We start from the raw sequence: 61,569 nt of genomic DNA on the forward strand, positions 1-61,569 counted from the left end.
TCTGGAAGTTAGAACCATTGTGGAGAATTGCGCAACTCTAATGGTCAACATTTTTCCACCTTGTGGACCATTTGAGTGTGTCGAAACAAACCAGGGCTTATGAAATGTGAGTTCTGGCAGAACTACAAGAAGTTGTAGCTGGGGAAAACGTATTTGAATTCGCATAATTTTCACCACATGGTTATATTATGTATTGTTACAGATCATAGGGATTATCTGTCACAAATTATATTAGCAGTTTGATAGAGAATTCTGTGTCCCTTGGATGCCTGTCGGCTGACACTGTAGGACCGGGGAAACCAGGAGAATGACCCAGGAAGCCGACATATCCCGTTGAACCCCAGAATCCCTACGGATTCATATCTCGAGCAGCCATCGGGCCTCTGCTACTGGGACGCAGAGTGGACTGGAGGAAAGAAACCCAGAGCCATATCATTGGGGGTGATGTCCAAACAGAAGGGGAAGGAGTAAGGGAGGGAGTACATGGAGCAAAATGCAAAGCATGGGGGATCAAGTTCCATCCTTCCTCCTGAGATTTCTACCTGGTTACTTAAATTTGAAATGGTGGAGCTGGCCTGCGCTCATCAGTCAAGGCAGTTTGGGGTTTATCTGGACTGGCCCAGAGACGACCTATGATTCTACCTAATCGATTCAGAACGTGGGTCAAGTGTCCCTCCTTATGCATTCCACATCACGTTCACGGAGCCACACTATGCTGGATTTAGGATTCACAGATCTTATCCTCCATCGCTCTGCAAGCCAGACTGACCCTCAAATCAAACAAAAAAATTGACTTTGAGTTTGATACTGATATTAACTTTGGATAAATATCAGATGTGGACAAAGCTTGAATATCATTGCAGAGGGTTATTTTTTGTTAAACTGCTGAAATAGATATTTTTTTAAGGTGTACTCTTACTCAAGCTAAACTCGTTAATAATGTTGTATGCACAATATTTACCAAACGGCGTACAAACAAAAAAGGTACATTTACAACATTTTATTGGACCAGCGCCATGTATATGCCATGGCTAATATGCGTTTGTATAAACATACTTAAAATAGAAAACTGCAATGTATAAAAATGTTCAAGTAAAAAAGTAAATATTAAAACAAAAGCAAGAAAGTAAATATAAAAACAATAGCAAGACAGTAATCTGATGCAAAGTCCTTCATTTGCCAGGCATTTTTTTCAATTCAGGAGAACCTTAATTAAATTTTTTGGGGCAAAAAAAAAAAATTGACAAACTATTACACATCATAAAATGCCTCGCACATAAAAAAAATGATATCAAAGAAGCTTAGTACCTTTCTATACAGTGAAAAAATACAAAACAGGACCTTTAAAATAAGTTAACAGGTCTCCGAAACAATCCTTCTAGAAAACAAACATTTATAGTTGTGATCAGTGCATGTTTTAAGCATGTATAAAAAGCACTTTTAGACGAATGTCTACGAAGAAAGGTTTCTCCCACTCTGATTGGAAAAGCTCTGGTCGTGATAGGATTGGATGATTGATGGGCAAATGGAGCAGTAACATTCAGACATCTTTGATAGGAGTACAAAATTGTTCATGACAGGATGGCCTTTATAAAATAGCTAGCCTATAATGCTACAGCTTAGATCAGTTACCTTAACTCCAAAACAGCATGTTGAAGCTAATTCAGGGTCCATATACTACCACGACTATACTTTAAAACCAACCAAAGCTTTACCTTCAAGGAAAACTAGGGTTGTGAGCAGTGATTCCATCCACACTCCAGCTAAACTCCACAAGGTCAATAATGCTGGCCGTTTACCTCGTTTTGATTATATCTAACAGGGTGAGAGACATTCGATTTTTACTCCCGAAGAGGTTGTACCTTCATGTCCCGTTTGGCTCTGGGAAGAAAATGTCCCTTTTGTCTTGTCCATTTGCAAACATGAGTAACAGAAAAGATTCAATTGGGGTGAAAACCGGGCCAACGTTAACTGTCATTAGTTTCTAGATTAAAATGTTAGACAGCATTTGACCTGCTCAGGCAGAATATAAATCCTCATTGTAAAAAAGTCATTTTAATCCATAGAGAAGGAGAAGCTCATTGGATGTTGAGCTCTTCTCGGCTGGGACCTCATTTGCGACCAAATTTCCTAGTTGTTAAGAGTCTCGTTCTGCTCTTGTAGACGCTAACTAGAGGCCAACCAGGCAGAGTAGGATAGTCCTGGAGTGCTAGACACACAAACTCAAAAGGCCAATACATGCATGCACAACAACAACGTGTATACGTACCTCACGTACACATTTGTACACGACCACTCACACACACACGTCACCTCCCCCCATTGATAACACATTCATACCCTTACACACAAACTGTGCACCTGGGCCGTGTGTGTTACACCTTGCTCTCGGAGGGCAGTTCGCTGAGGGCAGAGACGATGTCACTAAAGCAGGCACGGTCCTTGGGGCTGGAGGCCCAGCAGCGAGTCATCAGCTTGTACACCCGAGAAGGACAGCCCTGGGGCAGGGGCAGCTTCCCCCGGCCCTCCCTCAGCTCTGGTAGAGGGAAAGACGTGAGAGAACGACATACATGGGGGTGAGAGCGAGCGAGATGCAGGGAAAGATGGAGGGATAGAGAAATAAAGACAGAGGGAAAGAACGCGTGGGGGTTAGAGTGAAACTCAGATGGGAAACAAAATAACATTTATACCTCACTATCCTTTCACTCATGACCAATACTCTGAAAGTACCAAACAGGAGAGCGCAATAAACATCACTGCAATGTAAACATGTGAAAACGATGTTTTGTACTAAAAAAATAGATGGGATTTTAGTGACATATTGTGTGGTTTTAAACAACTATGAGCAGGCAAAGGATAAAGTAACCCATTAGGAGGATGACAAAATATGTGACCCTGGAATAGTGCTCTTCTACCTCTACCCCCATCTGGGGTGAAGCAGCATCCTTCAATAACATTTCCAAGATCCAGTTGGACTGCCCTCACCTTCGAGGACCTTGTCGTGGTCGAGCGCAGCGTGCGGCAGCTCCCCCAGGCTAAACACCTCCCACATGAGCACGCCAAAGGACCACACATCCGTCTTGGTGGAGTAGTCGTCCTCAAACACTGCCTCGCTGGGCAGCCAGCGCAGAGGGATCCACGCCTGCCGGTAGTGATAGTACTCACTGGAGGGGAAGAGGAGGAGAGGATGGGAGAGGAGGAGTGGGTGATCTTTGGTCATTGGGTGGCGCCACAGTTAATTTAGTCTGTCATACGTCATCACTTTACATATCACAGGTCTCTTTAAATGGAGACTTGCTTTGGGAAACCTAAATTATCGATACAATTATTCTATGACTGGATTCATCAAAATGAATCAATACCTTAAATGTGTTTTTCAACCGCAAGGGATCTTTCCTGGTTAAATCAAGATTTAATTCAATGTAATCTTACTCGTTGTAGACATCCTTGCTGAGCCCCAGTGCAGACACCTTGACCTGTCTCTTGGCACTGATCAGACAGTTGCGGGTGGCTAGGTCCTTGTGGACGAAGCGCTGATTGGATAGATGCTCCATCCCCCGGGCAACCTGCAGACACACCCCCACCTGAGGGAGAGAGTGGGACATAGAAAGCATTAAATCACTGTGTTTTCAAGCGTATATGTGTCTTCAAGTGAGTGAGTTAGTGTGTGTGTTTAAGCATTTTAATGGCTTTTTAAATCACATCTTATGGTTAATCTGTTTCTCCTTCTGAGTGGTCCAACAGGCAGTGAAAGCCAGTGGCATGATGCAACAGGAGATACTTACTGTAAGCACCAGCTACCAAATCCTGGCCTACTGCACTGAAGCCACGACCTGTTTAAGATGCTAATGTATGCTTTCTTTTGAGTATGTGTGTGTGTAAACTGACCTTCTGCTTGGTGCTGAGGTGATGGGACTTGGGTTTCTCCTCCTTGTTCTTGGACATCTTGAGGTATTGCTTCAGGTCCCCCTAGGAACATATACACAGGTCTGGGGTCGATGCTAAATCATGGATGATTTAAAAAAGGGACACCCACACACATTTTTTACTGCACTGGGGTCAGTGTGTGCGTATGTAGCTCATATTTTAAATCTGTATTTTATCAATGCATTTTATCTTAATACACATGTATTTCAATGATATAATTGACTGCCATGTAGAATACATAAAGTGTGTGTGTTTGTAGAGAATAGGGTGAAGTTAAGTTGCCCGTAGACACTGATCTTGGGTCAGTTTAGCATTTCCCCTACTAATGGTTAAGGTTTGGGGGAGGGGAAACTGTTCCTAGATCTGTACCTAGGAGAAACTTCACCCCGGAGCGTAAGCAAGTAGCTCCATCCTTACCAATTCAGCGTACTCCAGTATGAGGTAGTGGGGCTCGGCTTCTCTGCACATGCCCAGTAGGCGCACCAGGTTGGGGTGGCCCAGCTTGCCGAACATCTCGATCTCGCGGCGGAACTCCAGCTGCAGGGTCTCGTCCCGCGTCTGCAGACTCTTCACCAGCACCACTGTCTCCTCCTCATCTTCACTGCCTCTTCCTCCTGCCGACATGATGCCCTTGGCTTTGGCCAGGAACACCTCGCCAAACTCACCTTTCCCTGTTTAGAAGGAAATCAGTATGATTGTATATAGCCTTTATTTATACAGGTAAGTCAAATAAGAACCAATTCTTAGTTACAATGACAACTTTTCCAAATTCTTAATTACAATGACTGTGCGCACATGCATTGCTCCATACCCAGAGTGGTGATGGTGGTCAAGTTGGCGCGGGGGTAGGGCCCTTTGTCGTGGCTGCTGTGGCGCTTGTTATTGGTGCTGCTGGCCGTGGTGCTCATGTTGGTCAGTGCCACCTCCTCCTGGATCTCAGCGGCGGCCTGCCCGTTGGTCTGCACCGTGCCCCCTGTAGTGCCAGGACAAATTGGCATCCTTCAATACCAGTAACTAAACATTCTGATTGCTTGTACATACTCTTCTTATTTCTAGGTACAGAAATGTTAAAGCAACACAGCCATGGAAATGAAGTATCACTTGAAACAGTTCCGTTTTGGAGACTAACTCCAGAGGCTAACACACAGTTGTGGTGTTAACATATTTTTTTTTTGACGCCATTTATTGATATCGTATAAAAATAATTGCAACTGATAACGAATATTGACTTTGCATATCGGTGCCCGTCACTAGTAATACATGTACATGCAGTACAACAACTATACATATTTGTAATGTTTTCAATAAAGTTCAACTCAATTCTTCTCACACTACCAGGAAAACCAGACACTACTGAATTCAACTGAATGGAATCGACTGTGAACGCTGACCGTTAAGGTGCTCCGTCTCGGCCTCCTCTCCCTCAGGGCCCTTTAGTCTCTTGGCGTTGCGTCTCTTCTTGCAGTAGAACATCAGGCCCAGGACGATGATGATGTAGGCCACGGCGGCGCCCACCGATAGGCCGATTGTCTGGATCATCTTGTAGGGCGCCTTTTCGTCCTCCTCCAACGAGTGGTGCACGGGCTTCTCTGTTGGCACGCAGACACACACACGAAAGGGTCAGGTGATGTGCTTCTCTATTGAATTAAAGCCTATTGGAGTCTATTGAATCACAATCTCAGCCTCAGATGTCAAGTGGACACTTCAAGACGGCGCCACTCAATTACAATGAGACATTGCAGTGTCGAAATGTTTCATTTGTCTTGACCCTGTTAGTGTAATTACACATTCAAGCAACAAGAGGTATTTAGTTTGGTGCTCCATTTGATTTCCTTCACCTACCACAACCACAAAAATACTGTAGACAGCTGCAGCAGGCACACAAAGTTTATCAGTTTATCTCCTGGTGTCTTACCTACGACATAGAGCTCTGCCGATGTGTGGCCGATATTGCAGCTGTTGCCAGCGATGCATGTGAAGCTTCCCGTGTCCTCCACACTCACGTCGTGGATGACCAGAGAGCCGTTGGGCATCTTCTGAAACCTGGAGAGAAAACAGCAGAGGGGACAGGGGTGAGGCCGTGACTGCAGTCAATTCCTTTCCCTACTTTAATCCAGTCCTATTTCACTCCCTTCCCCTTGACCTGAGGGGTCCCGGGGTATAAGGAGCTTCCAACGTATTGCATTTACCTTATAGAACTGCAAATAATGAAATGATCGACCTAAGGGAAGGCATAGGAAGGGAATTGGAACTGGCTTATGGCAATATGGCAAAGGCTAGACGGGTTCTTATCATGGTAGGGAAGATGTCACTAGCAAAACACACTATCCAAACATTCCATTTAGCACGGTGTTCAGAATGAAAAACCCACAAATGAGAAACCAAATACTACAAAATGACTTTGGGCCTTAACAAAACAGAGAGTTGTGGTTCTCTACCTGCTCTTGCGAGGCTCCAGGAACTTGTCTTTCTTCTTCCACTGGATAAAGGGCTGGGGGTCGCCGGTGGCCTGGCAATGCAGAATGGCTGTGTGGCCCTGGTAAACAGTGGTGTGCTCCGGCTCCATATTAAATGTTATATACACTGGGAGAGAGAGGGGAGAAGGAAATAAATAGTGAAAGAGAAGTGTTGGTTAAGATGGATTTAGTTGCGTTGGAGTCTGGAGACAGCTTTGGTGATGGTGGCATTAGCACAGTTGATGAAATCATTGGTAAAAAAAACTAGAAACATTTGGGGATTGTCTACATTAGCTGTGCACAACTTAGTTTTGCCATCTTGATTACTGCCATTCTTGTTTCTAAACTTAATCCTTGAACTTAATTACTGTCACAGGTTGGCTGGAGCATACATATACATTTTTCACAGGTAGAAATCAATCTCTGGTTAAAAGTAGAGGACGACATCCAGAGGACCCTTGGTCTGTGTGGTGTCTGGTTGTATAGGTGGCAGCTTTGTGGTGTGTCTGTGACCTGCATTGGTGCCACTAGTGTTAGTGGAGGGATACCTGCTACGGTGAGCTGCACGGCAGCTGTGATCTGGCCCTGCGGGCTGTTGGATGCCAGGCAGGTGTAGTTGCCCGCGTCATCCCTCGTCACCTTTACGAAGTGGAGCACGCCGCCGGTCTGGACTACATGCTCTGGCAGCTCACTGCCATCTGCAGGGGGGGGGGGTTATTAGATTCAGATTCATGTTTATTGTCCTACAAGTGGAGCACAGCTCTCAGATTATAGACAAAACCCATTTACATCTACAATTAAACTATAGGTTTAAAAAATCTGTCCGAAAATCTAACTATTCCAAGAAGCTTGGTAGAAACAGTGGGGGTAAGAAATATGGCAGAAAATCGGACTGAGCCAATAAGCTAGGCAGTTATTACCATATTGCTTACACCCATACTATCCTTTGAGATCAACTAGAAGTGTAAAGGTACAAGGGGTAGGAGCTACGAGTTGATTTTGGATTGAGCAACACAGGACTTAGACACACACATGTACAAAGGCAGGCAAGGAGGTCCGCGATCACCCACCTGCTTTGGTCCACTGAATGGTGGGGGTCTCGCGGCCCTTGGCAGAGCACTGCACAGTGCTCTCCTTGTCCAACTCCAGACACTGGGAGGGCTGTGGGGTGGGGGTGAACTTCAGCTTCTCTGGAGGAAGGAGACAAACGTGTTAGAGACCGAGCACAGAGTAGAGACAGACACACACACGCAGACAAAGACACACACACACACCCCCTAGGGTTTCCGTCAGGAAAATTTGGCACCGGACAAGTGACCAGGAAGACTTACATTTATCGGACATTTGATACATTTACCAGTCATCCATTTGCGTTATGGCGCGTAAACCCATTAGGTCTTCCAGCGCCATCAATAAATCAGCGATATTGGCCAAGAGAGACATTTACATGTCCTTAAAAACAGCCTATAACTAATTACAAAACACTATTTATTCCTTGTGTTTCGATGTGTAGCATATGCAAAACTGAATTTCTTTATACATGTCAGATAGGCGAATGTCTGCTATACAGATATATGCGTTCAGAAGGGGGATAATTCATACATTTTTTATCCGAATATTTTTCTATAAAGACAGGCATAATATTGTAAGATTATAGGAGTAACTCTGGTAGGCCTAAAACATTCTACCTCACAAGTTCAACTAACAGAGTCAGTTGGAGCGCCGGGGCGCGCTGCCTTCATATCATAGGTCTGCAGTGTAATAGGCTACACCACCCCAAACTGCCACAAAAGCTTCTAAATGTTATCAGGGTCATATCAAAAGTAAGTAAAAGAAAATGTCTCAACATAATGGAACAAAAACACTTGTGAATTGGTTTAAACCTTCAAAAAAAGGTTTTTAACAAGCTATATTGCAGCAATTACCAAGAAAGGCTAGTGCCTACCTTACCCAACAATAGACAGCAATAGGCTAATGATATTTATTTTACAACAGGCCTACTTAAAAACACATCTTAAACTAAATACAGAGCACACAATTAAAAAGACAGATCAAACCTAATTTAGCCAACAAATATGTGTCAACAGAATGAAACAAAACACAGTTTGCATATTTAAAGAACTGGTATAGATGAATAAATAGGCCTACAATAACAAATTAAATTTTTTACATTTTATTTAATAATAATGTTCCAACATTATCTCTACCTGAATAGCAAGTTGCAGCCTGCATTCGGCCACACCTACATTCATCTCATCTTTGTCCACTACAATATTAGAACTTGTCCATACGGAAGACATTCCCCTTGTGGCAGGGATCCAGACTAACATTTCCCCCTGGTGGCACTGGTGCCACTAAGTTTTTCAGTTGGTGGCACCAACCCATGATTTGGTCACACACAAAATTTATGGCATCACGCAATAGGACAAATTAGTAGGCCTATCATCTTATAAAGTCATTCAGTGCTTTATTAAAACGTGTATTAAACTACTGAGATGGTATTGAAGTAATACGTTGTTTCATCATCTTTCAAAATATTTATGTCCAACCATACTCCAGTGACTGTCATGCATTTTGAGTAGAAAATTATACTATTGTTGTTACATTTTACTGTTAAAATAGGGATTCTGATTTTTTTTTTTTTTGGGGGGGGTTCAATACAGATGACTTTGCCTGCATCTTTATGTGATCTAATATCATGGGCTAATTCACCACCTGAGTAAGTGGAAACTCAAAACACATGACCTAGATCCCTAGCTCTAAATTGAATACCCACTGCTAGTAGCCATGTATTAGTCTAACAGTACATTTAGTGTCCCCAGTCGTAACCTACCGCTCAATGAGGCCTATGCACTCGCAATGGCCAATGCGCAGCTCGCACGCTCCGTTTCTCAAAGCTATATCAAATATCTTGTTTGTAAAATAGTTGCTACTGAGCTCAAAATTGAAAGTTAAGAAATAAAAAGTATATCTACAGAAAAGATGAGAACATCCTCACACCACCGGTGACAACAGGATAGCTGTGTTTTACCTGCAATTGGTTTTTAAAATGTTATACAAATCAGAACACTTTTTCCCCCCCGGGAAAGGAAAGCGTGGCTCTCTCGACACAGCAGCAGGCTCCAGCGAAACCAGTACAGGGGCAAGTAGGCAGACACTTTCATTACAGGAATCATGAGGATAATGCACTTCACTATTTTGAGTGAGGTGAATGAATGTGCAGCTCGCACCGATGCGACCAATACATTTAACTCGTACAGACAAAATGAGACTAAATGGTCGCAGTCTGGAGCCCTGCCTTACAGGCTTTTCACTACTCTCTAACTTTCACTTCAATGAAAAAGGCCTCAATCTTCGTAATCAACAGTAGCCTAGGCCTTAAGGCTCCTCTCTCTCTCCTCAGCAGGGCAGCCCCGGACACTTTGGCCGGCTTTCGGGAATTTTATTTATTTTTAAAAAAATCGTCCAAAAGCCAGCAATTACCAGCAAATGGAAACCCTGACACCCGCGCATATAACATGACACTCCCACAAACAAAAGTTATTTGTACACACTCTGACACCATGAACACATGGCACTACCACACACCTGCATGCTGTCCCTCTCACTTACAAACTCACACCTACGCATGTGCACACTCACCAAGTACGAAGACCCGGGCCCGGCCCTCCACCCTCCCGGCCTCCGTCTGGCTCCGACACATGTACAAGTGGTTATCATACACCTCTACACTGTTGATCCTCAGGGTCCCATTGGGGTACAGCTTAAAGCGAATGTCCTACAGTCAAAAGATAATGGGTTAACAATAGGTTAAAAGGCTAATGAAAGTTACTGCAGTTAATGCACCTTTATGCATATTTACAGTTCTGGGCATTAAAAAGTTAATCTATTGCAGCACAGCAAAAAACATTGGCTTTAAAGTGAATGTAAAATGCAGCCTCAGGGTCATATTTGAGAAATGTATTTCATTACATGGATTATTGTTAAATGATTCTTAAATTAACTTGAACCTCGCGTAACATTACGCGAGAATGTCACATTAACAATGTCCAGAACCGTTTGTAAATATAAGTATATACATTGAGTGTACAAAACATGACATATTGAGTTGCACCCCCATTTCCTTCAGAACAGCCTCAATTCATCAGGTCGTTGACCACAAGGTGTCAAAAGTGTTCCATGGGGATGCTGGCCTATATTGACTCCTGTGCTTCCCACAGTTGTGTCTAGTTGGCTGGATGTCCTTTTAAATATTGGTCTATCCCATTTACCCTCTGAATGGAACACATACCCAATGTGTCTCGATGCTTAAAAGTCCTTCTTTAACCTGTCTCTTCTCCTTCATCTACACTGGCTGAAGTGAATTTAACAAGTGACATCAATATGGGATCATAGCTTTCACCTGGATTTATCTGGTCCATCTAGGTCATGGAAAGAGCAGGTGGTCTTAATGTTTTGTACACTCGGTGTGTAGTAGTTCTTAGTGTATATTCCCACTTCTTTTCAGAATGACCAGGACACAGTTCGAACATGGACTGACCTCGGTGGTGATGGGGATAAAGTTGCGGTACCAGGTAACCTCAGGCTGGGGCGTGGCACGGGTGTGGCAATGCAGGTACCCAGGGAGGCCCTCCTCCAGCTGGCTGTCCTCTGGCTTTGTCACCCACTCCGGAGGGGCTAGGGGATACACACATTTAGCATCTCTTCAAAAGTAGTGTCTACACCCAATACATTTCAGCGGGTGCAGCTCACAACAAACACCGCACTCCTGAAGAGCCACAGTCCTTCAGAGATTTGTCCAACTCCCGCCTCAACAGTGAAACACCTGGGTCGTGTTCATTAGGGCACACTGTAGCAATATGTTACAAAACAGAAATTAGCTTCTTTTTATTTATTGGACAAGTTTACATACTACCTCCCTGCTTCAATTTTAGACAGTTTCCTTCCGTATTGACCACAAATCCCCTTTTCACACCATCTTACTGACCTGATCCAAACTGTGCTGGTTCTGATATTTTCATTTCACATTGTGCTTTTCATCAAGGTTCCAGAAACAATTGTGGATGTGTAACCAGACCAGCTTGGTTTGGCTTGGCTTGGCAGTATGAAAAGCCTTTAGGGTCTTGGTCAGTCTTGAGGTCTATACTCACTGGCCACGGTGACAGTCAGCTCCTGCCTCCTGGTACCGGCCTTGTTCTGGCCCACGCAGGTATACAATCCTGAGTCTTCCCCCTGGGTGGGGCTGAAGACCAGCTCCAGTCCGTCCTGGTAGACCCTGCCCTCTGAGGGAACGCGTTCCCCGCCCCACTCCCACCACACATCGGGTTCCGGGTGGCCGCGAGGGGGGCGGCAGGATACCCGCTCCAGGGAGTTGGCCGAGAAGACCCGGCTCTGGCTGGGGCCCATCTCCTCAATTTCTGTAAGGGAAGGGAGTGATAGTCCATGACATCAGAAAAAAACAACATGAAAACAAATATCTTGTGTCCTAATCATGAAGGCAATGCAGTACACCACTCAACTGTTGACTTTGCCGTGCCAATCCAGTTAAAGATAGTGCAGATTAGTGAGGGATAACATTTATTAATGGAGTTAACCTGTGACAGGGTTCAGTAAGTTAGACATAAACTGAAGGATTCAAACAACTGTCTTGAGGCAGTGTGTCAAAACTGTGCATGCCTGTGTGTGCACTCCCTTACCTGCTAGGTTCACGGTGGCCTCCAGAGTGACAGGGAGTCCGCGGGGCCCCTTGGCCACACATTTGTAGAGCCCAGTGTTTCTGGGTTTCACCTGGGTGATGAGCAGGGAGCCATTGTTCAACATCACCAATCTAGGGAGGGAGAGAAAGGAGGTCACAACAAAATACAGACTTCATTATGAATCATTTCTGGAAAGTTGGCCAACTCAGGAAAGAGGACCCGTTGTTTGTTTTGCATTTTGTGTATATTTGTACATTTTTAAAAGGACTCTTGGAAGAGATACTAATAAACATTAGCGGTTTGCAGAATTCACCTCAAAATGTCGCCATGCATCCAAAACATTCATTAACACAACATGCACAAGCACACACAGCCTTAGAGTGGCTGTATATGGTGGAGCCTTCTTCAAACTGTAATTCACATCTAGGAGACGACTAATTAATAGCGAAAACATCAAAACTATGAAATAACACATGGAATCATTTAGTAACCAGAAAAGTGTTAAATCAAAAATGTATTTTAGATTCTTCAAAGTAGCCACCCTTTGCCTTGACGACAACTTTGCACACTCAACTAGCTTCAACACTCAACCAGCTAGGCTGAGCACTTGTTGGCTGCTTTTCTTTCACTCTGCGGTCCAGCTCATCCCAAACCATCCCAATTGGGTTGAGGTCAGATGATTGTGGAGGCCAGGTCATCTGATGTAGCACTCTTCTTCTTGGTCAAATAGCCCTTACACAGCCTGGAGGTTTGATGGGATATTGTCCTGTTGAAAAACAAATTATAGTCCCACTAAGCGCAAACCAGATGGGACGGCATATCGCTGCAGAATGCTGCGGTAGCCATGCTGGTTAAGTGTGCCTTGAATTCTAAATAAAATCACTGACAGTGTCACCAGCAAAGCACTTCCACACCATCTCCTCCATGCTTCAACGTGAGAACCACACATGCAGAGATCATCCCCATTCACCTACTCTGCGTCTCACAAAGACACAGCAGTTGGAACCAAAAATCAGACCAAAGGACAGTTTTCCACCAGTCTAATGTCCATTGCTCATGTTTCTTGGCACAAGCAAGTCTCTTCTTATTGGTGTCCTTTAGTAGTGGTTTCTTTGCAGCAATTCGAACACGAAGGCCTGATTCACGCAGTCTCCTCTGAACAGTTGATGTTGAGATGTGTCTGTTACCTGAACTCTGAAGCATTTATTTGGGCTGCAATTTCTGAGGCTGGTAACTCTAATGAATGTATCATCTGCAGCAGAGGTAACTCTGGGTCTTCCTCTCCTGTGGAGGTCCTCATGAGAGCCAGTTTCATCATAGCGCTTTGTGGGTTTGGCAACTGCACTTGAAGAAACTTTAAAAGTTCCTGAAATATTCTTCATGTCTTAAAGTAAATGATGGATTGCCGTTTCTCTTAGCTTATTTGAGCGGTTCTTGCCATAATATGGACTTGGTCTTTTACCAAATAGGCCTATCTTCTGTACAACACAACTGATTGGCTCAAACACATTAAGGAAATACATTCCACAAATTAACAGGGCACACCTGTTAATTGAATTGCATTCCAGGTGACTACCTCATAAAGCTGGTTGAGAGAATGCCAAGCGTGTGCAAAGGTGTAATCAAGGTAACGGGTGGCTATTTTGATTTGTTTAACACTTTTTGGTTACTTCATGATTCCATGTTATTTCATAGTCGATGTCCTCACTATTATTCTACAAAGAAAATTAGTTGGTGTGTCCAAACCTTTGGCTGGTAATGTATGTGTATATATCAACCCAGTCTTACCGGGACTTGTTGGTGATGAGCTCGTCCTGGTGGTACCACTCTTGGGTGGGAGGGGGCTCGGCAGTGAACAGGCAGTTAAGGAGGGCCTCCTCGTTCCTCATCACCACCAAGTCCTCAGGAACCACCACGGGACGAGGGAAACTCTTATCTATACAGGGGGTAAGGGGTGATAGTGTGAGGTATGAAGAGACTGAGAAAGCGGTATACAGTTCATAAGAAAGGAAAGAGACAGGTCAAAGGGCTCTCTTCAGCCCTGGCTTCTATTCACTATGTTGATGCCAGTGGGGCTGGGTGTTACTTTGCAATGAAACTATGTGGAAAACTGCAATCCCTCCTCACCTCTTCTTTATTGAATCTTTGTCCATATACACACCTATGATATTGAGGGTGAAGTTGGCATTGCTGCACACGTGCCCGGCTGGATTTTTGGCACAGCAATAGTAGAGGCCATTGTTGTCTGGGCTGGCACTGGGCAGGGTCAGAGTTCGCTCCTTGTTGTTGATCTGATGGCTCTTCTCCGGCAGGCGCACGCTGTCTCTGTACCAGTGGCATGTTGGTCTGGGGGAGGAAGACATGACTACGTAATATGCATGAGTGAGTTGGCACATAACAAGTGGCAAGACTGATGAACGCTATAGTGGTTAAATCAGTCCTCATTGGTGACCAGTATATTTACTCATCATGGATACTTTGTAGTTTTGACTAAATCAAGTGGGCATTGTTCTACATAACACAATGAAAGTCCAGTGAAAACACAAGGCAACGTGGGGACACACGAGGCAACGTGGGGCCTTGTAAAGGCGCCAGAATACTCCCTTAAATACTCCCTTTAAAAAAAAGAGGTTTGCTTGAAAAAGGAAAAAAGCGGCAATAGTAGTATTTGTCTGTTTTAATATGCATGAACTCATCCCAACAGTTTTGGCTGGGAAGCATGCGGACACCGTAAGGCCGCAGTTGTTTTTCTCACCGTGGGTGTCCATCAATGTTGCACCTGAACGTCACAGGGGCAGAGCTCTCGATGTCCTGCTCTGATGCAGGATCCTTCAGGGTCACCCCACCACTCTCTAGCCCTGTGTGACAGACAGAGACATTATCTATCGATCAATAGATGGAGAGGTAGGTAGAGTGAGAGTTTAAAAAAGACAGAAGGAAGAGAGCGAGCGCAAGAGGAAGAGAGAGAGGATTTGTTTTTTTTAAAGGAGTGAAAAAAGAAAAAAAAGCTGTCAAACCCTCTCTTGCTGCTCATTAACAAACAAACCAGCCATTCACACCTGGCCGGCTAACTTAGCGCCGGCTACCAAAACAGCCCCTTCCCTTTCAGCTGACCTTCCTTGTTCTGTGACACAGCCAGCCAGAGCAGGCGGACCCTGCAACTTCACAAGCAGTCCATATTGGCAGAGGACATAAAGGACAGCTTTGTCCGCCCCACACTCAAAATAACCTCTCACGCGGGCGTGACTTCGCTTTTTGGTCCAGTGGAAATAAGAGTTAGAAAAAGGAAAACACTGGCTGGCTCTCGTAAAGAGTCTTCATAAGTATGAGGCAGCATTTTCTTAGAGCTTCAGGAGATGTGATGCCTGTTATATAGATGGAGGTTGTAGAGACACATGCGAGGGCATACATATTGAGTTGACATTTGGAAGATGCAAGGCAACTGTCAATATTCAAAACAGGTAGGTCTGCATAAGGTCTAAGATGGCTTTAATTGCTGTGCAGCCAATTCAATGCATTTGGCAAAAATGATTACAGTAACATATATAATTATGCCTATCATTTGCCATTACACTGTCACCCATGCTTACTTTGAGTGCTAGATTGAGTCATATCAATATCAGAAATATGTGTATGATTTAACAACTGCACATCTATTTACAGTATTTTGGTTATGAGAACTCAAAACACTGATTTAAGGGAAGGGCTTACATTTATGAGAATTAAGTAAGTAAAATTTAGTAGTATTTAATCAAGTAAACTCACATTTGATGTTGAAGGACGCCTCCGTGGAGCGCTCCTCTTCTCCCGTGGCATTGTTGGTGGCCAGGCACTGGAAGGTCCCGGCGTCCAGCACGCGGTCCACAGCGGTGAACTTGAGGTTGCCGCCCTCCCGAAAGCGGCGCTCTGTGTCGTTCACCGCATCGCCGTTTTGCAGCCAGCTGTAACTCACGCCCTCCGCGTCGCTGACCTCGCAGCGTAACATGGCACTCCGGCCGTGCAAGGCATCCTGGGACTTGGGCTCCTTGGTGAAGTGGAAGGAGGCGGCGTGAACAGTGAGAACTGGAGGATGAAGAGAGAGTTATAGGAAGGAATTAGTTGTTAAGCTCTGACGTGTTACGCTAAACCCAAAATTATTCAGTTCACAACAGAGCCTGTATTTAATGCACATGCAAATTAATCTTATTTTTCTTCCGTGAAAAGATGAAGTGAAAAAGAGATTTTCAGCCATCCGCACATCAACTCAGAAAATGTAAAGCAGGGCTCTCCAACCCTGTTCCTAGAGAGCTACTGTCCTGTGTTTTTTTTTGCTCCAACCCGAATCTAGCTCACCTGATTCTAATAATTATCTAGTTGATAAACTGAATCAGGTCATTTACAACTGGGGTTGGAGCAAAAACCTAAAGGAGGGTAGCTCTCCAGGAACAGGGTCGGAAAGCCCTGATTTAAAAGGAAAGAGTACAATGCTTTTCCCCTTCTACGCCCTTAGCTCTTTTGTCCACTGGCAGCTGGGAGTAGAGACAGACACCCAGGTGTGCTGCAGTAAGACAGACAAAAAGACAAACCCCCAGGTGTGCAGCAGACAGACCATGGGCCCCAGTTTCTCTAGACATGGTTCATAACTCCTTGGTCTCCCTCCTCTTGCTGAGTGACATGCCAGGTATGTACTCTGTCATCCCAAATAATAACCACGTCTCCTGCAAGACCATCAGTTTCCACTTGCATTGCTACATGCACAAAAAAATGCTTTCCAGGAGATTTTGGATGCGGCTCAACACCCCGCCAATGAACTTCAAAGTGGTTTGGATTACAACACCACCCTAGGTGAGCTGTAAATAAGCAAAAACATTCAGAAAACTTAACTATCCCTTTAGGGTGCAGTATAAGCCATTAGAACACCCTATAGGACATTGCCACTCATTACATTAAAACAATACTATGTTGTCCTTTCGGCTTGTTTAAGAGGCATTCAAATGTCCAGATTCTAAATTGAGCGCAAGCAAATCAGACTTTCGCGCAACTCATTAATTGATGTCAATGGGAGATGTGTGCAAAAAAATGTAGTTACACAAGCGGATCAAGTCAAACTGCGAGAATAATAAGTGTGTACCTTCAAAGGAATAAATGCTAGTAATACTAAGTATGAATTTCAATGAAGGATTTGTTTTTCTCCCAATGTCCCAGACGTTGAATAGAGTGCCACTGATCCTCATTGATTGGCAGGGCCTGTCTGGAACTCAGAGCTGCCCATTCATCCAGACAGACGACTGCCTGAGACCGAGACGGCAGTCTGTCTCGCTCCAGTGACTGGTTACTGGGGCCCAGGCCGAGCGAAGGCCCATGCTGGGAGCGGGACAGTCTGCAGTGGGAGTGGGAAATAAAGCCTCTGCTTTCCCATGGAGCAGAAGTGGGGGGGAAGAGAAAAAAACAAAAATAAATAAATAGCACAAGTAGGCTACACTTTTAATGAGCAGAAAAGGATGAATAACTGGCACTCAACTGAGCTGATAGTGTTTTCCCCTAATGTTTTTGTAGGTAGGCGGGCACTGTGCCATCACTTAGTTGACCCCCCTCACTCCACCCTGGCATGCATACCACCTTACTTTGGCATTTGGCCTCGGTTTGCAGTGTTTTACAAAAGGGGGGCAATAACTGGCTATGACATACTATATCTGCCTTTTTGAGTACTGAATTCGTTATATTCATATTATGTTCGGTTTCATAGGTCTATCAACAATAAATGTACTCTAGTGTGATAGTGACATACGTGTGGAATCGAGAGACTGGTTGAAAGAATAACTAAACAAGAGTGTATCCTGAACAAAAAAACAGTTCAACTGTGCCCAATGAGGCTGTACCTAGTTCTGCCTCTTTTTAATACACAGACACAATGTCAACACATCACAGGTCGAGAGCGCATACCAGCGAGGGGGATGGAATGCGGAGTGGCATCTGCCCGGCTTCAAGAGGATGAGGTATTCATTCATACCCCTCAGCCTTGGATGAATGGTACTCCTGGGTTACCCGGCAAAGGTGACACAGAGTAAAAGTGTCTGAACATGCATGCATTTTACTTACCTGTATTAATAAAAATAATAAAAAAATGTTGACGTATATTAAAAGCAAATTCTTGTTTACAATAATGACCTGTCCAATGACTTTGTTCTGGGTGGGCTATCATGCTCCCCCTCTTTACATCCAAAATGAAAAGCCCACAGCCTTGCTAACTACACAACTCCAGTCAATTACATACTGGAAGTACACAATACGCTGTGTTCTCACTGCTTCGAGAGTGGTTCTGTCATTGTAAGTACCGAGTGGAGTCTAATTGAGACTACAGGAAGAAGAGTAGCCCTTGGTGCCCAATAACAATACCCCCAAGACTCATCTCTTTGGCTCTGTACTAGCTCTCCCACGTCCTGTGATCCACTAATATATAGAGCTAGACTGTGTGTTTATATATATATATATATATATATATATATACATACACACACACACCACAGTCTAGCAGTCTCCTCTACAGGGGAGGCCACATTCTAAACTTAGCGCAGCCAGAGGGGCAGGACAAGCCATTATCTGTGCCTGTTGCTGCTATGGAGACAGGATCCTCTCAGGGAATACTCTTTAAGAGGGTACCAAGACTCAGAAGAACTGAACAGACTAGAGAATAGGGAGCCATTGCTGCAATGTAGGCTATAGCTATTCAGTCTACTCCGACCTCCATTATTCAAAAAGTCACAACAAGTGTAAAAACAGAGCCTGTTGGATGGAGCTGAAGGGTGGGACTAATAACAAGACAACCAATGTAAAACACACAGGGTCTGTAAAATGTATGTAGGCTCAGACATTTTGTGAAATAGCACAGTTACAAATAAAAATCAAACTGGATGGATGTCAGAAATAGAGGAAGGACTAAAAACAAACAAAATATAACTACTGTAAAATAGATTGTGTCTGTAAAATGTGTATTAACTGAAGGTAGAAGCCGAAGTGTTTATTAGTTTACTCCAATTGGGGGAAAGGTGGCAGGGTTTGCAGGGAATAAAAAAATATATATATATATGCACACAGTTGAAGTCGGAAGTTCAAATACACTCAATTAGTGTTTGGTAGCATTGTCTTTTTTATTGTTTAACTTGGGTCAAACATTTCAGGTAGCCTTCACAAGCTTCCCACAATAAGATGGGTGAATTTTGGCCCATTCCTCCTGGCAGAGCTGGTGTAACTGAGTTAGGTTTGAAGGCCTCCTTGCTCACACAAGCTTTTTCAGTTCTGCCCACAAATTCTATGGGATTGAGGTCAGGGCTTTGTGATGGCCACTCCAATACCTTGACTTTGTTGTCCTTAAGCCATTTTGCCACAACTTCGGAAGTATACGTGGGGTCATTGTCCATTGAAAGACCCATTTGCGACCAAGCTTTAACTTCCTGACTGATGTCTTGAGATGTTGCTTCAATATATCCACAAAATTTTCCAGCATCATGATGTCATCTATTTTGTGAAGTGCACCAGTCCCTCCTGCAGCAAAGCACCCCCACGCTTCACGGTTGGGATGGTGTTCTTTGACTTGCAAGCCTCCCCCTTTTCCTCCTAACATAATGATGGTCATTAAGGCCAAACAGTTATATTTTTATTTCATCAGACCGGAGGACATTTCTCCAAAAAGTACAATCTTTGTCCCCATGTGCAGTTGCAAACCGTGGACGGCTTTTTAATGGCAGTTTTGGAGCAGTGGCTTCTTCCTTGCTGAGCGGCCTTTCAGGTTATGTCGATATAGGACTTGTTTATTAACTGTGGATATAGATACTTTGTACCCATTTCCTCCAGCATCTTCACAAGGTCCTGTGCTGTTGTTCTGGGATTGATTTGCACTTTTCGCACCAAAGTACGTTCATCTCTAGGAGACAGAACACGTCTCCTTCCTGAGCGGTATGACGGCTGCATGGGCCCATGTTGTTTATACTTGCGTGCTATTGTTTGTACAGATAAGCGTGGTACAGTCAGGCAGGTGGAAATTGCTCCCAAGGATGAAAGACTTGTGGAGGTCTGCAATTTCTTTTGTGAGGTCTTGGCTGATTTCTTTTGATTTTCCCATGATGTCAAGCAAAGAGGCACTGTTTGAAGGTAGGCTTTGAAATACATCCACAGGTACACCTCCAATTGACTCGAATGATGTCAATTAGCCTATCAGAAGCTTATAAAGCCATGACATTTTCTGGAATTTTCCCAAGCTGTTTAAAGGCACAGTCAACTTAGTGTATGTAAACTTCTGACCCACTGGAATTGTGATAGTGAATAATAAGTGAAATAATCTGTCTAAACAATTGCTGGAACAATTACCTGTGTCATGCACAAAGTAGATGTCCTAACCAACTTTCCACAAATGTCTTGTTTTGGCGTGGTTGAAAAACAAGTTTTAATGACTCCAACCTAAGTGTGTAAACTTCAGACTTCAACTGTGTGCGCGCGCGTATATGTGTATATATATATATATATATATATCCCAAAAAATATGGATTGGGGATTGTAAATGACGTTGACAATTGCATTGATGGAAGCAACAATCTATCCTCAATATTAAAGCTGATCCACCCTTCAAAGAATTTCTTTTTTAAACAAAAATATAAAAATATCTTGTTGATTGGGTCATTCAAGAGCCCTTGCAATTGATAAATAAAAATCTAGGCTATTCAATAAATTACCTCTTCTATTTAAAGATAAGAGTTCATTCGGATGTTCTCTCAGAAAACAAAAGAATGGTGATGCCTATTTTATCATAAGAAGTGGTGAACTAGCGGCCACAGAGAAATCTAACATTTCCTGCATGGTCCCCCAAACACAGACTTAAATCGGGGAAATTTGTCTTCTTTCCTCACATGAAAATGCAGTGGACAGTTCGAGGGGTTGTATGTGTACATCTTGCCTGTACTTTTTCTACAGGTAAATAAACAGGGTGAATGTTCGTGTGACCTCCAGCGTGCACCGTCAGTCTGTTTGTCGCCATTGCTCTCTCTTCTGATTGGACTCTGGGGAAATTTGCTCACCAAAGAAATTAAATCAGACATGTGGTGACTCGCCATGTTGCATGGAATCAACTGTGCAGAGTGTAGCTGAGCTAGGTCATGAGAAAGATGATGCCTAGAACATTTGTTTCATGTAAAGAATTGTTTGACCAGAGATGGTACATTTACCAGAACATCATGTTGGACCATTGGTGTCCAGTTGGCTTTATTTTCAATAGATTTTCAAAATTATGAGATTCTCAGAGATATCAGGAATGGCAATAGTCTTGCACATTTAAAGTGTCTACAAAATCAGTGTCTAGGTGAGGACCCTAGCCTCCACAGAAATGCCTGGCACTGGAGCATTCCTAAACCTCTTCCTTGATCCCAGGGCAGGAATTTAGAGTTCGAAGTGACAAAGGTGGCATTCATGGATACTGAAGCAGTGGAACTATACTAACCGAGTGTAAGCAAACCTGATTGGCTGAAACATGAACCACAAATGGAACCTGCTGCTGCATAAAACGCTGCACATTACATCACATCTGGGATCTGATCAAACACAACCTACCTCCCAAGATTGAGCTAAATAAACATTCATGTGAACCTGAAGATGCAAATTGTGCACCAAATAGGGAAGCAAATAAGTTGGTGTCAATCGATAAGTCCTTTCTGTATAAATAATGCACCAGGAGCTTTAGGGCACTGGTCCTTCTCTTCCAGCTCGTATAGTGGTATCATATTAGTCTCAAAGCTCAACTTGGCTCTGTTAGTGCCAAAAAGCTCCTGTGGTTTCTCCCGCTCTCTCACAAAGGAGGGCTTTGATGCACAGCGGTCAATGACCCTCCGGAGTAAAGATACTGGGTCTGTGACCAGTTCCATTTTGAGATACCTACAGGGCTTGGTTGCGGATGCAGGGACCTCCCACCAAGCACTACTGACAGTAGGCAGGAAAGATTGGCACAGAAACATTTTAGGTTTAATTCACAAGACACAGAATGTGCGTGGAATGTGAAAACTCCTGGGAGAGACCACAATAGCAAACTGCAGAATAAAAATGAGAATGTTACCTTACAGAGGAAGCCCACAATGTAACTTCAAACAGACCAATTTCAATGCTATATATCAGGGGTAAGGATGACTCCATGGATGTAAGCAGACCCATATTTAACAATGGTGGAGAGTTGATTTGGACCATCTGTCCACTAAAAAGGGAGCCAAGCATTAAATTGAGCCATGGTTAAAACAAAACCACCCTGTGAAATATGACCAGAGTGGTTTAACCCACCAGACACTGAGTAGAGGAGGGGGGTCCATAAATGACAACAGCCTTGTACAGAAATTTGAGCTTGCCACAATTATTACTAAGGTATGTTTCACCATACCCACGGTTCAGTTCACCATACCCGCAGTTCACAAGGCTGAGGAGCATCGTTATGCAAATATACAACAGTGGAAACTGAATCTCCAATTGTCCAATCTCCACTTGATTATGCCATAGGAGCATCCCAAAAAAAAAACAAGTAAGTCGTCGAGCTACGTGGCTGTTGAGGGCGAGAAGGCAACTTAGAGCACTTATTACTTTCAGCTGCTGATTTCCCTGGGGTAAACTAATAGTCCAGAACAGCCTAATAGTCAGGCAAATCCGTTGGGCCTGGGGTATCACACTAGGCCTGGACCCATCAGACAAACTGCCATATAAGGGTTATGTGTGTGTGTGTGTGTGTCAGGGGGGGGGGTTCACAAGGCAAAGCGGAGGGCCCAGGCAGAGAAGGAAGGTGTTTGTGCAGCTGCTCCCAAGTCTAGGGACACAGTGTCAGGCTGGACATGGTTAAACAGGTGCCCGCTCTGAAATGCCTACAGATACTAAGATTAACAAGTGGGGGACTGCGGTCCATTGGGACAGTGCAGTAGGAGTAAGTCACCCTCCATTTAATAACACAATCCAGATTGACAGACAACAGGCAAAAGGGGAGACCTGGAGTGAGCTGGCGGGAAATCCTCTCTGATAGGGGCCACGATGCAGAGGTGCAGGATGCTAGTGATTAGGCTGCTGGGCGGCAGGGTAGCCTAGTGGTTAGAGTGTTGGACTAGTAACATTGTTGAACATTGAGCATCCGCCATTCAAACCATTTAAAACAGTTCCTAATCACTGCGCTCTTGCATGACTTTCCATGAAATAGGAAGAATAACTAGCAAAATTACTACAAAAAGTTGTGACAGTGATTTAATAGTTTGCAAAAAAAAAAAAAAAAATCCGGTGGCTATCTCCTGCAAACAGGTTGTGCAAGGACGTTGGTTGCCAGTGCAGTGACTTGATCAGCTGTATAGCTAGTTTACTGACATGAATGACAAAAGGTTTGGATTAGCCTATTTAAATGATCCTGAAGTTGTAGACATGCAGCCCCACAATTATGAAGAACTGAGAAATCAGTCTATAGGATCAGCATGTTTCCCCGCAATCGTATCGTTGGGTCAGCTGAGCACAGCAGCTGACTCGGGAAGCTACTGCAATGACTCGTGGCAGAAGAACAGCTGCTTCATGAAAACCCATAATAATGTAAGCATTAGTTAGCAGTGCAGTAACTTGCTGGAAGACTCAACATTGTGTGCAGCACTAAGTTAGCAGCACCGTTTCAGTCAAAGATGATTTCAGTGACTGGTTCAGCTAACGTTAGAAAGTTAATGTTGGGAAAATGTATTCTAGCTTTCGTGCATATAGTCAAAACTACAGAAATACTGCTCATTGAAGCACAATAATCCTTAGCTAGATGTAAAATGGGGCAACTAAGACTTCACAAAAAACATTGACATTTGTTTAAGCTTAGATTAATTGAGACAGTTTTGATGAAGAAATTGAGTCTCGCAGACAATGTCACGTAGGTAATATTTTCAAACGTTATGGCAGCCCGGACTACTTTTGTTCTATGCCATTACCATTTGCGAGATAAATGTTGATTCCGCCTGAACTGATCTGATGTAAGACAATGACACTGAGTAGGATGTTGCTTGAGGGATTTATCAGACATTGCTGTGTTAGGGTAAAAGAAATCAAGTGTTAGGATGAAGTAGGCATAGCGGTCAATTTAATCATAACCACTAAATGTGTTTCCAGTATAAATTGACAATAACAATGTTCCACTCAAAAGGAGGAGTGCAGCAAAGAAGTGCCCGGCAATAGGATGGAACAGGGCTGGGTGACAAGGCCTAAAAATCGTGTCTCGAATTTATGGGCGATTCACGAGATATACACTACCGTTCAAACGTTTGGGGTCCCTTGTAGATATTCCATTAAAAATCAGCCATTTCCAGCAACAACAGTCATTTACAACATTAACAATGTCTACACTGTATTTCTGATCAATTTGTTATTTTAAAATGGCCCAAAAAATGCTTTTCTTTCAAAAACAAGGATATTTCTAAGTGAACCCAAACTTTTGAATGGTAGAGAATTTAAAAAATATATATACACTAAATAAGCGTTGTTGTACAATCAAAAAAGGTCAAATACACCGCATTTCAAACAGTCAGCAATAATCAAATGAATTCCCGGAGTGAATCTATTTGCTAGGTAACAAGGCAGAACAGTTGAATTGTTATGATCACACCCGTCTGTCTCCCAACTGTTTTGACAGCTTGCCAGCCTGTCCACTGTTCAGATGTTGAAATCGAGTAGTTTTCCTTATTTCTCAGAATGAAAACAAGTTGCCAATTAATTAAATTAATTGTGTTTGAATACTTATTTCACATTTATATAAAAACATTTAAAGACTACAGCTAGTATAAGTCTTTAGCTAAAATGCTAAACTGAGCATTAATTTTCCAGAATGAATGTTCATTGACACGCCTGTTTTAGTAGTGTCTGCTCTGCACGCAATTTGAGTCGTTGAAACATAAATGGTATTGTTAGAAAGGTTAACTTCTTTATTACAGTAAAAAAAAATAGTGTCTAAGCTTTTCTGTGTCCATTTGACAGATTCTGTTGGACCAAACCTCAAATGCAAATAGCGAGTTTAATCTGCTCGTCAGTGGAAGAATTGATCTCTCAACTTTGTTGGTGTGGCAGGGGGAGGGGCTTGGTGTGTGTTGGTGTGGCAGGGGGAGGGGCTTGGTGTGTGTAAATAGTCAGGAAAAGGCGAAGCGAGAGGTTTCACTCTTGCCCAAAATAAGCTCGTCGCCTGCCTTCCCGTGAAGGAGACGAGAACAAAAAGACAACATGAGAACAAGCGAACATAAATGCTCATAAAAACAAAAAATAACTTGATTCTTGCGATACAGGCATTTGGAATATCGCACAAAAACATTAACTGGAATTAATTCGATATAGCGCCCAGACCTAGGATGGAACAGTTCTTTGAGTTTGCATTTTAGCTGTCTTTTCTGTCCTGTCATCACAGAGACATGGCATGAGATTGTATCGGAGGCCGTTGAGACTTTAAATTATTGGTGAACCGTTCCCTTCATTTAACGCAGGGACCCAGCTGTGAGATGGATACACATCTGTGGCCAAAACAGTTATATGAGAATCCCCTGCCCCTTCCCTGCACATACAAGGTACAAAACAGCTGGAGGGAGGTGGGTGCAGAGATAAGTGGGAGCGTGCTATGGCCATACATGGTCATTTTCTTGGTGGAGATTATGAATGTGAAAGTATTTAATTACATGACTAAGACAAATACTACAGCAAAGACTAATGAATTTGAGTTGTAACATAAAACAAATCAAACAAATTAAACAACCTAAGCTTCACCCCCCCTCCCCCCCTCCACTTCCACTAAGTGGAACATACCAAGAGCGGTTCGCTTTACAACTCCCCACTAAGCATGGCTCCAACCATTTACGAGGGGGGCATTCATTTTCTAAATAAAATTTAAAAAGTAAATGACAAATCAGAAATTCAACACGTTTGAGCCATTGGAGAAATGTATGGATTTACAGGGGCAATTCCACAGTAACGGAATTACACCATTTCAAAGTTACACAAACAATACGCAAAAGTCAATACTAACAATTTCTACTGAATTTAAAAAAAACTAATTTAGTGTAAGAACTGTACAGATAACTTTTTTAAACAGAATTACAGTAAAATCTCCCTCAGGTTTTTATGCAACTACGTTTCCGGGAAAAATCTTAAATATCTGCTCTGAATAAAAATTTAAAGATTTCTGCACTGTACTATATTTAGCCGACTAAACTCAACAATTTATGATGGAGTTGAGCAGGAACTAGTCTGTGGGCAGACTGTAGCATAAACCCACAAATTGTCCAGTGTAAAAGCGGGCTATTCATTGGGTCCTGAAATGTGTAGTTATACTCCACTGTGCTCTACTAACTGTACTGTGCTATCAAAACTTGTGAAACATACATCTATGATATGTTCAGTCCGGTCCTTCTGTGGATGTTAAACATCAAGGCCAGGGTGGACTGATCAAATTTTAAAAACTACTTTTCAACATCCGTGGATGTTCGATGTCGGTCAGTGCGTTAGGATGCTGGTTACAGGGGACACATCGGTAGTGTCAGTAAGAGCTGGGAGAGGTAACATTAACTGGACAGTGTATGTGAGAGAGAGGTTTCACCACTAGACAACAGAAAGAAAACTTATGAGCTGAACAGAACAGTATGACAGTGGAAGGGAGGACAGTAGCAGGTGACCCAACTATGATTTGTGACTATTATGATTTCCCATTGTAGCCAATTCAGTTGCAGTAATTCCATTACTGATTTTATTGGTAATTCAGTCACCAATCTGGTAATGCAATTACGAGTTTTATTCACTTAATAATTCAAATAAAACTGACATCAGTAAAATCACGATAACTAAATTGGTAGGTCTACCGTTACTTCTGTGAACTTTCATTATCCACCCTCATGAGGGAGAGACATTAAAATATCTTAAAGATATGTCCGTTTTTGGTTACGGAATGAAGAGGCACAAGGCAATATTTCTTAAAACTTTAGAACGTAAACAATTTGTGTGTTGATATTAGTTGGCAGGGGTTTTGATGCATTTCTGATAACATCTACAAGGGAAAAAAAGTCTTACATTTTGGAAGACAGATTTTCTAACTGATCCAGAAATCAAAGACTTTACTTATGCCTAATTTGACATGCTCCTGGAGAAGAAAAGAAAACCTTTCCTGTGTACCTCCATCGTTAGAGTCCCGGGCCAAGTTTACGGCCCTGGAAGAGTCAGGGGTCCAGCCACTTTTCACATGTGAGCCTTAGGGCTTTCATTTTACTGTTTGCAGAACTGGCTTGAAGGTGATAAAGTAGCCTACTCTTGGTTTTCAGAGGGGGAAATAACAATTGAAGCACCAAAACCAGGTTACAACCCATCTCAACTATGCCCCCCCCCCCCCTCTGGTATGGCATCTGCCGCAGGCAGCTCAGACATGGAAGTCTTTACAGAGTATGTGTTTTCGCTGTGAGATTTAGAATGCAATACAATTAGCTGTCCCGTGGGGGGAAGGAGGAATAATTGCATTGCATTCTAAATCTAGTCACAAATCACAGTTGTGTCACCTGCTCCTGGTCCTCCCTTCCACTGTTATGTTCAGCTCATAACAGTTCTTTCTCTTTCTGCCAGTTGGCAGTGTTGACCTCATGCTGGGAGAAGTGCAAGCAACTGATGCGTACCACAGAAAGTGTGGGGCCCCCGACAAACAAACAATACCCAAAACAGCACACAAGGAGGGACAAAATACAACAAACGTTAAGGGAGGTCAACAGCAGAGGATGTTGAAAGTCAGAAAAATGTTTAGGAGACGAGGCTTGGGACGTTCACAGTCATGCAACCCGGCAGTTTTTCAGACCTCAAATGTTGATAGTCTTGGCATATTAACCAAGTAATTATTTCTTCTCACAAACTAAATTGGCGGGAAATGTGTGTTGCACTGAAGTTCAATCTATCCTCCACAGTAAATTCCACACGCTTCTCTTTATATTACATAAAATCTAAAAAGCCTTTGGTGCTTGGGGAATGTTGTGGGATTTCTAAATTCGTCTCTCGAAAGAGATGGCGCTTAATGAAAAGCATATGGGCTTAAATTTAATTACACAAATTCTGATCTTATAACAAGAACCACTTGTTCTCTCTGCAGAGCCCTCAGGAGTGTCACCAGGCAACTTCACATTGGTTCCAGGCAGGCCAACAGACTAAAATTGTCCCTAAAACAAGTCTCTCCAGACAGCCCTTGAGAGGAAAGGGTTCATATGCAACAATGGGCAAGTATCTGGCAAAACATCTAGCAATAAATATTGTTTTACCACAGAGAGACTCAAAAAAAAAGGTACAATCACTCATGTCCCTAGTTCTTCAAACGGTTCTGGCTGAGCTTGTTCTTGGGTTGCGAAATGTAAAATCAGCTCTTCTCCCCTGCTCGTGACCTCTCTGCCCTGGAATCGGTCTGTGTAGGTTTCCCTTGATGATTGTGGCCTGCAAGCAGCCATTGGTTTACCTCATGTTCAACGAGAGCCATGCATAGTTGTGATTGGCTCTGTCAGACAGGGTTCTTTTCATCTTGAGGTTGCCCTGTCCATTTCACATGCTATCGTCATTTTAGAGGAGCATGAAGGGATGGCACGAACAAACAGTAGACCACTACTTTGTGTATACTTTATACACTGCGTGAGCATTTACTCTTATTTCATTACTTATCATTCGCACAAAACCCAAGCAATTCTGGGAGTGTGTTATTCAGGGTTTATGTGCAAGTATTTGATGACATGCTTTCCCCCCTCTTTATTCTATCTGCAAAGTCATATCAAAAAGCAATAATTTGTCAGAAAAATATTCATACATCAGTCTTCAATAAATTAAAATCAACAATTTGTCACATGCCTCATATACAAAAAGGTGTAGACTAACAGTGAAATCCCCTCTCTAAAAATGGGGGTGGAGCTGTAAAACTATGTGGAATTGTGAATGACATCTGCCCAGCTTTCCGGGTGTACTTTACAACATGGAAACAGTCCTCTCCCAGTCAGCAGCACTTTGCCAGGGTTACAGGGCTATATGCTCCTTGACTGATATGGTGCCAATGGCTCATATGTGGCTAAAACACAAGCCCATGTCCTAGCTTTGGCAGAAAGCACATTTAAAAAGGTTGACATTTTGATAAATCGGTGAAGAAATGTTGACGGTTGACCTCACACCCAACAGACTGTTAACGGAGAAAAACAAAGTTAAGTAAAGACAATGGAATCATTCAACAAATTGGGTCAAAGTTATTCTGCAAATGATGACTCAAATCCCAAAGATTGTGCATCTTCCACACAATCTTCAGGTTTTAATCCTTGTTGCAACCAGTGACTCGACTGTTGCTTTCAACCCAATGTTTCCCGACTATATAAAAGGAAATTGGAGCAGTTTTCAGAAACAGATCCTCCTGAAAATATCCAAAAGGAGCCTACTTCAAGTGCAAAGCTCAATATAGCTTATTATTTTAACCAACAAAGCTATTTTCTTCAAAGAGTGAAAAAAAGATTACAAATAATAAGCACCCAAGTATGCCAGAGTAACAGTTTCACACACAGATGTAGTTTCCTAAATTGGTTCTAACGAATGCCCCATTTAGCAGGAAAAACAATAGTGTTTAACCAAATGCTTTGAATTATTTAAAACCATGAGTCTGGAAACCAAATATTTCTGAGCTGGTTGTTGTTTAACAGTTCATCATTAGACAATTCAAAACAGGCATGTTTTCCACCATTTTGTTTAGGCCATTCCTGGCTGACACTCCATATCAGACAACTTGACATCTTATGAGCAGAATCTCTTCCTCCTTGCCAAGGCCCTGCTATTTCTCTGCCGGCGAGCAATCTCGCGACGGGTGGCATGGTTTACACAGGCATTCATTTCAAACATCTGCCAGGCTGTCATTTTAGTAGCTCATTATGGGCTATCAGATCAAACATCAGTTATGTCAGCCGCTGGCATCGTCTTTCTGCACTAGGTTAGGAGCCAAATATGGAGGGCATTGTGGAAAGTAATCACAAGGTTACAACATGCTTTGGCACGACCTTGGCTGGGTTTACCCAGGGTAGAATTACTCAACAAGCGAATGAAGTGGCATCAATCATCCTATGAGTTTGGCAGAGAGGAGCATCTGCCATACCAGAACACTGAATTATAGATGTTACCTTTACATTCCCCCCCTGCCACATGTAATTTTGAAACCGTGTGATATTCTGACAATAAATACAGTGTCGCTGTTGTATTGCTTCAAATACTGTGCAGCAGTTAAGTTACTCATCTAAATTGTGAATCTCCACCGTGACATTTGAATTGTGCATATTTAATGTGTGTGTGTGTGTGATGTCGCATAGAGGTTTTCAGGTATTATTTTTACACTAATTATAGTACAACAAATCTTTATACATCAATGCCCTATATCAGGGCTGCCCACTGAGTGCTAACACCATTTGCTTTTGCTTACTAAAGGGCTATAGTGGTGAGATAGATTATTCCTCACAACAACAAGAACTCCTCAAAATGTACTTTCCAGGTCTTAAAGTTTAGCTGAAATAAACAAACAATTGTTTGTCTGATGAAACTGCAGCTGCCAGAGGTGTGCCAAAAGAAAACAGTGATGGTTGCCCCTGACATTTAAACATTTAACTGCACAGTCCCAAAGACCAATGAGATCTCGGGGGAGTTAGACCAGAGGGAAGAACATGCCATCACGCCTAATCCAGAACGTGTTTCAAGACATTTCAGCTGCTTCTCCATCATCACATATGTCACAGACCGGAGTGGCCCTCTCTTTCATACAAGTAGTTGCCATTGGTTTCAACAAGACACACACAGCAAGGACAGATGGCAGTATAGAAAATAAGGACTGGGTTTTGATCGAACCAGCAAATTTGTACAAGCTCTGAAAGTACTACACAAATTGGATGAACGTTGGAAATAAGATACTATAGGATTAATTCAATGTTTCAGCAAATAATGCTGTTCCAATGCTGCAAATGGTGATGATTGAGCTTATTGTAAACCAAGGAAACAATCATTATTTTTGTATTTGTTTGGTAATCACTTCCTAATCTCTGCGATATAGGCTGCTGCAGCATCGCCTATGTCCTGTGTGATAAAAAGTTGAAGTCTGAAGTTTCATACACTTAGGTTGGAGTCATTAAAACTCGTTTTTCAACCACTCCACAAATTTATTGTTAACAAACTATAGTTTTGGCAAGTCAGTTAGGACATCTACATTGTGCATGGGACAACAAGGCTGCAGGGTAGCCTAGTGGTTAGTGCGTTGGACTAGTAACCAAAAGGTTGCAAGTTCAAATCCCCGAGCTGACAAGGTACAAATCTGTCGTTCTGACCCTGAACAGGCAGTTAACCCACTGTTCCTAGGCCTTCATTAAAAATAAGAACTTGTTCTTAACTGACTTGCCTAGTTAAAAGAAATGTTTTATTTACAGACAGATTATTTCACTGACAATTCCAGAGGTCAGAAGTTTACATACACTAAGTTGACTGTGCCATTAAATAGCTTGGAAAATTCCAGAGAAGGCCTACCTTCAAACTCATTGCCTCTTTGCTTGACATCATGTGAAAATCAAAAGAAATCAGCCAAAAAAATTGCGGACCTCCACAAGTCTGGCTCATCCTTGGGAGCAATTTTTATAAACACCATGGGACCACGCAGACGTCATACCGCTCAGGAAGTAGATGCTGTCTCCTAGAGATGAACGTACTTGGGTGTGAAAAGTGCAAATCAATCCCAGAACAGCAAAGGACCTTTTGAAGATGCTGAAGGAAACAGGTACAAAAGTGTCTATATCCACAGTGAAACAAGTCCTATATCAACATAACCTGAAAGGCCGCTCAGCAAGGAAGAAGCCACTGCTCCAAAACCACCATAAAAAAGCCAGACTACGGTTTGCAACTGCACATGGGGACAAAGATCGTACATCTTGGAGAAATGTCCTCTGGTCTGATGAAACAAAAATAGAACCGTTTGGCCATAATGACCATCATTATGTTTGGAGGAAAAAGTAGGAGGCTTGCAAGCTGAAGAACACCATCCCAGCAGTGAAGCACGGGGGTGGCAGCATCATGTTGTGGAGGTGCTTTGCTGCAGGAGGGACTGGTGCACTTCCCAAAATAGATGGCATCATGAGAAAAGGAAAATTATGTGGATATATTGAAGCAACGTCTCAAGACATCAATTTAATGCTTGGTCGCAAAAGGGTCCTCCAAATGGACAATGACCCCAAGCATACTTCCAAAGTTGTGGCAAAATGGCCTAAGGACAACAACGTCAAGGTATTGGAATGGCCATCACAAAGCCATGATCTCACTCCCATAGAAATCTTGTGGGCAGAACTGAAAAAGTGTGTGCGAGCAATAAAAGCTGAAATAAATCATTCCCTCTTCTATTATTCTGACATTTCACACTTAAAATAAAGTGGTGATCCTAATTGATCTAAAACATGGAATTTTTATGAGGATTAAATGTCAGGAATTGTGAAAAACTGAGTTTAAATGTATTTGGCTCAGGTGTATGTAAACTTCTGACTTCAACTGTAGCGTCGCCTACGTCCTGTGTGATACAGCCTGCTGTAGCGTCGCCTACGTCCTGTGTGATACAGCCTGCTGTAGCGTCGCCTACGTCCTGTGTGTTACAGCCTGCTGTAGCGTCGCCTACGTCCTGTGTGATACAGCCTGCTGTAGCGTCGCCACGTCCTGTGTGATACAGCCTGCTGTAGCGTCGCCACGTACAGCCTGTGTGATACAGCCTGCTGTAGCGTCGCCTACGTCCTGTGTGATACAGCCTGCTGTAGCGTCGCCACGTCCTGTGTGATACAGCCTGCTTTAGCGTCGCCTACGTCCTGTGTGATACAGCCTGCTTTAGCGTCGCCTACTTCCTGTGTGATACAGCCTGCTTTAGCGTCGCCTACTTCCTGTGTGATACAGCCTGCTTTAGCGTCACCTACTTCCTGTGTGATACAGCCTGCTTTAGCGTCGCCTACTTCCTGTGTGATACAGCCTGATCTAGCGTCGCCTACTTCCTGTGTGATACAGCCTGCTTTAGCGTCGCCTACGTCCTGTGTGATACAGCCTGCTTTAGCGTCGCCTACTTCCTGTGTGATACAGCCTGCTTTAGCGTCGCCTATGTCCTGTGTGATATAGCCTGCTTTAGCGTCGCCTATGTCCTGTGTGATATAGCATCGCCTATGTCCTGTGTGATATAGCCTGCTGCAGTATAGCCCAAGGCCTGTGTGATATAGCTTGCTGTAGCATCACCTATGTCCTGTGTGGGCGCTGTTGGTTTAAGAGAAAGTTCACTCAACTTACAAATGTACCTCACATTAAGGGTAATATTACCAAGAAAATTATCTATACTACCGTGAGTAGCCTAACACTGGCTGTATAGCAAGGTAAACAAACCAATATTAGATTGCCGGCTCTCCAGGTACATAGACCACTCTAAATATCTATAAGACAAGTTACATTTGCAATCAACGTGAACTATTCCTCTAACTGAAACCTCCTTGGACGCAGTCCATATTCCAGGACTTCAAGGCAAAGGATGTTTCACATTATACACTGTAGGTCTTAATCAAGACACAGGGCCATCTTGTTCGGGGAAAAGGGCTCACAATATGGTTTTGATGTAAAATTATCTGAAGACATTTTTATTTCCCCTCTGAAGCCCCAGAAGGCAAACTGTTGATATTTCAAACAATACATGGAGCCTTGCATTTAACACAGTCCAATAAGACTGGGGGCTTTTTCCACTTAATTATAGTATCAAAATCCTACTACAGCGCATCATCCTTCTCAGTCGTCTTAGTTTAGAATAAACAAAAAATGATTGTGAGCCCAATTCAGAGCAAAGGGACTTATCAAGTGAAATGATACTACCTCTGTCTTTGCAATTACAGTGAATGCTTCTAAAGTATTTTTCGCAGACCAATCCTGATTTCCATAACAATGGAAGGAGATAGTCCCCCTTGAGTTCTAAAGATCAAGCAAGCCCCTCAACTACCTGTGAAGTCTCATCAGGCTGCTTTTATCTCTTGGGTTTCCATGCAAATGTGGTGCCATTTCCTCCAGAGACCCTGAGGCCAACGACAAACCCCCCAACACACTTTCCTCCATGTCTCTAAAAAGATACAAATCCATTCTCTGACTGTTTCTCTACACTCCCACTTACCTACAAGAGAAAAAATATATACAGTAGTTATACATTGGGGAAGGACCAAAGCAAAAGCATTGAGCTTGAGCCATACCACTACTTTTTACAAGAGTACCTTAAACTTTTACAAGTGGCTTTAGCCTGCAGCATAGATAAATTACCCTTCTGCATGCTGTACTACAGTATGTGCCTTATCAACGCATGCATAGGGATCCTACAATTGAGTTATAGAATCTCTATGAACATGTCATTCCTGACAAGCTCTAATCATCAGCATGTGCTACCCAATTAGAAATGGAGCTCCAAGATGATTGGGAAAAGTTGGAGCATTAATTACACCTGCTCTCCATGACAGACTGACCAGGTGAATCCAGGTGAAAGCTATGATCCCTTATTGATGTCACTTGTTAAATCCACTCCAATCCGTGTAGATGAAGGGAAGGAGACAAGTTAAAGGAGGACTTTTAAGCCTTGAGACATTTTTATTTATTTATTTAACCTTTATTTAACCAGGTAGGCTAGTTGAGAACAAGTTCTCATTTGCAACTGCGACCTGGCCAAGATAAAGCATAGCAGTGTGAAAAGACAACAGTTACACATGGAGTAAACAATAAACAAGTCAATAACGTAGTAGAAAAAAAGAGAATCTATATACATTGTGTGCAAAAGGCATGAGGAGGTAGGCAATAAATAGGCCATAGGAGTGAATAATTACAATTTAGCAGATTAACACTGGAGTGATAAATGATCAGATGAACATGTGCAGGTAGAGATACTGGTGTGCAAAAGAGGAGAAAAGTAAATCAAATAAAAACAGTATGGGGATGAGGTAGGTAAATTGGGTGGGCTATATACCGATGGATTATGTACAGCTGCAGCGATCGGTTAGCTGCTCAGATAGATGTTTGAAGTTGGTGAGGGAGATGCAAAAATCTCTGAAGTTGGAGACTTGTAATTCGTTCCAGTCGCAGGCAGCAGAGAACTGGAAGGAAAGGCGGCCAAATGAGGTTTTGGCCGCCGTGCTACGGGTGGGTGTTGCCATCGTGACCAGTGAACTGAGATAAGGCGGAGCTTTACCTAGCATAGACTTGTGGATGACCTGGAGCCAGTGGGTCTGGCGACGAACATGTAGCGAGGGCCAGCCGACTAGGGCATACAGGTCGCAGTGGTGAGTGGTATAAGGTGCTTTAGTAACAAAACGGATGGCACTGTGATTACTCAGCAGACTGGATGCAGTTTGCTGAGTAGAGTATTGGAAGCTATTTTTGAGCTATCGGTATGATAGTTTTACTAGGGTAAGTTTTGCGGCGTGAGCAAAGGAGGCTTTGTTGCGAAATAGAAAGCCGATTCTAGATTTGATTTTGGATTGGAGATGTTTGATATGAGTCTGGAAGGAGAGTTGACAGTCTAGCCAGACATCTAGGTACTTATAGATGTCCACATATTCTAGGTCAGAACCATCCAGGGTGATGCTAGTCGGGCGTGTGGGTGCAGGCAGCGAACGGTTGAAAAGCATGCATTTGGTTTTACTAGCGTTCAAGAGCAGTTGGAGGCCATGGAAGGAGTGTTGTATGGCATTGAAGCTCATTTAGAGGTTAGATAGCACAGTGTCCAAGGAAGGGCCAGAAGTATACAGAATGGTGTCGTCTGCGTAGAGGTGGATCAGGGAATCGCCCGCAGCAAGAGCAACATCATTGATATATACAGAGAAATGAGTCGGCCCAAGAATTGAACCCTGTGGTACCCCCATAGAGACTGCCAGAGGACCGGACAACATGCCCTCCGATTTGACACACTGAACTCTGTCTGCAAAGTAATTGGTGAACCAGGCAAGGCAGTCATTCGAAAAACCGAGTCGATAAGAATAACCGAGCCGATAAGAATATGGTGATGGACAGAGTCGAAAGCCTTGGCCAGGTCGATGAAGACGGCACATTGTGTATTTGTGCCATTCAGAGGGTGAAAGGGCAAGACAAAAGTGCCTTTGAACAGGGCATGGTAGTAGGTGCACCGGTTTGTCTCAAGAACTGCAATGCTGCTGGGGTTTTCCACACTCAACATTTTCCTGTGTGTATCAAGAATGATCCACTATCCAAAGGTCCTCCAGCCAACTTGATACAACAGTGGGAAGCATTGTTGGAGTCATCATGATTCAACACCTTGAATCCATGCCCCAATGAATTGAGCCTGTTCTGAGGGCAAAAGGGGATGCAACTCAATATTAGTTAGGTGTTTTTAATGTTTTGCACACTCCGTGTAGGCCAGTCACTTCCCCCACTCTCTTCAGCCCAGGTCTGGCCATATTCTATTAAAGAGCCTGTTGAATCAAGCTGAGCAATAGGGAACCTTCTAAAGCCAGGCCATGCCAACATGAACGTTGCATACAACCAATACAGATCATTATTCTGCCCAAAAACAGTTTTCAGTCATGGTCCTGTTATGAGCTCAAATGACATACTGTAAAATTCATATTGTTATGGAAATATTATGGAAATTGAATGATTAACATGTGTGGCATTGGAAGACAGTTATTTGTGTGCCCTGCAACGCTGTCAATTTAAAGACCCAGGCTGAAGGGGATATTACATGAAAACTAACCAACTGGACAATAAAAAAATACAAATGAGTAACACGTTTTTCACTGACTATGTTTTCAGTAACATGGAGTTTTTAGGGAGGGGGTGACGACGAGTTTACAGCCGTTAACTATAACACTAGCCTTTTGTAGAGTAAAGGTTAAAAAGTTAAAACGCCAAGACAACTTTGTTAGTGGCCACTTACAACTTGGGCTATTTGATAACCAAGATGGGTTCCTCAGTAGCGTCCTCTAGTAAACATTTTTCGGAAAGAAAGCTTGCTTGTTACATTGATGTAGTAGTCTATAGTAGAACATTGTACCGGCTGATAAGCACACTTTCATTTAACAGATACATTTATAACACCCGACGGGCTTGTGGCTACTTTGTCTTCTTACCTTTGGTGAAAATAAGAAACAGGATAGTAGTGGTGTGTATTGTCGGCATGACTCCTCGTCTACGCCTATTCGCCGAGTTCAGGTTACTCTCTGTGAAACATTTATTTTCTGTGGACGGTAACTCCATAATAGAACTCAAGCAAAGTCAGCCACAACTACGTTAAATCATTCGCACAAGAAAACGAGACCCGAAACCAAGGGCAGTCAACGCGAAAACTACCAGCGTTTCACAAGACCTCTAAAAAAAGTACTCCGACAAGAGCAACGATAAACGACTGCTTTGTCTAGTGGTCGTCCGATGACGATACGACTGTTGCACGCGCAATTCGTAAACGTGAACACGTAGGACCTATTCCATTATTTCAAATAATGACAAGAAAATGCAAAGAAGAAATGTGCCTACATGCCATTCATTCAACACTATTAAATGAAAGTAGCCTTTCCCTTTTTCTCCCTCTCTCTCTCTCCTTAGCTCCCACTTTGGATGAGAAGCTTCCGGTGTTTGGAGAATAGAGGGAGGGGTGAGGGGATGGGGGGGCACGAAAGGTAAAAAAATACAATTTTAAAAAAGAGTAGCCTTAGGTCAAACGTGCCAATTTTGCACCTTTTCTGTGCAAACATAACAGGTACACATTTTTCTGTAGGCCCAAGCACATACAACTTGTTTTGAATATTTTATTATTTGGATTAAAGGCCAAGGCTATCTTTCGGGCTACATCCTAAACCATTTAAAATACATATAAAATATAAATATGGATAAGGATAAATGAAGAGACTATTACAAAATGTAATGCAGAAAAGGTAGTTGTCAGAAAGGGATACTTTTGTAATTTTAGTTGTGTAAGATTTTTGGACAGAGGCGGTATACTAATAAGACACACTGTGACATAGCCAAATAACCACAAATATAACAAATGGTATTTGACAGGTATGTGGGGGGAAAATGAGTTATTCTGAGTGGAAACAATCATGTCCTTCACACCAAGCCACACATTTTTGTTTTAATTTTATTTGCATTTTACATAAAAATACAAATCATACAGTGCAAAGATTATAAAAGCTGTCATTGTATACAGTGTCTTAAGTATTCACACCCCTTTATTTCCCCCACATTTTGTTGTTACAAAGTGGGATTGAAACTGTTTTAATTTTAATTTGTCATCATTGATCTACACAAAATACTATGTAATGTCAAAGTGGAATAATTTTTTTAACATAAAAATATGTAAACTAAAACGCTAATATATCTTAATTAAGTCTCAGAACTAAGCACACCTGCATTGTATAATATTTGCCCATTATTATTTTTTAAAGTTCTTCAAGCTCAAGTTGGTTATAGATCTTTGCTAGTCAGCTATTTTCAAGTCTTGCCCTAGATTTTTCAGCAGATTTAAGTCAAAACTGTAATTAGGCCACTCAGAAACATTCTGTTGTCTTGGTTAGCAACTCCAGTGTAGATTTGGGCTTGTGATTTAGGTTATTGTCCTGCTAAAAGGTGAATTTATCTCCCAGTGTCTGTTGGAAAGCAGACTGAACAAGGTTTCTTATAGGATTTTGCCTGTGCTTAGCTTTATTCCATACATGTTTTTCCCCAAAAACTCCCTACTCCTTGCCGATGACAAACATACCCATAACATGACACAGCCAAAACCATGCTTGAGAATATGACAAGTGGTACTCAGTGATGTGTTTTTGCCCCAAATATAATGCTTCGTACTCAGGACAAAAAAGTACCTTTCTTTGCAGTAATAAGTGCCTTGTTGCAAACAGGATGCATGTTTTGGAATATTTTTTATTCTGTACAGGCATCCTTCTTTTCACTCTGTCATTTAGGTTAGTATTGTGGAGTAACTACAATGTTGAAGATCCATCCACAGTTCTCACATCACAACCATTAAACTCTGTAACTGTTTTAAATCCCTGAGTGGTGTCGTTCCTCTCCGGCAAATTAGTTAGGAAGGACGCCTGTATGTTTGTAGTGACTAATTAATAACTCCACCATGCTCAGAGGGTTATTCAGTATAATGTTTTTAACACATCTACCATTCAGTAGCCTTATTTGCAAGGCATTGGAAAACCTCCCAGGTCTTTGTGGTTGAATCTGTACTTGAAATTCATTACTCGATTGAGGGACCTTAAAAATAATTGTATGTGTGGGGTACAGACAGGGTAATCATTCAAAGGTAATGTTAACCACTAGTGCTGAACACAGAGTACATGCAACTTATGAGAATTGTTAAGCAAATTTTTACTCCTGAATGCATTTAGGCTTGCCATAACAAAGGGATTGAATACTTAAGAAATGTCAGCCTTTCATTTTTAAATGTAAAAAAAAAAATCCACCTTGACATTATGCAGTATTGTGCGTAGAGCAGGGACCAAATAGCTCAGGCTGTAACACAACAAAATGTGTCAAATGTAAAATTAGTGTGAATACTTTGAAGGCACTGTACATTAAGTGTAAATGTATATCAAATCTCCATTCATTTACTCTGAGAATATTTTAAGTAGTTTAAAGATGCCTGATGCAGAAATCTCTCTGCCATTTCCTGGTTGCTAAAATTTTACATTTCTGTTTATGAGACAAAACAAGTATAGTGTACAGAATCATTGTACCATCTAAACCGCTGTGAAATATATTTTCCATAACCAAAAATATTTTATTTTTAGCTGGTGTACAAAACCAAGAGAGGCAAAAACAAAACTTTAGAACGGGAAGCATAGAAATAACACACAGAACAGACCTACCACGTCTTAGACTTGTATTCAATGAGAATGAAAGTTCTATAACTCCTCACATTTCTATGTGAATTTGGTCAGGTCGCCCAAAAAGTGACATAGCGCAGCTTTAAAAATTGAAGCAATCCACTAAAATTCACACTGCAATTTTGAAATGTATGCTTTGATAACAGCATAGAAATACAAGGTCACAAAAGAGAGGACGGGTGCAATTTTAACATATCAAAAGTATACCATACAAATACTGCACTTATTCTGGGAACATTTCAAGGCATATATATATGTATAGAAAAAAAGAGGCAAGCACAGTAAGAGCACATCATTTGGCCATGCTGAACAAATGTTCATAAGTCACTTTAATTAAACTTCCATTCCCCAACCATCATTAACTATAGTTATGAATCTTGAAAAAAGAAAAATAATTATAAAATGTAACTAGGCAAGTCAGTTATGAACAAATTCTTATTTACAATGACGGCCTTAAAGCTTGAGCCTTCCTCAACATCTAAAGTGCCTGGTCACAGTCTCAGCTCCATTTACAACTAACCTCACCAAAAACCAATCTATTCATTTGTGAGATAGTCGTTACTCACCAATAAGCAAATGGATAGACAAAAAAAAAACATTACACAAACGTTACGGTTTGGTTGACACCTAGTGGCAACTGAAGGTAACAAATGACAGATCTGTCTATCATTTTGAGGCTGGGGGAAGGGGGATAGTCATTTGAGAACAGTTGTTTACTTTCAGACACCTATACCCAAAATCCCTACACCAGCCTCGAAATCTTGGTAAAGCAGCAGAGTGTGGGTAAAATTCACTAGCAGGGAGAAAAAAAAAGACAGTTAAAAGTAAGAGGACACCCACATATCATAGCAAATAACTTTGAATGATAAAGTTGTAAGAAATACCTATGGATAATAAAGTTAAACCTGGATGCCTACTCTATTCAACAGCAAATACAACATTTTAGTAATAGGTTACAGTCCCACAAGACATAACCATTATAGTTTAGAAAACCGTTATGGTATTATTACGAAAAAAAATATTAAAACGTTTGCACTCACTACTGTAACTCGCTCTGGATAAGAGCATCTGCTAAATTACTCAAATCTAAGTAAATTAATTTCAGTCCATTTCTAAAACAGCGTGTTTCACACATTGTGTGACACTAGTATGTAATGATTCGATCACTAATTTGTTACATAAAAAGCAAGAAAAATAAAATAAAGATAAAACGTGACGGAAATATAAGAGTTAACTCTTGTAATTCCCAGACAGTTTTTCACAGAGATACAATATACTTGTATTTTAAACACCATATTTGGCTGTGTATATGGTATAAATGCCACTGAAGTTAATCTTTCCTTGTGCTCCCCTGGAGCATAAACATACAATCTCAGTGAATGTTAAAGAAGTATTTTCCATACCTACTATATATCTAATACCATCTTTAAAGTAATCTTGTCATCTTTACAGCTAAAACCAACCCAAGAGCCATTCCTCCCATTTTAATCCATACTCTATCTCCATTACAGGAATAATCTGGGTTGTGTTCATTATGGCACGCAAAAACAAAAGTTTATAAAAAACATTTTGTACCAGAAACTAAAAATGAGTGCTGCTTATTGGACCAAGTCCAGGTAGTCCTTCCCCATCTGTCCCTTTTATTCTGTTTAGCGCCCAATGAACATGACCCTAGGGGCACAGAAGGGTGGGATTGGGGGTCGGGGGGGTGATACAGGAGGATGTTATAAGAGCTTTAGGGGTCTCGTCGGATGAACCAGATCTCGTTTCTGCGGCAGGACACCCCAGGGTTGTCGTAGACGGCCACCATGTAGGAGTTGCGATGCATCTCCTCGCTGGGGCCCAGCATCTCCCACAGCAGGTTGATTTGAGGCATGATTGTCTCCTCCGTGGTGGTTCCGAAGAACGTCCTACAGAAGACCGCATTTGTTATTCGTGTTTAAATACTGGCATTACTGCTATTAAGTGGTTATTTTTTACCTACAGTATTTTACCCAGACATCGTACCAATGCAAAGTAGTGTGTGAGTCTAGCTAGTACGTATCCATTATCTATAGAAGTTAGCATAATTAATACTGTTTGGGCTGATTCCCCACACACAGATTAAGCCTAGTAGTGGACAACAACAACAAAAAAAGCTCAATGTAGACGCCATTGAAAGTGCTTTTAAATTCAGGACTGGGTTTAAATGGTTCTACAGCTACACCATCGAGAGCATCCTGACTGGTTGCATCACTGCCTGGTATGGCAACTGTTCGCCCTCCGACCCTAAGGCACTACAGAGGGTAGTGCGAACGGCCCAGGACATCACCGGGGCCAAGCTCCCTGCCATCACCGGGGCCAAGCTCCCTGCCATCCAGGACCTCTATACCCAGGCGCTGTCAGAGGAAGGGACAAATTGTCAGACTCCAGCCACCCTAGTCACAGACTGTTCTCTCTGCTACCGCACGGCAAGCGGTACTGGAGCACCAAGTCTAGGTCCAAGAGGCTTCTAAACAGCTTCTACCCCCAAGCCATAAGAGTCCTGAACACCTAATCAAATGGCTACCCAGACTATTTGCATTGCCCCCCACCCTCTTTTACACCACTACTACTACTACTCTCTGTTATCATCTATGCATAGTCACTTTAATAACTCTACCCACATGTACATGTTACCTCAACTAACCAGTGCCCCCGCACATTGAGTCTGTACTGGTACTCCCTTGTATATAGTCTCGCTAATGTTAATTTACTGCTAATGTTATTAATTACTTGTTCCTTTTATTTCTTATCCGTATTACTTATTTAAAAAATATATATTTTTGGGGGGGATACGTACTAGCCATTATAAAAAATATATATATATATTTTTTAACTGCATTGTTGGTTAGGGGTTTGTAAGTAAGCATTTCACTGTTGTATTCGGCGCATGTGACTAATACAATTTGATTTGATTTAATCTGTGTCCGGGAAACCAGCCAATATAGTAAAAAAAACATGGATATTATCACTAATCTGACTAATTATTTCCACCCATTTTGGCTATACATTGTCTATCTAAATACATTGTCTATTTTTACATGTAGAGATGTAAATAGGTCAGAATAGGTCTCAAAACCACAGGCGAAGTAGAATAGGCCTCAAATCAAGCCTGGAGCTTGAGTACCGAAGTCAGCCACAGGTGGGAGTGTCCTTACAGGGTGATGACTCGTAAAGCCTCCCTTTGGAGTATGGTGATGTCTGGGTCCGTTGGCTGGGGCGGGTTGGCCTGGAACTGAGCAGGCAGGTAGTATGCCGTCAAGATGTTCTTCTGAAAGCCATTGCCATCCTCCAGCATTTGGATACTGTTCACAATGGGTACAGTCATTCCCAAGTAGCGTCCTGTTGATACGAGAGTGTGCTATTATGATTACTCATTGTTATACTGTTCTTACTATCTTTAGGGCTATGGTAAGGATTAGGATTACTTATGTAAGTACAGTGTAATAATGACTAAAAAAATATACAATAGAGTGGAGGCCCCAAATCAATAAATTGTGGATACACTGTACTTAGGGTTATGATAAGGGTTAGGGTTACTGCTGTAAGTAGGGTGGAACAATGAATGATTACAATATAGTTGAAACAATGAGTGATTACAATAGATGTTGCACTATACTTACATCAATAATTTCACAGTAACATGAACACTAAGGCCTTACCGACAGAGTTTTCCTTGCAGATGAATTTCATGAGTTTCATAAAGCCCATGGAGATGCTCTGCTCGTACAGCTTCTCCCCTTTAATGATGCACGCCCACTTTCCTGCAGGGTACACCCTCTCCTCAAACAGCACCTCGCCCATCTGAAGAAATAGACAAACACACACTTCGTTATCCAGGGAATATAAGAGATCTTCCACTTCACTTAGCACTCAAGCAATGGCATGGATTCTCAAGCTGAAACACAGACGCGCACACACACACACACCCAACATAAATTGCACTCAAGCAAACGCATGGTTGGTCATAAGGCAACACAAACACAGATTTTACACACCACATTGCACTCAGGCATTTACACAAATCCGTGTGTACATACACACAGCTTTCGTGATTTATTTAACACTCAAAAGTGCATGTGCCAGACACTCAAAAGAACGACAAGAAAATGGCTTCATTTAGCTTTTACTAAAGACTTTCCTTCACTTCCTGCCATTACATAGACAGATGACCCAGAAAATGGAACAGCCAGCCAACATATCTGCCGTTGTCATCCTGACCTAAGATTGGTATCAAGTGGAAGGGAGACATACTTTACCTTTTCATGCTGAGAGATGGAGGAAAAGGGGACCTGCTCTCTCTCTTGGGCTTGGTTCCGCTGTGTCAGCTCTTGAATTGGTCCTGTCATTTCTATCAAAACAACACAGGGGGCCTCTTCATTTTTTTTTTTTAAAGATGACAGAGAGCAGTGTGAGAGCAAACCTCACTGGCAAAAACCTCACCGGAACCAAGTGAAGTGGGGGGAAATTAGTCATTGGCTTATGCCTCATAAAAGGAACACAGTGCTAATGTCAAGTATTCAAGTCTCTAGGAAAATGGGCATGCTCTAATAGCTATAAGCTTCTCACTAGATCCTAAACTGATACCCATTTGAGTAAGCCATGAGAGACTTCAATACACACACTATAACAATCAAGTCATACTGCTGAACTGCAGACAAGATGTAGCAACTAGAATCTGAGATGTTATTTAAACTGTTGGAAGAAACCATGTCCTGTTGAAAAGAGTCTGATTTCTCAGACTGATTGTCTCCAAATACACTGCTGCCAAGCAACTACCTCCAATGGGACTATTTTACTCCGCCTTTCGCTTACCTCGGGGGACGGACACCTGGTGTGTGCTGGCGATCGCCTGCCAATGGGTGTACAGCCTCTGCTGCTCGTCGTCCTCCATTGGCTCAGGGTTGTCAGTGATGTCATTGTCCAGCTCTTCATCCTCCAATCCGTCAAGATCCTCGAGGGAGATTAGCGCCATTGTTTTTGTCGACAGGCCGGGTAGATCTGCAAATACAACACCAAGAAGACAAATGTTACTTTCCTAGAAATAGGGCCATTGTTAATGTCCATTTCACCTGGGTATTTAGGCCTACTAAGAAATGACTTGGTTGTGGCATGGCTGGTCTAGTGTTAATGCTGCAGCCTCCGCCACACGTCTACAGTGTCGGCATTGGTTTGAATTGGGATTACCGCCCTTTGACACAAAAATCTCCGACTTTCCCCACGGTCACCCTCATTCACTATTTGTTCAATAAAAATCAGAAAATCCCATACATACAATAAAAAGACACGATCAAACTGTGACAATGTATATTACACTGTAATAACCAATTATTTTGTAAGTACCAAAAGTAACTATTGTTAAAATGTCCCATTAAAAAACACAAAAACAGTACCATCAAATAATATGCTACCATACTATTACCAGTAGAAAATAGAACACTTTACATGTTTCAGTCATTTATTCACTGAATGTAGGCTACACAGGACATATTATGATTTGTACAGTATCACGGATAGGCTGACGTAATACCATGTAGGTACATGAAGCTGTTTTGACACGGACTTCACTATTCACGGGATCATATCAAACCTGCTTGTCAGACCTTTTCAAAGAAGCTTAAGGGGGATTGGTGCCTGTGGTAGGAGGCTTATCACTATCTCCGCAAATTACCAGAAAGGGCACCATATGTTAGACAAATGTGAGTTTAATTACAAATGGCCAATTACATATTCTATCAGATGAAAGGGTATACATTTATTATTCCATAACATTTGTTGCCGCATAATAGGTCTTGTGCAAAAAATGCATAACATTTCAAGTGAGGGCTCCAAATCAAGGTGGTTCATTCAGAAAGTGTCAGCTGCAGTCAAAGAAATCTTATAATTCTATAATTCTATGGCTACAGTAATGTGAACTAATCTTATACACCATATAAGTCATTAGCGGCAGGGTAGCCTAGTGGTTAGAGCATTAGACTAGTAACCGGAACGTTTCTAGTTCAAACCCCTGAGCTGACAAGGTACAAATCTGTCATTCTGCCCCTGAACAGGCAGTTAACCCACTGTTCCTAGGCTGTCATTGAAATTAAGAATTTGTTCTTAACTGACTTGCCTAGTAAAATGAAAAAATATGTTTTTAAAAAGCTCATATATGCTTATAAGAAGTAATAAAGCATTTTAATGTTAGCTTATAGGGCTTTTGTAACAAACTTAAATAAACACAGTAGCCTACACCGTCGGGCTACTGTTGTGCCATCATGGGGACACAGGTTTGAAAATGTACAGTAAAGAAACAGCACAAATTCATCTTTATTGCACACGCTACAGGACTGTTTTGGGACTGTTTTGCTAGCACAGACTAGAATATGTTCTGGGATTCATTGAACGGCATTGAGGATTATACCACCTCAGTCACCGGCTTCATCAATAAGTCTGTTGATGACATCCCCACAGTGACAGTATGTACATATCCCAACCAGAAGCCGTGGATTACAGGCAACATCCGCACCGAGCTAAAGGCTGGGGCTGCCGCTTTCAAGGAGCGGGACACTAACCCGGACGCTTATAAAACATCCCGCTCTGCCCTCTGACGAACCATCAAACAGGTAAAGGGTCATTACCGGGCTAAGACTGAATCCTACTACACCGGCTCTGATGCTTGTCAGATGTGGCAGGGCTCGCAAACTATTACGGACTACAAAGGGTAACACAGCGGCAAGCTGCCCAGTGACGCGAGCCTACCAGATGGGCTAAATGCCTTTTATCGGTCGCTTCGAAGCAGCCAACACTGAAGCATGCATGACAGCACCAGCTGTTCCGGACGACTGTGTGATCCCGCTCTCCGTAGCCGATGTGAGCAGGACAGTTAAACAGGTCAACATTCACAAGGCCGAGGGGCATGACAGACGGATTACCAGGACGTGTACTCAATGCATGCGCGGACCAACTGGCAAGTGTCTTCACTGACATTTTTAACATCTCCCTGTCGGAGTCTGTAATACCTACATGTTTCAAGCAGACCACCATAGTCCCTATGCCCAAGAACACTAAGGTAACCTGCCTAAATGACTACCGCCCCATAGCGTTCACGTCTGTAGCCATGAAGTGCTTTGAAAGGCTGGTCATGGCTCACATCAACTCCCTCATCCTGGAGGTCATCACTAAGCTAAGGACCCTGGGACTAAACACCTCCCTCCGCAACTGGGGACCCTGAACTTCCTGACGGGCCACCCCCAGGCAGTCAGGGTAGGCAACAACACATCTGCCAAGCTGATCCTCAACACGTGGGCACCTCATGGATGAGTGCTTAGTCCCCTCCTGTACTCCCTGTTCACCCACGACTGCGTGGCCAAGCACGACTCCAACAGCATCATTAAGTGTGCTGACAACAACAGTGGTAAGCCTGATCACCGACAACAATGAGGCAGCCTATAGGGAGGAGGTCAGAGGTCTGACAGTGTAATGCCAGGACAACAACCTCTCCCACAACTTGAGCAAGACAAAGGAGTTGATCGTGGACTACAGGAAAAGGAGGCCCGAACACACCTCCATTCACATCGACAGCCTGTAGTGGAGCAGGTCGAGAGTATCAAGTTCCTTGTTGTTCACATCACCAACAAACCATCATGGTCCAAACACCTGAAGACAGTTGTGAAGAGTGCACGACAACACATTTTCCCCCTCAGGAGATTAAAAAGATTTGTCATGCGTCCCCAGATCCTCAAAAAGTTCTACAGCTGCACTATCGAGAGCATCCTGACCGGTTGCATCACCACCTGGTATGGCAACTGTTCGACATCTGACCGTAAGGCGCTACAGAGGGTAGTAGCGCCTTACGGTTTTATATCTTTATGTTTGAAGCCTGAAATGTGGCAAAAGGTCACAAAGTTCAAGGGGGCCGAATACTTTCGCAAGGCACTGTATATACTAGGCGGTGTCAAAGGAAGGCCCAAAAAATTGTAAAAGACTCCAGTCACCCAAATCATAGACTGTTCTCTCTGCTACCACACGGCAAGCAGTACCGAAGGGCCAAGTCTAGGTCCAAAAGGGATCCACCAAACCATAAGACTGCTGAACAATTAATCAAATGTCCACCCAAACTATTTACATTGACCCCCCCTGCCCTTTGTTTTTACACTGCTGCTACTCCCTGTTCATTATCTATGCAGTCACTTTATCCCTACCTACATGTACAAATGACCTAGACTAACCTGTACCCCTGCACATTGACCCGATACCTGTACCCCTTGTTGGGGTGGCAGGTGGCCTAATGGTTAGAGCATTGGGCCAGTAACCGAAAGGTTGCTGGATTAAATCCCTAGGCTGACAATGTAAAAATCTGTTGTTCTGCCCCTGAACAAGGCAGTTAACCCACTGTTCCCCGGTTGGCAGTCAATGTAAATAAGAATTTATTCTTAACTGACTTGCCTAGTTAAATAAAGGTACAATAAAAAAAAATATAGCCTTGTTATTGTGTTACTTTTATTAAAATGTTTTACTTTTGTTTATTTAGTAAATATTTTCTTAACTTATTTCTTGAACTGCATTGTTGGTTAAGGGCTTGTAAGCATTTCACAGTAAGGTTTACTACACCTTTGTACTCGGCACATGTGACAAATACATTTCGATTTGAAAAGCTGATTATTGCTTCATCTGGAAATGTTGTTCCGAGGCTCCTTTTCAAGGGTGTGACGCAATTGTGGAGCCGCTGGAGGCCAAATTGAGCTAACAATGCGGAGGGCTCTGTGTAGCTCCGCATTGACATGATTGGTTGACTATAGGTGGGGGCGGTATATCCTGTATAAAATACAAACATGGAGTCTTATCAGAACAAGTTCACAAAATAAATACATATTTATGATACAAAAAGGAGTTAACTCCTGGAAGGAGATCAGGGAGGTAAATTGGGATAGATGGATTTCTACACATTCAACAAATCTGATCAAACAAAGTTGATGTATTGTAACAGGCCCAAAATGTAGTTACTAAAATCAGATGTGGATATACTTCGCTGGTTTCGCTGCATAACATTTAGAAGTTGTCCCTTTTCAGATTTAGAAGTGCTGCTATGCTCCCGTTCGTTTAAGCTGGTAGCATAGCTAGCATTCAGAAATCAGTGGTAGTATTCAGTCGGTTTTAACTGCAAGGCAGTTGATTGATGACATGAACATGTATTGGGATTGACATCCATACAAGCATTATACTTTGATGTTTACCTCAACATAGTGTAAAATAAACAATAGCCTAAATGTAACCCGATTTTGCTGGATGGGGAGATGCAAGTGGAAAACGGTGCAGCATTTTTACTTAACGGTAGAATTGTCTGAGCTCCTACTCCAACATCTCAGAAGAGGTAAGGTCTTGTCATTTCGTTTGGCCAGTTATTCGTAATTAGCTAACAGACTATCACTACGAGTGGTGCGGTGGAGACCAATTTATTGGATGCGTACGACAGCTCCCCAAAGCGCAAGTATGAATGCTTTGACTTCAACAGAGGTGGCATCTCAGTAAACGCTGTACTGCTGCTACAGATGCCAGATTGACCATAAATCGGCTTTTACCCCACATAAACATTTTAAAACTCTGTTTACTGCGGCAGGTGGGTTGCACATTACTCAACACAAACCAAACACAAAAACACTACCAGCGCACGCTAACAAATCCACTAAAAGGAGTTCACAGCAGCACGGACTTCATTAAAGATTTTACTACAACATCCGATTAATCATCGCTGGCGAACAATTAAATGGGCTGTGAACTCACTGAGAGCGTCAAATCCATGATGCATTGTGCGTAAATGGTGACACTGGCTGAACTACAAATAGTAATGAGTAGTTAATTATGACGCAAGGTAATTTGTAGATCAGTCAGTCGGCAGTCGCCTGCAATGTCGAACAAGAACACTGACTGCACTGCATTACAGCAAAAGTAGGTCAACCCTTGGGAACCAGCACACCCAAAAACGCAGCAAAAATGTCACTGGGGTTGCAAGAACGTATATGCCATAAAGCTAATAGGCTTTAGGATAGACAGCTTATAATTATATTTTTTGGATAAACCACAATCGCTTATTAATTGTGTAGGTTCTGTGGACATTTGGGCAATTTACCTATTAATTTGTTATGCTTCCCTGAACACTAGTTTAGACCAAAACATTGTGATAAAAGTCGGCGTTCTTACCTGGTCAACAAAGTACAGGATTGTAGTTGAGCACTACTTCTTCTGACCTACAATCAAAACAGGAGATATAAGTGCAATACCGCACTAGTATTCTGCCAGCAGCACAAACGATGGCCTCACTTTGTATGCTTAATGACGATTCCTTCAAAATAAAAGCACGCATTTCAAAACATTGAAATGTGGATAATTAATTCGAAAGATACAGTACTACATTTTAATCAATGTCCCCTTTATACTGTGCTTAAAAGCAAATGTAAAAAGGACTTTATGGAAACAATTACAAATATGCTTCTAAAAACATTTTGTAAGACCACTATCAAAAAATACGATGTTCAGATCGTAATACTCAGTAGAGTGGGGTCTGTATAATCTATATATGGTGTTATTTAATGGGGGACTGAAGTCTAAATTCCCAGCAGGACTTTATACTCCACCTACAGACCCTACTGAGTATTCCCAACCCACTTTTACCTCAGCAAATACAATCGTTTTTTTTTATCGTAAAACCCATACAGTATGTAATTAATTTACAGTGTATTGTTTTGCAATGAATGGAGTGGGTGGAGTCACCAGCACTCTGTATTAAACCCATTGCCCAGCACAAGAGACCAATTTTAGTTTTGCAGACTCTATATTGAGTAATTCCGATTACATATTGTATTTTGTTAAAAAGGTGTATTTATTTAAAGAATGACTGCCCCTAAAATGCAACTAATCCCTTTTAAAATGGCCTATGTGGCTTCGATATGAGTCAGAGACATTTATTCTAGTGTCAAAATTGACTACAAAGTGGAAATAGGATCATTTTTGTCATAAACGCAGTCTCGTCTAAAATAGATTTTTAGTTTTTTAGTAGAAAAATATAAACGCAACATGTAAAGTGCTGGTCCCATGTTTCATGAGCTGAAATAAAATATCCCTGAAATTTTCCATAAGCACAGAAACCTTATTTAGCTCAGATTTTTTGCATAAATTTGTTTACATCCCTGTTAGTGAGCATTTATCCTTTGCCAAGATAATCCATCCACCTGACAGGTGTGGCATATGAAGAAGCTGAATAAACAGCATGATCATTACACAGGTGCACCTTGTGCTGGGGACAATAAAAGGCCACTAACATGTACAGTTTTCTCACAACACAATGCCACAGATGTCTGAAGTTGAGGGAGCTTGCAATTAGCATGCTGACTGCAGGAATGTTTATCAGAGCTGTTGCCAGAGAATTTAATGTTGATTTCTCTACCATAAGCCACCTCCATAATTTTTTGAGAATTTGGCAGTACGTCCAACCGGCCTCACAACCACAGACCACATGTAGGGCGTTGTGTAGGCGAGCTGTTTGCTGGTGTCACTGTTGTTAACAGAGTACCCCATGGTGGCAGTGGAGTTATGAAGCACAGCCATTGAAGAAGAGTGGGACAACATTCCACAGGCCACAATCAACAGACCGATCAACTCTATGTGAAGGAGGTGTTGCGCTGCACGAGGCAAATGGCCACACCAGACACTAACTGGTTTTCTGATCCACACCCCTACTTTTTTTTAATGTATCTGTGACCAACAGATGCATATCTGCATATCCAGTCATGTGAAATCCATAGATTAGGGCCTAATGGATTTATTTAAATTGACTGATTTCCTTATATGAACTGTAACTCAGTAAAATCTATGAAATTGTTGCCCACTTTGTGTCCCTTCGTTGAATGGGACTCCATTGTTTCATCATCCCCAATGCTTTCAAAGGATGGCAGACTGAAAACAGGTGGGGTTTTAGGAGGGGGGGTTTAGGAGGGGTTCTGAAAAACACTCATTCGGGTGTCCACTGAAAGTTGACTAGCAACAACAACTGGAACCTAAAAGACACCCACCATGAGCACCCACTAAATTTGCCTTAAGGCAAACAAAATAAAAACCCACACCAAACTTAAAGACAGGAAGCAAACCAAAAAGGTGGAGCAAAACAAAATCATATAAAGGATTGTTTGTTTAGAAGTCAACATAGGAAGAGCCAATTAAAGGCGTTAAGCCTCCGCATCTATAAAGACAAGTGGAGCACAAGGCCAGCTACTATAAAATAGCACCTGGGCTAGCATAGGTGAAACACATTTCCAATAACAAGATGGCAACCAGCGCAGGTGTAACACATTCGGACTAACAAGGCAACACCAGTCTGTGCTCGCTAAGTGTTACCAAACTATATGTGCTAAAGTCCAATCTCAAAACATAAATGGAAAAACCATTGACTGCCCACTCTTGAAAGACAGCCAGCATCCAAGTTGGCCCTACCACAGACATGTCTGATTTCAAGGTGGAACTCCTACAATATCTGTAGGAACTTTCCTCTCGTGATTTTCCTCAGTGGAATGGCCTCAGGGAAATGAGTGGCAGCGCACATGATGGTCAAAAGAAACTTGTTACCACTCTTTGCTTTGGGCAAAGGACTATCATAGTCCACCAGGACCCTGCTGAAAGGTTCGTCAAAAGCAGGAATACACTGCAAAGGTGCAACCGTCACAGCTTGGTTTGGTTTAGCCATCCGCTGGCAAACACGAAAGGATTTACAGTTAGCCACATCATCCTGTTTCAGACTAGGCCAGAAGAAGTTATATAAGATACGGTCATACATCTTGCTGACCCCAAGATGGCTTGCCATACTACCATCGTGAGCCAACCTCAGTATCTCTTATCGAAGCGTACCTAGAACAACAATTTGAGATGCACTGGGCCAATTGTCTTGCCCCGAAATGAAGCGAGGACGCCATTTCCTCATTAGAACTCCATCTCTGTCAAAGTAACCCACAAAACTTAATCAAAATCCTTCTCTGGACATCTCTCAGAAAAAAGAGTGGAGAGGGACAAATCTTTACTCTGTTTCGCAATCAGCTGCTTCTTGGACATTGAAGTGTCAAGTGTAGGAACCCACTCTTCCTTCAGGGGTCCTACAAACTCTCTCACCTTTGGGGGTTTCAAAGCAGAGGTCAACTCAGGAGGTTTAGCAAAATCAGGATCACCCATAAATGTCTCGGACAGATCGACCATGGTGGGATTGCTGACATCCTCCTCAACACTAGACTTGCTCCCGGCGACTTTCTTAGACAAAGCACATGTAATGGCACACGCTGAGAACACTACGATTGTTTTCTGATAATCCAGCAGGATCCTTTACTTTGGGTTCCTTACCAACAACAGGATTTTGCACAACCATCCCTCCAGCCAAATTGTTTCCCAAAATGAATAAGACCCTCTTCACCGGTAGGTTAGGCTCAATCCAACAACAACGGAACCAGAAATAAGATCAGACTCGAGTTCCACATTATACAAAGGAACTTCCATGCAACCCAGGATCAGGACTCTAACCCGGAAGATTATAAGAAATCCCGCTATGCCCTCCGACAAACCATCAAACAGGCAAAGGGTCAATACAGGACTAAGATCGAGTCGTACTACACTGGCTCTGACGCTCGTCGGGTGTGGCAAAGCTTGCAAACCATTATAGACTGCAAAGGGAAACACAGCCGAGAGCTGCCCAGAGACACGAGCCTACTAGACAAGCTAAACTACTTCTATGCTCGCTTCGAGGCAAATAACACTGAAACATGCATGAGAGCACCAGCTTTACCAGAAGACTGTGTGATCAAGCTCTCTGCAGCCAATGTGAGTAAGACCATTAGACAGGTCAACATTCACAAGGCCGCAGGGCCAGACGGATTACCAGGATGTGTACTGCGAGCATGCGCGGACTAACTAGCAAGTGCCTTCACTGACATTTTCAACGTCTCCCTGTCCGAGTCTGTAATACCAACATGTTTTAAGCAAACCACCATAGTGCCTGTGTCCAAGAACACTTATCTATTGCACTCCACACCATGAAGTGCTTTGAAAGGCTGGTCATTGCTCACATCAACACCATCATCCCAGAAACCCTAGACCCACGCCAATTTGCATAATACCGCCCCAACAGATCCACAGATGATGCAATCTCTATTGCACTCCATACTGCCTTTTCCCACTTGGACATTAAGGAACACTTATGTGAGAATGCTATTCATTGACTACAGCTCAGTGTTCAACACAATAGTGCCCTCAAAGCTCATCAATAAGCTAAGGACATTGGGATTAAACACCTCCCTCTGCAACTGGATCCTGGACTTCCTGAAGGGCAGCCAACAGCTGCCAATCATGACTGCACGGCCAGGCACGACTCTAACATAATTATTACATTTGCTGATGACACAATAGTGGTAGGCCTGATCACCGACAACAACGAGACAGCCTATATGGAGAAGGTCAGAGACCTGGCTGTGTGGTGCCAGGACAACAACCTCTCCCTCAACGTGATCAAGACAAAGGAGATGATTGTGGAATACAGGAAAAAGAGGACAGAGCACACCTCCAATCTCATCGACGGGGCTGCAGTAGAGCAGGTTGAGAACTTCAAGTTCCTTGGTGTCCACATCACTAACAAACATGGTCCAAGCACACCAAGACAGTCGTGAAGCAGGCACGACAAAACCTATTCCCCCTCAGGAGACTGAAAAGATTTGGCATGGGTCCTCAGATCCTCAAAAGGTTCTACAGCTGGCCAAGCTTCCTGCCATCCAGGACCTCTATACCAGGCTGTGTCAGAGGAAGGCCCTAAAAATTGTCACAGACTCCAGCCACCCAGCTTATAGACTGTTCTCTCTGCTACCGCACGGCAAGCGGTATCGGAGCACCACGTTTAGGTCCAAGAGGCTTCTAAACAGCTTCTACCCCCTTTCATGAAGGCAATTATTGAACTGCTCGAGGAGTTTGAGAGTTTAAATTCAAGGTCCTTGATGTCTTGAGAACCACACCACTGATCAAAAAGAGATGATTGTTCCCTTACAAACTCAACATGGCTTTATGATTATTTTGTAATTTACAGAACTTTTGTCTGTATGCCTCTGGGACTAACTCGCAAGCCCGAAGGACAGCAGCGCCAACAGTGCCACACGCCGAACTCCGGTCAAGACAAAGTGGTGCACACCTCTTTTTTTAAAGCCTGTGTTTATACAACTTTTGAAATGATTCCACCTAACTTATAACCCCTCAAGGTGGATGTCAGTGAAATAAACTACCTAAATACGTGTATTTTGTGGGTGTTTACTGAAAGTTCACTAGCAACAATAACTGGAACCTAAAAGACAACCACCATGAGCGGCCACTAAATTTGCCAAATTACAGGCAAAACAAAACCCCTCACCAAAATTAAAGACAAGAAGCAAACTAAGCAAAACGATGGCACAACAGTGGAGCAAAACAAAATCAGACAAAGGATTGTTTGTCTAGAACTCAAAATGGGGAGTGCCAACTAAAGGTGTTAACCCTCTGCGTCTATCAAGGCAACTGGAGCACTCGGCCAAATATCACCTTGGCCATCACAGGTGAAACACTTTCCCACTAACAAGACTGCAACCAGCACAGGTGTATCACATTCTGACTAACAAGGCAACATCAATTGATGTGCCCTATGTGCTAATGAGCTATCCGTGCTAAAGTCCAACCTCAAAACATAAATGGAAAATCCAAAGCCTGTAACAGTAACGATGTTGGATAACGTTATTGCTGGTTATATAGGTAGCTATCTTTTGATAGAGTGAGGCAGACTATCTAATGTTAGCTATCGAAGCAGGCTAGCTAACATTTTAGCTAGCTAACTACGTCATTAGAACTTAGGTCATAGCTCATACAAGTTTATTGTGTATTGTCTAGATACTACTGGTTTTCTAACATTATCATTTAATAATGCTAGCAAGGCAGGCTAGCTAACATTGTAGCTAACGTTAGCATAGCTAGCTAGCTAACTAGATAATTAGCTAGATAATTAGCTAGCTAGCTACATCATTACAATTTAGGAAGGTCATCATAGCCCATACAAGTGTATTGTGTATTTTCTAGATACTGCTGGTTATGTAACATTATCATTTAATAATGCGAGCGAGGTAGGCTAGCTATCTAGCTAGCTACAGGCTAGCTATCTAGCTAGCTACAGGCTAGCTAACGTTTGCTAAAGTGCTCATACAAGTTTATTCTGTATTGTCTAGGGCAGGTATTCCCAAACTGGGGAATACCAGTTTGGTACCCCCAGGGGTACGCGCAATGCCGAAGGGGGTACGCCAAATAAAAATATGATTCACGTTTAAAAGAATATCTAAATATTATTATTAGTTATTTTTTAACATTTTTTAAAATTCCCATTTTCAAACAGTCCATTTATATTTTCCAACGGGGCTATATATTTGGGTGAGGTTTTTTCTCGCCTGAGTAGCCTCGTTTCACTGACAAAAATAAAATTAAACCATCTAGTGTTCAGCAAAATAACAACACAATGTCAATTACAGGTAGCCCAGTCAAATAAATAACAAATCCAGTTGTTTGTGTCATCCATTTCAGGAAGGTACATTTGACATTGTCCATAAGCTTGAGTTCATTTGCACACAAAAAATCATACAATGATGGAAAGACCTGTGTGTTGTCCTTGTTAATGCAGACAAAGAAGAGCTCCAGCTTTTTAATCATAGTGTCACGACTTCCACCAAAGTTGGTCCCTCTCCTTGTTCGGGCGGCGTTCGACGGTCGAAGTCACCGACCTTCTAGCCATCGCTGATCCTCTTTTCATTTCCCTTTGGTTTTGTCTTGTCTTGTATCATACCTGGTTCCAATCCCATTCATTACCTGTTGTGTATTTAACCCTCTGTTCCCCCTCGTTGTCCTTGTCGGTGATTGTTTGTTTGTAAGCTTTGTGCAAGATATGTTCTGGTGTGCGACGGATTTTGTATCCACTTGTTTTATTTTGTGTATTTTGGTTTTCAGAGTTTTTTAGCACTTATTAAACTGCTCCATTTATACCAAGTTCGATCTCCTGCGCCTGACTTCCCTGCCACCAGCACGCACCCTTACAGAATCACCGACCCACTATGGAGTCAGCAGGATCAGGTACCCCGGTTATAGGGGTGGAGGAGCGCGTCCGGGAGCACACAGCAATGCTTCACCATCTTGGCACCGCCATGGACCCCGTTGTTCGGACTATGGATCGCTGGGAGAGACAGGGAGTTCTTCCAGTGCCTCCACAAGCACAACGGGGTCTTCTCTGAGAGCCCCTTTTCCACCTGGTTCAAGTGGGATTCGTCTCTCCCTGCCCCAGGAGTACGATGGAGAGGCTGCGAACTGCCAGGGGTTCATGCTTCAACTGGAGCTACCGTTCACCCGGCTCCATCGGACTGTGAGAGGGTGACCGCCCTCGTCTCGTGCCTCACCCGAAAAGCCCTGGAGTGGGCCAACGCCGTGTGGAGAGAGGGAGATGCGGCGTTGGACCAGTTTGAGGAGTTCACCCGTTTCCGGACAGTCTTCGACCACCCGCCTGAGGGTAAAGCGACGGGTGAGCGCTCTGATCGTTCTGATCGGGGTCCGGTGGTTCCATCCTTCCGCACTCCCTCTCCGATACCCATGGAGCTGGGAGGGGATGTGCGCAGGGAGACCAGAGGGGGTTCCCGCTCGTGCACCATCTGTGGCCGCAGAGGTCACACTGCCAGTCGGTGCTGGGTTTGTTCCTCTGGGGATCGAGGCAGCAGGCAGGGCGCTCTGGCGTCACCCCAGGTGAGCCGGCACCATTCTCACCCAGAGCCCTCTGTTGCACATATGTCTGAGTTTTCCCTGCATAAGGCGCTCGTGGATTCCGGCGCGGCTGGGAATTTTATTGATAGAGCTTCAGCCCATAATTTAGGGATCCCCATCGTTCCCGTGGATGTGCCTTTCACCGTTCACGCCTTAGATAGTCGACCATTAGGGTCAGGGTTGATTAGGGAGGTCACTGCTCCTTTGGGCATGACATGGGGGTCATACGGAGAGAATTAGTCTATTTTTTATTGACTCTCCTGCGTTTCCCGTGGTGCTGGGCCTACCCTGGTTAGCTTGTCATAACCCCACTTTTTCTTGGCCACAGAGGGCTCTCACGGGGTGGTCGCGAGAGTGCTCAGGTAGGTGTTTAGGGGTTTCCGTTGGTGCTACTATAGTGGAGAGTCCAGACCAGGTCTCCACCGTACCCCTGAATATGCTGATTTGGCTCTCGCCTTCCCCAAAAAGAAGGCGACTCAATTACCACCTCATCGACGGGGCGATTGTGCGATAGATCTCCTGGTAGACGCTGCACTTCCCAGTAGTCACATGTATCCCCTCTCACAGGAGGAGACGGAGGCTATGGAAACATATGTCCCCGAATCGCTGTGTCAGGGGTACATTCGGTCCTTCACTTCACCCGCCTCCTCAAGTTAATTTTTTGTGAAGAAGAAGGATGGAGGTCTGTGCCCGTGAATTGACTATCGGGGACTGAATCAGATCACTGTGAGGTATAGTTACCCCCGACCGCTCATAGCCACAGGGATTGAGTCAATACACGGGGCGCGCTTCTTCACCAAACTAGATCTCAGAAGCGCTTACAACCTGGTGCGTATCCGAGAGGGAGATGAGTGGAAGACCGCTTTCAGTACCACCTCTGGACACTATGAGTACCTCGTCATGCCGTACGGGTTGATGAATGCGCCATCAGTCTTCCAAGCATTTGTAGACAAGATTTTCAGGGACCTGCACGGACAGGGTGTAGTGGTGTATATTGATGACATTTTGATATACTCCGCTACACGCGCCGAGCATGTGTCCCTGGTGCGCAGAGTGCTTGGTCGCCTGTTGGAGCATGACCTGTACGTCAAGCCTGAGAAATGCCCTTTTTCCCAACAGTCCGTCTCCTTCCTAGGGTTTCGCATTTCCACCTCAGAGGTGGAGATGGAGAGTGACCGCATTGCATACAAATTAATTACTTAAAAATCATACAATGTGATTGTCTGGATTTTTGTTTTAGATTCCGTCTCTCACAGTTGAAGTGTACCTATGATAAAAATTACAGACCTCTACATGCTTTGTAAGTAGGAAAAGCTGCAAAATCGGCAGTGTATCAAATACTTGTTCTCCCCACTGTATGTGAGAGTGGATTCTCAGCCCTCACTAGCATAAACACTAAATACATTCACAGACTGTGTGGGAAATTATTTAAGACTAAGACTCTCTCCAATACAACCCAATATTGCAGAGTTATGTGCATCCTTTCAAGCACACCCTTCTCATTAACCTGTGGTGAGTTATTCACAATTTTCGATGAACAAATGAGGTTTTATATATAAGAGGGTTAAATAAAGAGCAAAATTATTGATTATTATTATATATTATTTGTGCCTTGGTCCTATAAGTTTGTCACTTCCCTTGAGCCAGGTTTTGAGAAAAACTCACACTCATTCTTATGTTTAATAAATGTATCCTATAGTGTGTGTAGCAGACTTACAATAAAGGTCAAAAAACAACATTTGAGATTTCGCTGACCCTGGTGCTAGAAGGGGTACGCAGCTGGAGGTTGAATGTTTGAAGGGGAACGTGACTATAAAATGTTTGGGAACCACTGGACTAGGGCAAACAAAATAATGGATGCAGCTGTGGTCGTAGCTTACTCATGTCTAAATCTGACTAATACAGTGATCTAGGAGCAAAAAAACGTAATGGCGTCACCGGCCTGAATCTAATCCAATCTGGAGCTTCAGTCAGGCTACATCTGTAAAGCATAGAATATAATTAGCTTGACCCGAGTTACTGCTCTGATGACACAGACGGCTTCACCGACAACTGTAATGTGTGTTATTTGAAAAAGTTTTATTAAAAATTTCCGGTTTGATAAACTAGTAGGTTAATTACCCAGCTAAGCAGATACAAGTAATAGAGTCATTTTGGTTGTGAAGTGCATAGTCAAAAAGCTTTGTCCTTTCTTTATAACAAAATGCAATTTACCACTTGGCTGTCTATTGTACAACCCTGTCACAGGCCCTCTCGGTCAACACCACCTCATAAAATGAGGAAGTACATTGTTTATGAGGATTGCCTGCTGCAGTTGTTCGAGATATGTCCAGCCGAACACGCAACACAGAGGAGACCAGCAAGGAGACCCTTCAGCATCTCGGACATGTCCCTGCTTTGAGCATTCCTATAAATGGAACAGGGAGTACACTTAAACCAGGTTGGTGACATTTGACCTGGTCAAAGGTCAAAACTGTTTCGAGTTTTGTCCAAATTCACCTTCATAACCTAGCCTGGTGAAACCAGCCTGATCACTGTGTTTACCATTCTATTTCACTTCACATATCATGACATCTGAAGTGAAATAAAAGGTGACTCCACCATGCTAATCATAACCACCATTTGATAATGTAATCAGTGCTCTGGGAGTGCGCTTGTGTGTGACTGTCCAGTATCTTTGAGGGGCCAGGGCTGATCTACGCTGCCATGCACATCAATGGGGCGCTGGTAAAGGCCTTACCTACAGCCTCACCTCTTTCCCACTCACCAATGGTCATAGATTAGGCAGGTTTGAGTCTGGACCTGTTCAAACTTCAACATAGAAACATGCCTATGGTAATTCAACAGTGACTGTGTGTGTGTATGTTTTCACAGAAACATGTATGGAGCCAGAACATGGAGACTTGCAAGATAATGTGATTTAGTCCAGTCTGGCAGATGGGCTTGATACTGATGTCTTTAAATGTAAAAAGACCTGGCACTCAGCATAAAAAATGTAGTAAACAGCTTTTACTTGTATTGCCTTTTTTTAAATTATTGAATTGAATCGTATCGTATCATTCAATATGGCGAGGGAGAAACCCTATGTATTTTGCACCAGGATCAAGGAACTCCTTTTGTACACGGGAAACCACACAGGAAGGTATGACCACTGTGACATGTTTGCCAAGGTAGCCTCATTTCAACCTCAAACAAAATTATGATAGGACCAGTATCTGTATCAGCTGGGAATGACAATGAAAGACGCACGTTGTTATATTAGCAGAACACTGCTTCTATGGTAATTATGTACATGGTGGTTTATTCTACATGGACCTGTTATTACATTTGAATATTATCAAAACACGTTGGTTAGAATATCTACACAAATTCAGCAATTGCATTCTTAAATTACTCTGCAGGCTACTGACCTATTTGAAGCTTCCTCCAGCATCTCACCACACACCTATCTGTCTGTAGTTATTGAACTCAACCAGCATGAGGTTTGTTGATTGAGTGGGATGAAACAGCTGCGAGCAAAGCTCTGGCAGATGGGTGTGTCTTGATGGTGACAATGACACACCCAAGAAACACCCACGTCAAACTACACAGACCCAAGCCAACTGAGGTTTTGCATCTGTCATGGCCACCAACATTTTTTGAGGAGCAACCCAAAAACAAGGCAAAATCAGCAGGTCCAGATCCCCTTTAAATATAACCTGCCCTACACAATAGCTTTCAACATACCAGTATTGGTGTAAACCTTTTAATACATTA

The 61,569-nt window shown here is 42.8% G+C and overlaps 2 protein-coding genes across 2 annotated transcripts; both read right to left on the reverse strand.

Moving 5' to 3' along the window:
• Positions 1–985: 985 nt before the first annotated feature.
• On the reverse strand, positions 986–37,697 carry LOC112265739 (inactive tyrosine-protein kinase 7). The gene is made up of 20 exons (XM_024443300.2): positions 37,213–37,697; positions 15,845–16,141; positions 14,835–14,937; positions 14,241–14,425; positions 13,868–14,015; positions 12,080–12,210; positions 11,534–11,800; positions 10,924–11,060; positions 10,026–10,161; positions 7,454–7,573; positions 6,932–7,081; positions 6,366–6,510; positions 5,843–5,970; positions 5,319–5,516; positions 4,739–4,900; positions 4,345–4,598; positions 3,889–3,969; positions 3,433–3,584; positions 2,986–3,164; positions 986–2,536 (listed from the first exon to the last, which is right to left on the reverse strand). The coding sequence occupies exons 1-20, from the start codon at positions 37,337–37,339 to the stop codon at positions 2,376–2,378; spliced, it is 3,261 nt and encodes a 1,086-aa protein (XP_024299068.1). The 5' UTR covers positions 37,340–37,697; the 3' UTR covers positions 986–2,375.
• A 3,981-nt stretch (positions 37,698–41,678) lies between these two features.
• Positions 41,679–50,286, reverse strand: LOC112265729 (heme-binding protein 1). Its single transcript, XM_024443289.2, has 6 exons — positions 50,179–50,286; positions 44,815–45,000; positions 44,259–44,350; positions 43,662–43,803; positions 43,158–43,341; positions 41,679–41,888 (listed from the first exon to the last, which is right to left on the reverse strand). The coding sequence occupies exons 2-6, from the start codon at positions 44,972–44,974 to the stop codon at positions 41,714–41,716; spliced, it is 753 nt and encodes a 250-aa protein (XP_024299057.1). The 5' UTR covers positions 44,975–45,000; positions 50,179–50,286; the 3' UTR covers positions 41,679–41,713.
• Between the last annotated feature and the right edge of the window lie 11,283 nt (positions 50,287–61,569).

Source organism: Oncorhynchus tshawytscha, linkage group LG02 (genome assembly GCF_018296145.1).
Source record: "Oncorhynchus tshawytscha isolate Ot180627B linkage group LG02, Otsh_v2.0, whole genome shotgun sequence".
Classification (NCBI taxonomy): Eukaryota; Metazoa; Chordata; class Actinopteri; order Salmoniformes; family Salmonidae; genus Oncorhynchus; species Oncorhynchus tshawytscha.

Bases quoted from the DNA above. Each gene is read 5' to 3' on its own strand.
- LOC112265729 (XM_024443289.2), bottom strand. From the start codon at position 44,974: ATGGCGCTAATCTCCCTCGAGGATCTTGACGGATTGGAGGATGAAGAG. The intron at 44,351-44,814 runs GTAAGCGAAAGG...TTGTTTTGATAG, and splicing joins CCAGGTGTCCGTCCCCCGAG to AAATGACAGGACCAATTCAA. The intron at 41,889-43,157 runs GTAAGGACACTC...GGTCTTCTGTAG, and splicing joins GCTTTACGAGTCATCACCCT to GACGTTCTTCGGAACCACCA.
- LOC112265739 (XM_024443300.2), bottom strand. From the start codon at position 37,339: ATGGAGTTACCGTCCACAGAAAATAAATGTTTCACAGAGAGTAACCTG. The intron at 6,511-6,931 runs GTATCCCTCCAC...TCTCTCTCCCAG, and splicing joins CGTGCAGCTCACCGTAGCAG to TGTATATAACATTTAATATG. The intron at 3,585-3,888 runs GTCAGTTTACAC...TCTCTCCCTCAG, and splicing joins ACCTCAGCACCAAGCAGAAG to GTGGGGGTGTGTCTGCAGGT.